The sequence below is a fragment of the Chelmon rostratus genome, chromosome 12 (assembly GCF_017976325.1).
Source record: "Chelmon rostratus isolate fCheRos1 chromosome 12, fCheRos1.pri, whole genome shotgun sequence".
NCBI classification, from domain to species: Eukaryota; Metazoa; Chordata; class Actinopteri; order Chaetodontiformes; family Chaetodontidae; genus Chelmon; species Chelmon rostratus.
In genome coordinates this window covers 773,103-845,191 of record NC_055669.1, presented here as the reverse complement: position 1 = coordinate 845,191, position 72,089 = coordinate 773,103, and the positions used below count along the sequence as shown (strand labels likewise).

The 72,089-nt window shown below is 41.8% G+C and overlaps 2 protein-coding genes across 2 annotated transcripts in view; both read right to left on the bottom strand.

Annotated features, from left to right (window-relative positions):
• LOC121614706 (choline transporter-like protein 5-A) overlaps positions 1-6,072 on the bottom strand; it is a 23,900-nt gene extending 17,828 nt beyond the window's left edge. The window contains exons 1-3 of the mRNA XM_041948717.1: positions 5,964-6,072; positions 1,887-1,935; positions 239-312 (exon numbers count right to left, since the gene is read on the bottom strand). Of these exons, the coding sequence (XP_041804651.1) occupies positions 239-312; positions 1,887-1,935; positions 5,964-6,051 (211 nt within the window). The 5' untranslated portion in view covers positions 6,052-6,072. The remainder of the gene's footprint in view (positions 1-238; positions 313-1,886; positions 1,936-5,963) is intronic.
• Positions 6,073-23,886: 17,814 nt separating this feature from the next.
• On the bottom strand, positions 23,887-64,305 carry LOC121615007 (epidermal retinol dehydrogenase 2-like). The gene is made up of 7 exons (XM_041949134.1): positions 63,991-64,305; positions 62,478-62,805; positions 60,025-60,156; positions 58,232-58,331; positions 51,315-51,459; positions 46,946-47,071; positions 23,887-25,571 (listed from the first exon to the last, which is right to left on the bottom strand). The coding sequence occupies exons 2-7, from the start codon at positions 62,796-62,798 to the stop codon at positions 25,475-25,477; spliced, it is 921 nt and encodes a 306-aa protein (XP_041805068.1). The 5' UTR covers positions 62,799-62,805; positions 63,991-64,305; the 3' UTR covers positions 23,887-25,474.
• Between the last annotated feature and the right edge of the window lie 7,784 nt (positions 64,306-72,089).

The following is a 72,089-nucleotide window of genomic DNA, read 5'->3' as shown; positions in this document are numbered from 1 at the left end:
AGAGCATTTGATTAATTGATTGCTGTTGGGATGCACAGAGACTTAAATAATAATGCTTCTAAAATACACGACCTACCCTGTCTTTGAGTGCATGCTAAGACATTTATACACATAGTATAATGGTGTTAAAGAGATCAAGAAGAAACAGCAAAGAATGTGCGTAGGGCCCGTTTATTTACTAGAGAATGCACTGCAAGAACAATCTGATCGAAGTGATCAAAGATGTGTCTAGACTTACCCACTATTCCCAGGGCCATATATGAGAGGATGACAATGATGAAGATCAAACAACATAAGACATCTGTGCAGCTTCTAAAGAGACAGAGAAGGAACACATTGTTATTCACACCAGCAAGAAAAAAACTTCATTCTTGTCTTGTATCTTTTGGATTCGTGACTACTATTCTGCCTTGTAGCTACTGTGTGTAGCAGATACAGATTTAGTATGTTTTGGTACAACTTTGACTGCAGTTGAAAATCATCATGAGAGAAACACTGCAGTGTTCAGAGAAGTGTGTCATGCCCTGCATCTCTGGCTCCACCTAGTGGAGCATTTGTTACCCTGTTTCTGCGTATTCTGACAAGCTGGAGACACACCTGTTCCTGAATCAACTGATTGCAGCTGCAGCGAGGAGTGGCCTTTCATCATTGCATTTAATCTCTTTTTTTATTTCCCTGATATGTGTTCTATTGTTGCTATCTTTTAATCTGTTTTTCATTTCTAATTTTAGTTTGCTTTTAACTGGAAAGCACTTTGGTCACCTTGAGTGTTGTAAAGTGCTGTATAAATAAATTTTGATTGATTGATTGATTGATTGATCATTCTCTCTTCAGTGTACTATCTAAGAAGCCAGCTGACCACTACTCTGGAGCCCCCTGCAGTACTGCCGGTGTGGGGCCGTACTAGATGCTATGTGGACGGGGTGGGCCTATGAAAGGGATCAGGCAAGGTGGTGGCGAGTCTGGACACACACTCCCATGCCTGTGTAGCCACATCTGACTCCACTACCATGATTGAATTTGCTGATGACACAGTTCTGGTGGGCCTGATCGCCCATAATGGAAATAAGGCATAACTGGAAAGCAAAATAACCTTCTGTGCATATCAGCAAGACTATGGAGCTGTTAGTGGACTTTGGGAAGAAACAGGAGAAGAAATAACACCCCATCATGATCAATGGGGTCCCGATGGTGGAGATGGTGGACAGCTTCAGTTACCTTGCTGTCTGCATCACAGAGGACTCATCATTGCGCTTAAGACTTTGTATACCTGCACAATAGACAGTGTACTGACAGGTACCATTACCGCATAATTTGGGAACAGCGCTAAGAGGGACTGCATGACTCAGCAGAGGGTGGTGCAGTCAGCAGAACACACCATTAGACAACTCTCAGCCCTACAAGACATTTACACCAGGAGTTGCAGAACATGGGCTGTGGGAATCATAAAATACCTTTATCACCCCAACAACATACTCTTCTCTCTGTTGAGGCAAAACCGCTACCTGATGGCCAAGACAGAGAGGGGGAGGGGGAGTTTCTTCCCCTATGCCAGTTGTATTGCTTATTTTTCTGAAATGCACACTCAACATTGAAAATCATTACTGATGATATTGGTCATTGTGCCACTATCAGTTTTTACTGTATTTTATATATTTCTGTTCTTATTTTGTTAGATTTGTTCTGGAGCACCTAAGAATTTCTCTTTGTGTACTCTATATGACTGTATATGTGACAGTAAAACTTGATTTGATTTGAAATATTATTGAAGACAGTGTTTTTTGCTCATTGTAGAGTGGACTGAACAAAATTTTGGACAGAATACTTTAGACCAAGACTAATGCATCTCTTCTGCTTTATATGTAAAGAAGGAAGTAGGGAGTTACCTTCGGTGGACTGGTCCTCTGAAGGAAGGATCAAACTTGTGTGGTTCTCCTGGAAGAATAAAAAAAAAAGGCTTTAATGGGTTTAAGCCAAACCAAATCAAATCAATGCCTGAGGAGAGAAAAATACTTACAGTGGCTTTAGTGTGTGTGGTTGGTTATGAGGTTGGTCATAGTCAAATGGTCCCAGTCAGGCAAGAGATCAATAGAGATAATCAAAAGTATTATCCGCTTGCTTATTTCACATTTAAAGCATGTGATATTCATGTGTTGTTTGTTTGGTAGAAGACTGCCTGAGTTCTAACCTGTTTCACCTGCTAGGTGTGAAGCTCGTAAGTGGACTTATTTATCCGTCCAAATTCAATCATGTGAAGATGATGGATCCAGAGGAACACAGTCACTGTACATGCTCAGACACAGGGGAAGCAAGAAGCAGGACGAGCAGTGGGTGTACAGGCACGAAGCACTATGATCCAGCGATCACCACATATACTTTACCACGCAGTCTGCCCATGGCTGTCTGATTATCGCAGTGGCCAACTTTGACTTATTCAGCATTAGGAGGAATAACAGCAGATTGTGCTGACAGCTGATAGAGCTAGCAAGATCTGGTCTCTGCACTCCAGTAAGCAGCAGCAGTTTGGAGGACCAGCCGCAAGACACTGTACAGAATACTGTAACAGTGTTGATAGCAACCAACATACCATGGTGATGTTGGCATGTGCCGATGAAGCAGCCAGCAGCTCCCTCAAACTCTGCCACATTTTTGTTTTCATTTGTTATTTTTTCACCTTTATTACCTATGACAGAAAAACACTTGAAGCGTAACAATTTCTATTAAGTGCAGCAGACTTTGAGATGATTACTGCCCACAACCTCTTTCGACCACCAAGACAGACCAGCTGGACAAAAGCAGTGCATGTGGCGATGCTTGTACCACAAACATTGTCAGTGGAAGGACAGATGGCACTTTTTTTTAGTTAAGATGTGAACCGTTGTATCTGCCAAGAGAATTCACCATTTTTTGTTCTTACTGTTTACATGCTTACAGATGCTAATTAAAACAAATATTAATTAAATATCAGCAGTCGCTTGATGGTGATTTTAATCAAACAAACCTGAGAACTGTTTTACCCAAATTCCACAACATGTCCACAACAAGGGGAGCAAGAGCCTGACCCATGTTTACTCTAACATTTCTGGGGGTGACAAAGCCCTCCCCATTTATGTCAATCAGATTATATTTCCCTGCCTCTGGCCAGATGAAGTTACAGCTCCACTGACTGGCACATGTTCAGATATACTGTCACCCAAGAGAACCACATTAGCCTTGAGGAATACACATCATCAGTGACATCACACATCAGCAATTGTGTTGATGACTCACAAGAACAATAAAATCATTCTCCAACCACAAGTCTGAATGAATGGAGATGTTAAGGCTCTGTCCAAAGCCCAAAAATCTGCCTCTCATTCAGGTGACAAGGAAGCATACAACACCACCAGAACAATACTGACTGTTAGTATGCACAGTCGATGTGAGAAGAATCCTGCAGAGAATATGCTGAATATGAATAAAGCTGCTGGGCCTGATAACATAACATGCTGTATACTAAGAATGTGCCAATATACTAGGTGTTGGCATTTCTCACATATCACAGTTACAGGAGAGTGTTCCCAGAGTGGGAGAGAGTGTTGCTCTTAAATACGTCTCTGACCAGTTAGAGACCAGAACTCTCAAATCATCTCACACTCTCCTAACTGTACCCATGATCTAAAGTTGGTCAATGTTCTGTTTTTTGTTTATGTCTTGCTTGTGAAACACACTGAGTTTAAATTGTATGAAATGTGCTGCACAAATACATTTGACTTGACTGAACCAATTAGCCCTAAGTCATTTGCTTTCACTTGTGCAAGAGTGTCTGATTAATTTATCAGAATGTGTAACTATTGCACTGCAACTCTGTACAACCCTGCTGATAAGCTATTTATATATTTGTACATAACATGTGACTTAAAATGTAAATCAGCAATTCTTAACAAATTTAGACCATGACAGCCATGAAATTCGAGCTAGGATCGAGGAGTGAGGACACGACAATTAAGAGAAATGAGATGCACCCACAGACTGTCCAGTACTGGCACCACTGGCAGTGCTACTGGCATTAAGTACAGAACTACAGTGATTCTAACTGCTTGAAGTTCAGAGTGTTACCTTTCAAAAGAGACCAACACCATGCATGTACTCCAACCGGTTCAAGAACAGCTTTCAATTTACATTGGGTATGTCTTAGATAGAGAGGAGTAAAGGGAAATCCATCTTGAATTCTCATGTGTTCATGTCTGCCATCTAGCCTTCTTCACTCTCTCCTCCTGCCCATCGCTCTCTCTCTCAGACACCACATGCTTACTTTCTGTCTTTAGGCTTGTTTGTAGTTGCTTGTGCTTACAGCTGCTTGCTGTGTAGTTACAGTTGGACAGTGCATATTTATTGGGTGAAGATTGCTGATCGGTGCAGCTCAAGTTAAATAAACTCTGTTGTCCTTTGAAGGAGCAGTTGTCTGTGATTATTTGTGCATATGCGTTGCGATAACAGCTGCTTGTGATGCTCAGTGCTCGGACTCAACCCTTCACTGTTCACCTTATAAATGTAAAATGGTCCTGAAATATTTACATTTAAAGTGAACACCCCAGTGTGAGACTGCATCCATGGTTCAGTTATGAGTCCCTGGTACCAGGATGGTGCCTATTAATCATTCATTCCCATTAATAATTTTTCTTCATATCAATAACTCTGATATTTGCTAATAACCACACCTCCAATATAAAAATTACTGGCCACAGCATTTGCACAGGCCATTGTCGCCAATGTAACAGTGAGGTTGCAGAGGTTTCTAAGGCTTTCCCTGATCTGAATTGAGCTTGTGACATTAGACATTAAATAAAATGCACTAAAAAATAAAAACTATTTGCAGGAGGAATGTCCTGCCTGTGTCTGTTTATCGGCATTTCTCCCTGTGTACACAGCCAGTTGATTGCACCTCTGTAACTTTAGTGTATACCTGATCCCAGTGCTCCTAACACATACCTGACTGTGTATGTGAAAATGTGTTGAGTTTAACCAGATCTTACAAGAAAGGACATCCACTTTTTTGTTCCATTTTGCCAAACTCTCCCACCAACACACACAAGTGCTTCATTGCCACTGTCTATGTTTTCAGTTCAGGTTTTGTTTTCAAGGACAAAATTTATTTTCAATCCCAGAATTTACAGTCACTGTCCTGCTTCCATACCCTCAGGCTCACATGCCAACTTCACAGAGAGGAGAGAAAGTAGGACATTATCACTAATAATGTAGAAATAAATGAAAATGAAAACAAAGCTTTGGTTGATAAGTCAAACTGATGGGAAGTAGGCAGTGTACAACAAGACAGGCTGAGTGAGATGCAGCCTTGCTGAAATAAACAGACCTGAAGTCAGCTGATGGTATTAGTAAACAGTAATACTCAGCTAATCTTTAGGATAAAGATAAAGGATAAAGATTAGCTGACCAAAATAGCCACAGACTGCTCAGTACAAAGCACCAACACCTTTGTTGGCATTGTAGTTATTGGTTATTTTTAAACTACCCATCCACAGTTTCCTACAGGTGCAGGTCAAAAACTGAAACCATGTCATCTGAAGACCACATCATGTCAGTCAAGACTAAATTAAACTTTACAGAAAGTGTCAATTAGTACAATACTAGTAGTAATAGTAAAGTAGTACATAGCACAACAAGTTTATTTATGTACTTATTTATTTTGATTTAAATACAGATTTCTTCTTTGTGGAAGACTTGCATTTTTATGTTCTTGATATTCTTGTAAAAGGTAAACTTGCTTTCTGCATCCATACATGGCCATTTCACTGAGGAGATAACATTTTTGAGGTTCAAATCAAGATTCAAGTTTTATAAATAAGCAAGGCGTGTCTCCAAAAACACCAAATTGGCACAAATCTGCTGCTAACATGTTTCGATTTTGCTCGCTCATTTGCAATGTGCTCCTGTGCAGCTGTCAGAAGTCCTCCTTCACTCACCGTAGAAGGGACCCCGCGGCGCCGCTCCAGCGGCTGTCTCGCTCTGAATCGCGGCTGAGCTGCTCGGGATGTACCGCTGGGGCGCCATGACGCGCGGTGCTGCTGGCGGACAAAGGGAAAGCTGAATGAAGAGGCAGCTGACAGTTTAAGTAGTTTGTAGTGCTCATCCTCAGGTAATATCCTTACCCCGTCCCACTCCTCTCCTCGAGGCTGCTCAAACGGGACTTACTTCCATCATCATCATGGCTTATTATGATTACACAGATACATTAGTGCTGGTAGCACCCAGCACCTGTGATTTTAATTAGTAGCCAGGAAATCACTTCAACATCAAGGTTTACCGTGTCTACTGTCTCTCCCAAATCAGCTCAGCCTTGACGTTTGATTAGCTCTGCACTACTGCCCCCTGCAGGTACAAGTGGAGTAATACACTCAGCGGTGTTCATCCACTACAGTCTTCATTTCTTGTTTTCCTAATCTAATATTGAGCCACGGTTAGAGGCAAGGCTGCATGCTGGCAATGTAGAAAGTACTGATCAGATTGTTCACTCATGGCTGAAGACTATTTTGATTATTACATGTTATACATAAAAATCTGAATGTTTATTAGAAACTCTGCTCTTACATACGTTTAGATAATCTGAATGTAGAGCACGTTTTAACTGATCTTTGGCACAAAGATTTTCAAAAGACTGTTGTCCATGTTTCATCGCAAAAATGCATGTATTTCTCTTTAGTGTAAGAGATTTCCAACATATGACACATGAACATTCATTTGTTCACGTAACACCTCTACAGTGCTGTGAAAAAAATTTGCCCCCTTCCTGATTTCTGTGTTTTTTGCATATTTATCACTCGCAAAGGTTTCAGTTCATCAAACCAATTTTAATATCACACAGAGACAACCCAAGGATATATAAAATGTAGTTTCTAAATGATGATTTTGTTTACCAAGGGGGGGGGGGGGGGGGGGGGGGGGGGGAAATACAAACCTATCTGACCCTATGTGAAAAAGTAATTGCCCCCCCTTGTTAAATCACAAAGTAACTGTGACTAACCACAGTTTTGGGAAAGCTGAGTTCAATTTCACAGGCCACACCCAAACCTGATTGCCACCACCTTTGTTGAATCAAGAAATCACTTAAATAGAATCTGTTAGACAAAGTGAAGTAGGCTACAAAATCTCAAGAACAAACGCATCATGCCACGATCCAAAGAAATTCAAGAAGAAATGAGAACAAAAGTGACTGAAATCTATCAGTCTGGAAAAGGTTACAAAGCCATTTCCAAGGCCCTGGGGCTCCAGTGAACCACTCTCAGAGCCATTATCCACAAATGGAGAAAACTGGGAACAGTGGCAAACCTTCCCAGGAGTGGTTGACCAACTAAGATTACTCCAAGAGTGCGACGACAACTCATCCAGGAGGTCACAAAAGAACCTAGAAAAACATCCACAGAACTGCAGGCCCTCTGGCCTCAGTTAAGGTCAGTGTTCACGACTCCACTATAAGAAAGACACTGGCCAAAAATGGCATCCATGGGAGAGTTCCCAGGCGAAAACCACTGCTGTCACAAAAGAACACAAAGGCTCGTCTCACATTTACCAAAAAGCATCTTGATGATCCTCAAGACTTTTGGAGAAACATTCTGTGGACTGATGAGTCAAAAATTGAACTTTTTGGAAGGTGTGCAGCCCGTTACATCTGGTGTAAAAATGGCACAGCAGTTGAAAAAAAGAACATGATGCCAACAGTAAAGTATGGTGGTGGCAGTGTGATGGTCTGGGTCTGCTTTGCTGCCTCGGGACCAGGACAACTTGCTGTGATTGACGGAAAAATGAATTCTGCTGTTTACCAGAAGATCCTGAAGGAGAACGTCCGGCCATCATTTTGTGCCCTCAAACTCAAGCGCTCTTGGATCATGTAGCAGGACAACGATCCTAAACACACCAGCAAGTCCACCTCTGAATGGCTCAAAACAAACAAAATTAAGGTTTTGGAGTGGCCAAGTCAAAGTCCGGATTTAAATCCAATTGAGATGCTGTGGTGTGACCTTAAACGGGCAGCCCTCCAATATGGCACAGTTGAAACAATTTTGCAAAGAAGAGTGGGCCAAAATTCCTCCACAGCGGTGTGAAAGACTCATCACCAATTATCGCAAGCGCTTGATTTCAGTTATTGCTGCCAAAGGTGGCACAACTCTCTATTAGGTTCAGGGGGCAATTACTTTTTCACATAGGGCCAGACAGGTTTGGATTTTTTTTGTGCCTTAATAAATTGAATCATCGTTTAGAAACTGCATTTTATATATCCTTGGGTTGTCTCTGTGTGATATTAAAATTGGTTTGATGATCTGAAACCTTTGTGTGTTATAAATATGCAAAAAACACAGAAATCGGGAAGGGGGCAAATACTTTTTCACGGCACTGTAGCTCTGTAATGAAAATGTTAAATACTGGTCCAGTTTTGCATTGGTTGCACAATTCATGAATATAGACATCAGAGAAGGACTAATGAAAGACGCTACCTAAGTATAACAGATGGTGTGGTCAAAAGGAGATGCAGTCGACTCATAGAGGTCACATCATGTGATAAAATAAATAAATAGGATTTTGGCAGTGGTTGAGTTTGAATGGGGAAACTATTGAAAAATTATTTAATCAGTAATTAGAACAAGGCACTCTTAAATACTCAATTCTGATTGGTCAATCGCCAAAATTCAGCTGTGTTTGTTTCTTGATAGACGACCCCCTGCTCAGGAATTCCAGTCATAGCCTAAATGTCTTCCTGTCTGGTTTTATTTCTCCACAAGAACCTGCTCACTATACATTATCCCTTACATAATTATTTGGGGACCATTGTAATTATCTACATCATTGCTATTTCTTGTTAGCTGTTAGCAACCTTAGCTCTTGCTGCTTGTCACAGATAGTAGTTTGACATGGCTCAGGAAGGCTACTGGCCCTGATGGCATAAGCTCCAGACTGCTCAGGGACTGTGCAGATCAGCTCTGTAGGATCGTTGTGCACATCTTCAACATGAGCCTCAGCCTGGAGAGAGTTCCTGCCCTGTGGAAAACTTCCTGTGTGGTTCCAGTGCCAAAGACTGTGCATCCAGGGAGCCCAACCACTTCAGACAAGTAGCCTTAACTTTCCACCTGATGAAGACCCTGGAGAGGAATATAATGAACCACCTCCATTACCTTGTGAGCAGCGTGCTGGACGCTTTTTTTTTTTTTTTTTTACTTCTCCAGTGCTTTCAACACAATCCAGCCATCACTGCTGAGGGGGAAGCTGGAAGGAGCTGGAGTAGACTGTCACCTGCTGCATGGACTATGGACTATCCTACCAACCGACCACAGCATGTGAGGCTTCGCGACTGTGTGTTTTGTGGTTTTGTGGTAGTTTGCAGCAACAGGACTCCGCAAGTTACAGTGCTCCCTCCTTTCCTCTTCACTCTCTATGCATTGGACTTCAGACACAACATGACAGCTGCCACCTCCAGAAGTTCTCAGATGAAACAGCCATCGTTGGATGGGTATCACTGGGGAACAAACTGGAATACAGCGAAGTCATGCCTACTAACTTTGTCGACTGGTTTGGACTGAACCACCTGCACATCAACGGCAGCAAGACCAAGGAGATGGTGATAGACTTCAACAGGAAGGTGTCATAGATCATTCTGGTGAGCATCCAGGGTTTGGACATTAAAGGCGTGGGGGAGTACAAATACCTGGGTGTCCACCTCAACAACAAACTGAACTGGACCACCAAAAGCCTAAAGTCGTCCTTTGGAGTATGTAGGACAGTGTTAAAAACATTTTATGCAATCTTCTGTGCAGTGGTCTGCTGGGGCTGTGAAAGCTCTGAGAGGGACAGAAAGAGACTTAATAAACTGGGCAGGAGAGCTGGTTCTGTCCTGGAGTGCCCTCTGGACACCATTGAGGACGAAGGCAAGAGGAGGATGTTAGCCAAGCTGACGTCTAACATTGACAACCCCTTCCGCCCCCTGCATGACACCGTGGTGGCCTCCTTCGGTAACAGACGGCTACATCGACCCTGTAAGAAGGAACGCTACCACAGGTCCTTCATTCCAGCAGCCGACAGATTATTCAACTCAGGCATTGTATAATGTAGCACTGTGTCCACACACATTCTGTTTATGGCTTTTTTTTAACATCCTTCCACCTCATACATGCCTTGTGCAATATAACATTCTTTTATTTTCCTTAAGTAAAATATACACAGCTGAATCCTTTGCAGGGTCACGGGGGGGTGGAGCCCATCCCAGCCGTCTCTCGGACGAAGGCAGGGGACACCCTGGGCAGGTCGCCAGCCTACCACAGGGCTAAACATATAGACAGACAACCATGCACACCACTCATTCACACCTATGGACAATTTAGAGTCATCAATTAACCTCAGCATGTTTTTGGATTGTGGGAGGATCGAACTGGGGATCTTCTAATTGTGAGGCGACGCTGCTAACCACCAAGCCACCATGCAGCCCATACCTTTGCATAAATATTTTTATTTTTACTGTGACACATATATATTTATCTCCTTGAGATAAATTTTGCTTGATTTATCTTGCTTGAGTCAAAGTATTAGACCAGGCTAGCTCTTCAGCTCTCTCTGACTGAAGAAGAATCATGATAATAAAAGATAAAATAAAATCATAGAAATCTATACGCTTAAAATGCAAGAATATGTATAAAACCCATCTAAACATCAAAATATAAATACCAAAATGTGAGAATGCTGGTATATGGGGAATTTTCCTGTACAATAGCAAGCTAAATGCGAATGTGATGTTGAATGTGAATTGAGTTTATATATGGAGGATTTAAGGTCCTCAGGGTTGGAGGTGGTTGGTGAAAAGGAGAAATAAAGTCAGGTGTGCCAGTGAGAACATCTGCAGTGAAAACTAGCAGATACTGAGGTGCTGCAGATGTGGTAATAGCTCTTTCAGTGAGTCTTCTGACACAAGGAATAATACAACAACCAAGAGCTGCAAATGTAATAAGACAAATATGCTAAGGTCGGTTTTGCAGGAGTCATGAAGATTGGTGGTTGCATGCACTTTGATTTACCAGAGCAACTTGTTGTCCATTTGTAACCTTTGAGGTAGCGGTCCGCCTACACCTACAGTGTCTTAATTGAAAATATCTGAAGAGATGAGATGGTGATAGACCATATGTGGATGACAAATACGAAAAAAGTACAGAACACCCCTTCCATATATAAATATTGGAAATTCTTAATAGCTTTTCTGTGCCACTGAGAAAATGTTGCATCTAAGGATGAAGGGGGAACCAAATGTTTATTACAAATTGGAGCCAGGGATGATGCAGATGAGAACTTAAAATGGTGTCTGAATTGCTGCCATATTTTAAAGTGGTGAGAACTGTCTGTGTAATATTTGATTTTTGTAGGTAAGAAGGAGTACAACAGGGCAGAGAGAGGAGAGGTACAAGAGAGCACTTCCAGCCTAAACCACGGAGTGTTAGGAGATTCAAGCCAGTAAATAATCTTGTGTATATGTGCAGCCCAATAGTAGAAACAAAACAGTTAAACATTTGCATTTAACATTTCAAAAAAGTTTTGAGATAAAAATAAAGGGATATCCTGAAATAAATTCAAAAACTTTCCAACAAACACCTTTTTACAAGGGAGAGGTCCATAACGAGATAGAAAATGGTTCAATCGCCAAGGCGAACAACGCTGGGGGAAGAGGGCAGCCTTGGCACGTCACACCTGCAAGAGAGAAGTAATCAGAGCAATTGTCATTAGTGTGTACGCTAGCTTGTGGAGAGCTTTACAGAAGATAAATCCATTACACAAATTTGTCACCAAACGCAAATGTTTTCAACACAGCAAAAAGATACTCCCATTCCACCCGATTGAATGCTTTTTCCGTGTTGAGAGAAATTACAATTTCGGGAAGTTCAGCATGGCCTTTAGAATATATGAAGTCAAAAGAGTCAGAGTATTAAAAAATACGTGCCTCCCCTTAATAAGACTATTCTGTTTCTCTGAAATGACCTTCTCCAAAACGACAGGCCAGAGGTCAAAAGGAATTACAGGAAGTTGGACCCTTATCATTTTTTGGAAGCAGCGTTATTGATACCTGTGTTAAAGAATGAGGCAAAGTACCACTCTCAAGACACTCATTATACACAGATAAAATGACTGGAGCGAACTTATGAAAAAGTTTTCTGTAAAACTCAACAGAAAAGCCTTCTGGACTGGGAGCTTTGTTAGTTTGCATCGCTCTAATCGAACGGCAAATTTCATCAATACTGAGAGGGGCCAAACATTAGAGTCTCAAGCTCATCCATAAACTTCACCATATTAGAGGTATCAAATGGAAGTTCAGATTGACAAAGAGATGAATAGAATGTTTTGAAAATGTATTAATTTGTATTAGGTCAGAGATGTGGGTGTCAGAGGAAACTTTAATTAGAGGAATCAGATGAGATACAGCACTGCGTTATAATTGGTGTCACACCGCGGTGAGGTTTGTCTCGTCTTGGGTTTTTGTCTTGTTATTTCCTGTTTTATTTTGTGAACCTAACTCTCCTCTCGTTTCAGATCACTTGCCCTTCCTCATGTGTCACCGGTGCATCAGCCTGATTACCTATTGTCTCCACCTGTTACCTATTATCCTCCATGTGTTTAAATTGTCTGCGTCTTCCTTGTCTCGTGCCTGTGTGTTTTTTGTCCTAAGGTCGTTTCACCCGTGCCAACTATTGATCCACAGCCACAGCTCAAGTCGCCTTGTAAGCCATTGTTCCTCCTCGTGAGCGTTTTATGTTTGATAAAGTTTCATAGTCTAGTTCTGAGTTTTTGTGTTCCTTTGTTTATTCCTCGTTGTTCCAAAGTCCTCCTTAAGAGTGTTTTTTGTAGTTCACGTTTCATAGTCCTTTTGTTTGCTTTCTTGATATTTCCTTATCCTCCGTGTGAGCGTTTTTTGTTTCTTAAGTTTTACAGCCTCTATTCCTGTTCTCCGAGTGCTTTGTGTTATTCAAGTTATTGTTTTGTTTCTCTTGACCACAGTCAGGACCAAATAGTAATTACTAAGAGTAATTTCATAGCTGTTGATTTCATGCTTGTCGAGGAGTTCTTTGGTGAGTTTGTGAATAAATAAAGCCTGTTGCTGTGTAACTCTGCGCCTGAGTCCTCTTTCCAGTATCGGCCTGACAGTACACACTGGCCAGTATGGACTGCCGCCGTGCACGCCCAGGAAGCCTGCATCTCCCGTCAGGAGGAGTTCCAGGCGGCCATGGCCTCCCAACTCGGTCAACTCTCGTCCCAAGTGAGGGACCTGGTCGATCTCCTGTGGCAAACCACCATGCCTCTCACAGAGCCACAGCCTCCGCCCCCCGCCACGGCTCCGGTTCAGAATGCTCCAGTCAGTGGAACGGGTACCAAGCTGGCCCCACCGGAGCGATACGCCGGGGAACCGGGGCAGTGTAAGTCATTCCTCATAGACTGCTCAATACATTTTGAACATTCTCCCCATGCTTTTCCCACAGAGCGATCCAAGATCGCCTTCATGGTTTCGCACCTGACCAGGCAGGCAAGGACCTGGGCGATGGCGGAGTGGGATCGTGACTCACCCCTATGTAACACTCTCAAAGACTTTAAAGAGGCATTGGTGAGGACATTTGATCCGGTGACATCTAGCAGGGAGAAGGCTCGTGAACTGAGTGGGCTTAAGCAGGGCAATAATTCAGTCTGCGACTACGCCATTCATTTCCGCACGCTGGGGGCGGAGAGTGGGTGGAATTCGACGGCATTGTACGACGTGTTTTTGAAGGGGCTTTCGAAATCCATTCAGGAGATGCTGGTCCCACTGGATTTGCCCGCTGACCTAGATTAGCTCATCGCTCTGGCCATCCACACCGACAACCGGATTCACGAGCTCAAACTTCGCCGAGGAAATCGGCTCACCGAGGAAAGGCTCGCACATGCCCCGGCACCCACATGGCTGGAACCCCGATCCTCGCACCCTGACCCACACCTCCCGGCGTCCTCGAGCGCAGGTCCCGAACCCATGCATCTCGGCCGGGCACGGTTGAACCCAGAGGAGCGCCGACATCGGCTGTTGGAAGGCAGGTGCTTTTATTGCGGGGAGACCGGTCACCTCATAGTCTCATGCCCCTCCAAGAAACTCGCGCGGTCACGACGCCGGACCGTTCTCCACGAGCCCTCACACCTGTTAAGGTAATGCACCACGACACCACCACGAGCCTCAAGGCGCTTATTGACTCAGCGGCAGATGAGAGCCTTATGTCCTGGGAATTGGCCACCCAGCTGGGGCTTAAATCAAGGCCGTTGCCCAACCCTGTTCGGGCCAGGGCTCTTGACGGCAAGGAACTGTTTTCTGTCACGCACACCACTGAACCATTAGAAGTGCTCATAAGCGGACACAAGGAACGTACAAGTTTCCTCCTGTTCAGATCGCCATCACAGACTCTGGGTCCTTGGGTACCCATGGCCGACACAACCCACATGTAGACTGGAAAACTGGGGCTATAAGGGGGTGGGGTTATGACTGTAATAATCACTGCGGGGTCTTCTCTGTTCAAGAAAACTACATACCTGCCATTAACCATGTCTCCTTTCATGTCACCACAGACGCAGAAACCAACCTGACCTCCGTGCCCGCCTGCTACCACCTCCGTGAGGTCTTCAGCAAAACCAAAGCCACGTCACTCCCCCCTCATAGACCATACGACAGCGCCATAAATCTGGTCCCCGGCTCCACCATACCTAAAGGCCGATTGTATTCGGTCTCCGGCCCTGAGAGAGAGGCCATGAATGAGTACATTCAAACCTCTCTCAGGGCGGGTCTGATCTGTCCGTCATCCTCTCCGGCCGGAGCAGGGTTTTTCTTTGTGGCCAAAAAAGACGGATCCCTTAGGCCCTGTATTGACTATAGCCCGTTAAATGACATAACCATTAAGAATCGATATCCACTTCCCCTCATGTCCACCGTGTTTGATCAGCTCCAGCAGGCCAAAATCTTCACAAAATTAGATTTGAGAAACGCTTATCACTTAGTACGAATCAGAGAGGGTGACGAGTGGAAGACAGGGTTCAACACTCCCAGTGGCCACTATGAATATTTAGTCATGCCATTCGGTCTAACCAATGCCCCCGCAGTATTTCAAGCCATGATAAACGATGTATAAAGAGATTTCATAGATCATTTCGTGTATGTTTATCTAGACATCCTTATTTACTCACCCAACATCGAAACTCACAAGAAGCACGTCTCAGCTGTTTTACAGCGTTTGTTAGATCACAAACTCTATGTCAAAGCTGAAAAGAGTGAGTTTCATGCTGAAACCATCTCCTTCCTGGGCTTCATCGTAGCCCCTGGGAAAATGCAGATGGACCCGCCTAAAGTAAGTGCGGTGACTGAATGGCCCACACCCGATAGCCGCAAGAAGGTTCAGCAATTCCTCGGATTTGCGAACTTCTATAGGCGGTTTATCAGGGGCTTCAGCGCTATAGCGGCTCCCCTACATGCTCTCACCTCCCCCAAGGTGCGCTTCACCTGGTCACCCGAAGCCGAGAACGCTTTCAGGGGGCTCAAGATGTGCTTCACCACAGCGCCAGTCCTCATCCTGCCTGATCCCCAGCGGCAATTTACGGTGGAGGTGGACGCCTCCAACGAGGGCATCGGGGCAGTGCTGTCCCAGCGGTCGGAGCAGGATGGTAAGACACATCCTTGTGCGTTCCTGTCGCGGCGTCTATCCAAGGCAGAAAGGAACTATGACGTGGGCAACCGGGAGCTGCTGGCATTGAAGGTGGCGCTGGAAGAATGGTGACACTGGCTGGAGGGGGCTGAGCACCCGTTCATAGTCTGGACAGATCATAAGAATCTGGAGTATATTCGCAAAGCCAAGAGGTTAAACTCTCGCCAGGCCAGGTGGGTGCTGTTTTTTAACTGCTTTTCTTTCTCTCTCTCTTACAGGCCGGGGTCTCAGAATGTCAAACCTGATGCTCTATCACGTCTCTATGACCCTGAGCCTGTTGCCAAGGAACCCAGATAGAAAAGGAGGTTAAGCAGGCAAATGGGAAGACCCCGCCACCTAGTGGGTGCCCAGATAATCGGTTGTTTGTTCCTCTCAGTCTGCGCCCACAGGTGATCCACTGGGCTCACTCCTCGCTGCTTTCCTGCCATCCGGGAGTTCGGCGGACGATGTTCGCCATCTCTCGGAGGTTCTGGTGGCCATCCATGGAGCCGGAGGTCCGGGAGTACGTAGAGGCGTGTCCGGTCTGTGCTAGAAATAAGATGTCCTCCGGGTCACGTACAGGTCTGTTGCAACCCCTGCCTATTTCCTCCAGACCGTGGTCCGACATATCCATGGACTTTGTCACGGGACTCCCAGTCTCACAAGGTAATACCACAGTCCTTGTCGATAGATTTTCTAAAATGACCCGGTTTATTGCATTACCCAAGCTGCCATCAGCCAAAGACACGGCCGAGATCATGATTAACAATGTGTTCAAAATTCATGGATTTCCAAAAGACATTGTTTCAGACTGGGGTCCCCAGTTTGTGTCACGGTTCTGGAGGGAATTCTGCCGGCTCATCAGGGCCAGAGCCAGTCTGACCTCAGGTTACCACCTGGAGGCCAACGGCCAGACTGAGCATCTTAATCAACAACTGGAAACCGGTCTCCGGTGCCTGGTGTCCCAGAACCCCTCCACATGGAGCAAACACCTGGTCTGGGTTGAGTATGCCCACAACTCATTACCCACGTCAGCTACAGGCTTTTCCCCGTTCAAATGTGTATATGGTTACGACCCCCCACTATTCACAGATCAAGAACTCAAGGTCTCAGTCCCCTCCGCCCATGCCATGGTCCGCCGATACCGCCGCATTTGGGCTGCGGCTCGCCAAGTACTCATACACCAGGGGGACAGAGTCAAAAAAGCGGCGAATCGCAAGACACGTCCGGCACCTGACTACCAACCCGGACAGAAGGTATGGCTCTCGGCAAAAGACCTGCACCTTCGGGTCCCCTCTAAGAAACTGGCACCAAGTTTTGTCGGACCATTCCCGGTTACCAAAGTCATCGGCCCAGCCGCTGTCCGCCTCCGCCTGCCACGTTCCCTCTGGGTTCACCCCACCTTCCATGTCAGCCAGGTTAAGCCTGCCAAGGAGAGCCCCATGGTCCCATCCCTCCCGCCCCCCCCTCCTCCGGAGATGTTAGATGGGGGGCTCGTGTGCAAGGTGAATCGCCTGTTGGTGGTGCGCAACAGGGGCCGGGGTAAACAGTACCTCGTGGACTGGGAGGGTTACGGCCCGGAGGAAAGACAGTGGGTCCCCTCCCGTTTCATAGAGGACAAGACTCTCTTCGCAGATTTTAATAGACAGCATCGTGACCAGCCTGGACCATCTGGTAGCCGGTCCTAGGGGGGGGGGTTCTGTCACACCGCGGTGAGGTTTGTCCCGTCTTGGGTTTTTGTCTTGTTATTTCCTGTTTTATTTTGTGAACCTAACTCTCCTCTCGTTTCAGATCACTTGCCCTTCCTCATGTGTCACCGGTGCGTCAACCTGATTACCTATTGTCTCCACCTGTTACCTATTATCCTCCATGTGTTTAAATTGTCTGCGTCTCCCTTGTCTCGTGCCTGTGTGTTTTTTGTCCTAAGGTCGTTTCACCCGTGCCAACTATTGATCCACAGCCACAGCTCAAGTCGCCTTTTAAGCCATTGTTCCTCCTTGTGAGCGTTTTATGTTTGATAAAGTTTCGTAGTCTAGTTCTGAGTTTTTGTGTTCCTTTGTTTATTCCTCGTTGTTCCAAAGTCCTCCTTAAGAGTGTTTGTTGTAGTTCACGTTTCATAGTCCTTTTGTTTGCTTTCTTGATATTTCCTTATCCTCCGTGTGAGCGTTTTTTGTTTCTTAAGTTTTACAGCCTCTATTCCTGTTCTCCGAGTGCTTTGTGTTATTCAAGTTATTGTTTTGTTTCTCTTGACCACAGTCAGGACCAAATAGTAATTACTAAGAGTAATTTCATAGCTGTTGATTTCACGCTTGTCGAGGAATTTGGTGAGTTTGTGAATAAATAAAGCCTGTTGCTGTGTAACTCTGCGCCTGAGTCCTCTTTCCAGTATTGGCCTGACAATTGGTGAGCAAGCAAATGTCCTGGTTCATCACCATGTTCATAGTAGGAGCAGCGTGATTTGAGTAGCATTCTCTCCGCATCTTTGGTAGAGATCAGGTCAAATTCACCTGCAAGTTGAGTCATTGTTTGAATAATTCAGGGGAGGGGTCTGAAGAATAGTAATGGTCAAGCTGAAGCATTTTAGGCTTGAAGCCCACTTTTGTATACTTTGTTTGAATGGGCTGAAAAGGAGATTATTTGCCCCCTGAGATGCGCTTTCAGTGACTGCCACGGCAAAGAATCATAGGTAAAATTGTTTTGATTCAATGAGAGAGAATCATCAATTCAATCATCAAATTAAATATCTTGAAAGAGGAGGGTTTTAATATGAGATGAGAATTCACTTACTAAGGACAGAGGTGCATGATCTGAGTTTACACCTGAATTTAGTGAACCGATTCTGGAACATAAGTGGTGTATTTTAGAGAAAAGGAGAACTCTTTAGCAGTGGGATCACAAAGTCTCAAAGGAAAAACCATTCTGATTCACTAAATCAGAAAAAGCTTTAGACATACTGGATTGAGAGAAGTTATGGTCCAGAGCAGGATCAATGACACAATTTAAGTCTCCTCTCAAAATAAGCAGATGGGTTAAGAACAGGAAGATTACTGAGTAATGTGTGAGCAAAGTTTGAAAAAGAACACCAACTACAATAACATAACAACCATTTTCAGTTATAATTTTAGTGGAAGAGAACTGTACTTTCTTTCCAATTAAAAACTCTAACACCTCTGGAGTTAGAATTCAAATCAGAGTGGAACACCTGATTAATCCATGGATTTATGTAGTCTATGGTGTCTTTAATTTTTAAGTATGCGTCCTGTAAGATGACAATATCGGCATTCAGCCGTTTAAATGTGTGAAGACTTTAGCTCTTTTGATTGGATTACCCATCCCTTTAATGTTCAATGTTATATACCTGACAGATGTGCCATGGTAGTAGTGCACAAGACTGACATCCACACTCAGGATGAAGGTTCACAGACCTATCCCCAACCGAATACAGATACACACATTCCACTCCAGTCCGGTAATCTCAGCCATAAGGTTGTTGATCGTTTTGGATCGTGACACTATAATCAGTGCAGGTTGAGAGGGTCTATTACTGGCGAGCTGAGTCTTCACTGCTTGTAGTTCAAGTTTGATTGTGGATAAACCTTCACCCAGAGCTGCACTTAATTGAGTCTTAAAGATATTTGCAATATCTTTACGCAGATCAGAGAGGAGCTCAACTTGCAGGGACGAGGAATCAATGGGAGTTTGAATCGGGGCGGCGGGGCTCTAAGAGCGTGGAGGAGAATCTCCCTGGCCCTGGGGGTGCAGTCAAAAGGCAAGGCCACGGGGTAACATGCCATCCTTTGGTTGTTTTGTATGCCATTCCATTCAAGTTCTCTCCGAGATAGAGAAAAAAACAAAGACGGGCAAACTCGCATGAAGTGAAAGCAATATAATGCGGGATGGGTGCAGATAAAATACCATTTACAGCAAAGTCTGCAGGAGCTCCCACACCAACATCTTACTGCTCAACCAGAAGTCTGCCAGACAGTATTTTTTTGCCTTCACTTGGTGTGAGTTCAAAAAAATCAATTTGAAAGTATTCAAAGGGTCTTCCTGGTGGTGGGTGCACTGCTTGAGGTAAATCACATGCCTCTGCATGCAGCATTTTTTTAGCCTGTTGTGAACCGACGTTGACACCCTAGTTTGACACTCAACTATGTATCTATTTTGCATAGTAATTAAAAAGATAATGGGGAAGGCATGGCAAAGTAGACCTTACCAGACTCCATCAATAACATTAAAACCACGTTTCTTCAAAAGCTGTTTCTCATTTGGGGTGGCTCACTGCTGAAGGTCCTGTAAATCACAGTTATGGAAAACAAGTGCAGCATTAAGTTGTACCTGCTGTTTAGCCACAGCATTTGCAGCTGCATTCACCTTGGTGTTTTGCTGTAAAACTGGATTACAGTTGTTAGTGTGAACAGCACAATGGCACACTGTGACCTGCTTGGGTCACGCACAAATCCAGGCATATCTGCTGTCTGTATAAATGTTACCAGCCTTGCCTTTTGCCAATTTACATACATGAATTAGTGCAGTTAATCCAGCTTCCTGGGCTGAGAGACGTGAAGGCAAAAACTTTCTTTTCTTAGTTTCTTCTTTTCTCTGTTTTAGTTGATCTATTAAAGTGTTTAATTGTTTTAGATTCATGATTGTTTACCCAGCAATCAAGTTGCTTTAAACTTGTACATGTATAGTACTAACCACAGATCTGAATTGAAAAATAGAGTTTGTGTAAATACATACTGTGTATTGCAAATATTACTTTAATACTCGCAGAATGAAAGTTATTCTGTGAACTCTTTTTTCCTCGCCACAGTCGGTAAGTGCTTGCTCATGAGGGAATTGTTGGGTCTCTGTAGGTAAAGAGTTTGGTCTGTACCTGCTCTATATGTAAAGTGTCCCGAGACAACTTCCATCGAGATTTGGCACCATATGAATAAAATTCAACTGGAACTAGTCTGAACTGGATGAGGTGAGAGTGATAATGGGAAGCAGTGGTTAACAAGACCATGTAACGCAGGGGTGTCCAAACTTTTTTCACTGAGGGCCACATACAGAAAAATATAGGAGGGGCTGGGCCACTTTCTAGAGGTGAGGAATATAGCCTCACCTTTAGTCTAGTAAAGTTAGAAAAATCCATTCAAAGTTGGTCAAATATGATATATTGTTGAATATGATTACAGAAAAAACTGCAAAATACTGAACTTCATCACAGCTTTTCATAGATGGATTTTTATTGATTCATTCAGAAAAAGGGTCAGCAGCTCATTCTCAGAACAGCAGCCTCAGATTTTTTCTGAATGGTGATCCCCCCACAGTACAGAGAAAGAACAATAAAGGTGGAAAATGGGATGGGTACATTTCAAGCTTGTTGTTTAAATTATTAGGCCTATTAACACACCTATTATGTTCGTTAGAAACGGTTATCAAAATTAACAGACTGAATTGGACTTAATAGCAGGAGAGCATATAATTTTAGTCAGTTATTTTGGTGAGTATCAGCTGCGCTGGGTGTTTAAATGGGTCGAGGCGCTGACCATCCAGCTACGGTGCTGATCCGATGCCACTCGGGCCAAAAATCCAAGTGGCATCAGTGGCAAAAAAGTCGATGTGTACTCTGCGTGTTAACAAAAAACACACATAAAAGAAAGTGGTGTGCAAAAGCAGGGTAGTGACAGAACTGATGCAGCATTATTGATATTTGTCACACGTGTACCTGCACACTAGTTACGTGCATGCATGCCTATTAACACACAGATACTGTGGAATATATTTTTAACTCAGCTAAAGTAGGGACGGCATTGCCCTCAGTGGGAGCAGTGATGCTGCTTTGAGCCTTCTACCTTGCGTTTCTTTGGTTCTCCCATGTTTGGTAACCTGGGGTAAATTTGTTCTGTGATTGTCCTTTTTTAGTGGGGCAGCTGCCTTGTTCAACAGTAGCTCCCCCTGGTGTTAAAACTAAGAAGTTCAATACACTCGGGCAAAAGTTTCAAGAGCAGGCCATGTTCTATATTTATATTTATAAAATTTCTTGCGGGCCAATTAAAAATGGACTGCGGGCTGCAGTTGGCCTGCGGGCCGTAGTTTGGACACCCCTGATGTAACGGGTAAAGGAATACAAAACAGAATTTGAATAGCCTTCCATGTGGGGTTAGCCAGTGATCTGACATTTAAAGAAGCTCATTTCTAATGTAGGGATTATGTGACATGAGAGGGGACTGGCTGTGGCTGAACATTGACAAACTGAAGAATGCTGAGACCGGTACCAGATGGTCTGTGATTGCTAAAATGTGTCTGTGCATGCCACTGGCTGTTTAAGATCACTGGAATGTTTAAGGAAGTGGCAAGTGATCTGGCTTACAACTGATAGATACCTACATTAGGATACTAGTGTATTGTTACATATTCCTTGAGCATTTTCAATAGTCTTCAAGTGTACTGTAAGACTAAGGATGAACAAGATGTATTATGTAGAGGTTATTTAGTAAATATGTACTTTTGAATACGTCCTGACAGCATAAAATAAATATACTTTTGATCTGTATACGTTCGTTTTGAGTGCACTATTATGTAAATAGTGTTTTAACACACTTAATGAAAATATACTGGAAAAGTATTTGACAGCAGTTATCTTAAAAGAGCAGTTTAAATATTGACCTTAAATCGTACTAAAAATATATTTCGCAGTAGTGTATTCATCAAAAGTATGCTTTCAATCGATTTAAAGTACACACCTATATGTGCTGGAAGCATACTTTGAAATTGTCAGGGCTCACCCTGTGTCTGCTTAGGCCCTCTCTGATCCTGTGTCATTCCTTCCACATTCTCTCACTCACCTGTCTCAGCTCCTGTCATTGCAGCTCTCAAGCAGCGGTTCCCATCTGCAATCAGCGCCATAGGGTTCCCGACGGCTGCGTGTCATCTCACTGATTATCACCACCTCCATATAACCGGGCTCAACACTCCACTCCCTGCGAGATCGTAAACTCAGTTTCCGACTTCCTTTGACCGTTCCGTCGAGATCCTGCATTCACCTGCATGAGTATTCCACTGCCTCTGTGCTCGGCAGCCCTCGACTCCGCCGCCTTCCCTCTGCTCGGCCACTTGCCGATACCTTCCCCGTCTGTCTGTGTGCTCCGGCGCATCCAGCCTTGGACCTTGGACAGCTCCGTCACTCCGCTGCTCCACAAGCAGCCGCTGTGGACTTACAGCTGCCCGGCGGACTCCTCAGTGAGTCGCTCATTCCTCTCCAGCATTCCACCTGGCACATGGAGAGTTAAGTTTTTTTCAATAAACTCACGTAAACCCTGATCTGCCTGTGCCTGTTCTGTGCGTTCTCCTGTGGGTTCACTACCGGCAACACCTGACAGAAATATACAAAGTCATGTGTTCATGTGTTTTTTTTTCACTTGGGAATAGACCTAAAAAAATGCAGACTTCTCTTTTCAGAAAGACAATCATTTTGTTCATGGGTCAGCATTGTTTTTGGCATGTTAGTGTCAGAATAATAATGTAAAACATTGTCATCATAGGACCTTTGACATTTCCAGTGAAAGGATAGGTGGATCCTTATCACAATTGTAATATCCTGAGTTTAGAGACACTAGTAGAAGAACGTTGATGATTGTAGACATCAGATAGATGCAGCAATCACACACATTTTCTTCAGGAAATGTAAATATTGTAGTTTATCTTTAGACTAATTTTAATTAGTCTAAATGTGAAATTAACACTCCCAGAATCACTCACAAAGCATAATATAGGCCCTGTGCCTATTGGTTAAGAATCTGGTTTTAACTGAAATTAAGTGCTTAATGCCAAATGTATGCATACTTCAGTACTTACTTACACTTTGGTGTTCGGTGACTGGCAGAGGTTCATGGGCCGTATCAGGGGCGCAGCTATAGACAGTGCAGCTAGTGCAGCTGGGGCCCGTATCATGAGTGGGCCCCACCTGATAGCAAGTGGGCCCCTGTCAAAGCTGTGGTGGAAATGTTGCAAATGTCATCAGTACACTATCTGCAATGTGCAATGTACTGTAACTGCTCTTTATCTATGCAAACTGTACATGTGTACTCAGAAAAGGATAAAGCTGACTTGTGGGAAATATTAGGTAACTCACTTCAGACATAATGCTGAATAAAAGTCTCAAAATACAGAAGCAAAACATTTGAAATCAGAAAATGTATTGATCTGAACTTTTAAAATTAGTTTCAGGTTTACATTCAAACACTGTGAGATAGTTCTGATACATGTGCTAAAATTAACTTTTAGATACAGACTTAAAACAATCTCACATTCTTTTTGCCCATTTCCGCATCTTCCTGTACGAGCCATATTTGCACGATTAAGGTAACATGCATTTACGCTTAAACTTCAATCCATTCAATATAGCCGTAGAAGTATATCAGTAATTAAGCTGTCTACATAACTTGTGTAAAAGACAACAATGTCAAATTTTACAAATTACATACACTCATATGATGGCAATCAGTTAAAAATTACATTAGCAATGATAAATTACAACAAAACAATATCTGTGATATTAATACTACTACTACAACTTACTTAATTGGGAACAAAACATGCTTCTTTCTTAAATCTAGCCACAAAATGAAATGTTTTTCTAACATATGCCACATTGTTGTTGGTGCCTCAAAATGCACTGCAAGTATATAGTCTATGGATGACAAAAGCATTTTTAATAAACAGTGATTAATTTCTCAGTGCCAGGTGTGTTCAGACTGGACACAAGGCGAAATCTGGAAACATCATCATTCATTTACAATAAATGCAAAGCCTGCAGTAAGTGTATACAGGTGTATGGCTGTCTGGAGCAAACTGTGCTGACCTTGAGGCTTTCTTACTCCAATTCATGAATAAGAAGTAGAAAAGTAGAGGGGTCTCCACTCACACACTATTTACTGTCGTGCTAGCTAATTACAACTAACCTCTAACTGTCAAATGCACTGCATTAACGGACAATTCACTTTACAGCCTCGCCTCTCATTCACACACACTCACACCATTGGAGGCGGAGCATGCAAGGCGATAGCCTGCCCATCCTGCTCAAGGACACAAGTGGGAGTAACGGGGGATCTAACTGTCAACCCTGGGATTAATGGACGACCAGATCTACCTCCTGAGCCACACCCACCAGATTTGCTGTTTGTGAATATAGACTTTAAAAAAAATCAAGCTTTCAAACTTGTGCTAATAACAGAACGTTATAAATCACTTCTTCTTCAGTCTGAACACAAAAGAGCTTTGAGCTGTCTGGACCACTGGCTCCCAAACATTACAAGGTAAGGTATCGGATATCTAGGAAACACTTTTAGTAGGGTTCACTATTCCTGAGTATGAGAATGTGTTCTGAATGGTGTGGCTTTCTTTGGTCTGTTGACGGTTTGGCATTTGCTGTCGAAAGACACACCACACACAGATGCATTTTTAGAAAGTATAGAGAGGACATTGATATTTCATAATTGCTATTGTTATTCTGTGGCAACATATACTATATTTTTCTATTCAATTTCAAATTGTTTTCATTACACTAATGATAATGTAATTTAAGGCCATTCAATATTTGTATTCAATTAAGAACCACTGAAATGAGGGAGGAACTTGTGTCTCAAATTCAAATCCAATCACAACTACCTTAATCAGTAATATTGCACTAATACACTAGGACAATTACATATAAAATAGGTAGTGGTGTGGATGGCTTCAGTCCATGTCTCTTTCCATTTCAGTCATCCTTCACTTCATTCCAGTTTTTTGGAGCGTCCCTTGAATTTGTCCATGAGGTTGAAGGCTCCCAGATAGTGGCCCAGCAGAATGCCCTGCTTCATTGGAAGGATGCTGTGGAGATAAATACAACAAACAAATAAATAAATAAATAAGCGAGCCATTAAGACCTTTTCTGCTCCTCATGTTTTCAAAACCAGATAACAGTTTCTAATGAACGTTAATAGGTCTGTTAATAGGCCTTATAACCTAAATAACGAGCTTGAAATGTACTCATCCCATTTTCCCCTTTATTGTTCCTTCTCTGTACTGTGGGGGGATCACCATCCTGACTAAGGAGAAATCTGAGGCTGCTGACCCTTTTTCTGAATGAATCAATAAAAATCCATTTATGAGAAGCTGTGATGAAGTTCAGTTTTTTTGCAGTTTTTTCTGTAATCATATTCAACAATATATCATATTTGACCAACTTTGAATGGATTTTTCTAACTTTACTAGACTAAAGGTGAGGCTATATTCCTCACCTCTAGAAAGTGGCCCAGCCCCTCCTATATTTTTCTGTATGTGGCCCTGCCACTAGGTGTCACATGAGTAGACCATCATCTCATACCAAAACAAATGGCCACGTTGGGCCACACCTTCCCCAACCAGAAACAGCCATTAGACCACTATCCTCAAAGCCAACAGATTCTACTGACAGAAAAAGTAAGATCAGTTTAAAACACACTTAATTTAAACTTGAGACAAACAAAATCTTTCCACTTTTCCAATAATTACCACCTTTGGTTTGGTCCTTCACAGAGTCAGATGTGAAAATATTCTGGCTCTGCACAGTTTCCTCCACGGTACATTACTAGCATATTTAGCTTCATTAGGAGCTATTTGTGTGACAAATGATGTAAATGTGATGTAAATCAATGTAACATAAGTGAATTAATTTCAATTAAATTCATTATTCAATTTGTGCTGCACCAAGCATAAAACAGACGTTTTTACAACAATATAACACTGAAACATGTGGCAGCTGACATACATAAATGCTATAAGTGATATAAGTCATAAGATAAAAACTATAAGTCACCCTACAGGGCCCATAAATAAGACAAAGAACACTGAATACCGTCACCTTCAGCTAGCAACATAACCATAACCAATGACAGAACATGACTCATGTCTATAGTTGTGGACATCTGCATCGCCAGGCAAGATCAGTACTACAAATACTATACACTGCACCTCAACATTAAAGAATCCATTTTAGTTTATCTCCAGTACCAAGCTCATCATACCAGCAGATAAGAGAAAATGAGATGACAGACTCTATAGAACATTGCCATAGATCAATGTGGAATTCAGCAAGTTTCCTTCAGCAAAAAGATATTGCTAGCCTTTCTTACACAACATTTCGGTATTTAAAAAAAAAAAAAAAAAAAAAAAAGGCGGTTTTATACTATGTCCACTGCCTGCCCCTTGACAACACTGCTCTGGGGAGCTGGGGGAAGTTGTCAGAAATGTATACACATATATTTTGTTTTAGTTCTGGAGTATTTTCACACCAAGAAACAAAATCATCAACAACTGGGCGATGACCAAAGTCATGATCACAAGAAGAGCAAATTTAACAATGTGTCGGTTGTCAAGTGCCATAACATCATTGTGTATAATAGTGTGGTTGAAGAGTTAAATAAATGATTGGTCTGCTACCTATCATGCTACTATTAGCTACCTAAAACATCAAGCACCATATGCTTTAGGGAGCTAAAGTTTGATGGTTTCAATTGATTGTGAATGCTTTCAGTGTACTGCTTCGGGCTGCACTCTGCCATGTGGCAATGCTGTGTGGGAGACCTGGGTGAACCGGCGCGGACAGAAGCAATACTCGTAAACAACTACCAGGAGCCGAGGGCAGAGCGGGGGCCTCTGGCAGGATAAACACTCGGAGTTACACCAGATTCTGCTTTCAGCCAGTGCTGGGAGGAGAGTATTTCATGAACCTTTGGAATTAAAAGTGGATTTATCTTCACTCTTCCTTCTCAACTCATCTGCAGCAGCTAGCCACAGGGGTGCAGTTGATGTTGACAGCTGACTTAAGGGATAATGTACTTGACTTCAACGTACAGAGAAGAGAGAGGACAACGAAGAGAGAGTAGATGGGGAAAAGAAAAATCCAGAGTCTCTGGTGAGTGCTAAGTTCAGTAAGAGGCTGAACTGAACACAAACACAAACACAGCAAGACTTCCACAGCATGCTAGTTTATGGTTGATATACAGGTATTCTTGTTTGGTTCAAATAAGCACAAATGATCCCCTGGTCAGTTAATTTAAACACAAGATACTTGTGCTCAAAAAGAGGATTCATTCTCAGTGAAGAACCTTGGAGCTCTAATCTGCCTCTATACATGCCAAAGAGCAGTGATTCCTAACACGTCTTTGGGGGTCATCAGGTGGAAACCTCCCTTCAACAGTGTTTCGCCTACTTAGTCCCACTACACCTCCAGGACGTTAGGCAGTGAACTCCGGCGTCCCAGAGTCACCCCCCCTAGTGCCAGTTCACACTGCTCCTACACAATCCAAACAGCACCACCACGTTCAACTGACCCAGAGATGCTCCAGGTAGTGGCCAGTACCGATGCTACTATTTAACTATTGCTAATGCTAATGCTAACCGCTAAGAAGAACAGAAGAAGACAATACAGTTAGGATGCTACCATTTAGCTAATGTTACATGCTAACCGCTACCTGCTAAGAGGAACAGAAGAAGACAATAAAGCTAGATTCACCTATACTGTTAATGTTAATTGCTAGCTACCAATACCAACTGCTAAGATACTATCATACTCTCACCGCTTTAGCTATTGTTAGCTGCTACAATTCTACCACAGGCCTAGATGCCACATGTAACTGCCGATTGCCACACTACCATCATCTACACCTGCCTCTCACCAACTGCACCAAAAAAAAAAAAAAAAGCGGGGTGGGAATACAAACCCTGGTTCGGGTAGGAGGTAGAAAATAAAGAGGTAGAGTCAAAAGATGAAAGAAGGGATTGGATACAGACCCGTGCTCGGGTAGGGGGTGGAAAATTTAGAGGGTGCTGAAGGTGGAGGCCTAAACCACAGACTAGATTTAACAGCCTCTTCTAACATTTCCTTCAAGAAGCAACAAACCCTACCATTTCCTTTAAAAAGCAAACAAAGCAGGAAAACAAACCATAACATTTCCTTCAAGAAGCAAACAAAACAGGAAAACAACCAAAAAGATCAAAAAACAAGCCAACTCTGTATCTTACAACCCAAACTTACCTGAACAGGCCGCATGGTCCCAAAGTGGAGGCCTAAACCACAGACTAGATTTAACAGCCTCTTCTAACATTTCCTTCAAGAAGCAACAAACCCTACCATTTCCTTCAAAAAGCAAACAAAGCAGGAAAACAAACCATAACATTTCCTTCAAGAAGCAAACAAAACAGGAAAACAACCAAAAAGATCAAAAAACAAGCCAACTCTGCATCTTACAACCCAAACTCACCTGAACAGGCCGCATGGTCCCAAAAAGAGACTCTAGCTGGCCACACCCCCACCTTATCTAAACTTCCTCTTCCTGGTTCTCTTCCTATTGGCAGAGCGAGAAGATGGGGTGGGGAAAGCAGAGCAGAGGAGAGGTGTCTTGTTCAGACTTTAACCTCTTCTCCCGCCGGGTTAGGCATGCATGTCCTCTGCCCCCCCCCCACTGTCCCTATTTCACCCCCCAACTACTATTATTTCTCCTGATCCATATCCACTGACTAGACCTAGCAGCCTCATCTGACATCTCCCTCACTGTCTTCCTTAAATTTTGCCCATGCACTCCCAGCTCCCTCAACAGTGAAACAGCTGACCCTGCAACAAAACCTCTACACCCCACTTCAACCGGACAGACCCTGGTCTTCCATCCCCTCTGCTCAGATTCTGTCTTTAAATCTGCATACTTAGTCTTCTTCCTTTCATAAGCTGCCTCCACTGAATTTTCCCAAGGGACTGTTAACTCAATAAAAAACACAATCTTTTTACTCATGGACCATAAGACAATGTCCGGCCTCAGATTACTATAAACTATTTCCTGGGGCACAACTAGCTTTCCTCCCAAGTCGACCTGCATTTGCCAATCATCAGCCCCTACCAGGCAGCCACCTACCTGCCTTCTCCCTGACTTAGCAGCTCTATTTTTCTCCCCCTCTCGAACAAACTGCACATCTAACCTCTCCTTTGTGGAACTTCCAGAATTCACCTGCTTCCTTCTCTCTTCAATGCCTGCGGCTAAGCTTCTCAGCACCTGATTATGCCGCCATGTATACCGGCCTTGTGATAAGCTAATTCTACAACCTGACAAAATGTGCTTTAAACTTGCTGTACCTGAGCAGAGTGGGCACGATTGATCGCCCTGTACCCAGAGGTTCTGCGGGGTTGGCAACACATCGTATGTCGCCCCTATCAGAAATTTAATACGGCCTTCCTCCATATTCCACAGGTCCCTCCAACTAAGTTTTCTCTTCTCAACACCTTCCCAATTCAACCATTGTCCCTGTTTGGCTTGACCAACTGCTTTTGCCCCCCTTAACAACTCCTCCTGCCTACACACCTGTTCCACTACAAGCTTTCTTTTCTCCTTTAGACCTGCTTTATTCCACACTGGTTTGCCTGGGCCAAGCCCCAAGCCTCCCCGGCCAAATTGAACATTTCCTACTATTTCTGCATGCCTAAGAGCTGCCTCTGCCTCCTGCACTGCTGCCCTTGGGTTCCATTTCCTCCCCCCAGAAGGATTCGGAACCACATTGCTAACTAACATGTCCTTACTCCCAGATAATAAAAGTTCTGTCCTAACCTTAGTGCATTTAAACTCCTCTGTTAGACTGGATACTGGCAGCTGAAGCATTCCTTTCCCATACAAAGCTACATTGCTTAAGCACCTGGGAGCACCCAACCATTTTCTAATATAAGAGCTAACTAGCCTTTCCATTCTCTCTGCTACAGATAATGGGACTTCATATACTGACATTGGCCACATTAACCTAGGATACAAGCCAAACTGCAAGCACCACAACCTCAGTTTTCCTGGGAGCCCTGATTTATCTATTCTCTCCAGCCCTTCTGCAACATCCTTTCTAAATTGCACAACCTGTTCAACATCATTCAGGTCCACATTGTACCACCGTCCTAGACTCTTAACTGATTTCTCCCTAATTGTTGGGATTTCCTCACCATCTATAGCAAACTTCCTATCACTTACTTTCCCTCTGTATATTGAAATACTCCTTGACTTACTAGGCTTAATCTTCATACTAGCCCACTTGAGATTCTGATTGACTTTATCTAACAACCTCCTTGTACATGGCACTGTTGAAGTTAGCAGTGTCATATCATCCATATAAGCCCTAATTGGTGGAAGACGCATTCCATTCTGCCGTCTCTCCCCACCTACGACCCACTTGGAAGCCCTAATAATTACCTCCATAGCCATTGTGAAAGCTAGCGGGGAAACTTCCTGCCATAATACCAACCTCCAATCTCTGCCAGCCTGTTGTGAGCTCTGCGATACTTGCACACAGTCTGATGTCTTGGAAATATGCTTTCACCAAGTTAACAACTATCTCCGGCACTTTAAAGTAGTCAAAGGAACTCCAAATAAGGTTATGTGGCACTGACCCAAACGCATTAGCCAGATCTAAAAATACAACATTCAAGTCTCTTTTCTCCCTCTTAGCTGTCTGAATCTGATGCCAAATCATGCTAGTATGCTCTAAGCATCCCGCAAATCCTGGTATCCCTGCTTTTTGCACTGTCGTATCTATCATACCATTCCTTTCTCAGTAATTAGCCAGCCTCTGTGCTACGATACTAAAGAAAATCTTTCCCTCAACATTTAGGAGAGAAATCATCCGAAACTGGCTAAAGTCCAATGACTCCTTCTCCTTAGGGATGAAGACACCTCCTGCCCTGCGCCATGCTCTTGGAATACTTTGTTTCTCCCAAACTATTCTCAGGTATCTCCATAGTGTCCTTAAGATGCCAGGTGCACTCTTATAGACACGGTAGGGGACTCCATTAGGCCCTGGGGCCGAAGAAGCCTTTGCACGCCTAACCACCTCCACAACTTCTCTCCACCTAGGTGGGCTCACATCCATCTCCTGCTCCACTTCCCCTAATGGTGGCATGTCAGGTGGAAGACCTATGTTCCTATTCTCCTTTGAATCTGAATACGTCGACTTCAAATACTGTTCAATCTCTGATTTCGTTGCCTTAAGTTGCCCTCCTTTTTCTTGATTAAACAAGCCTTTCACTAAATTAAAGGGGTTCCTAAAAAATGCTGACCTTGCACGTTCCTTCTTCTTTCTCTTCTCCCTAAGGTGTTCTGCCCTTCTGAGTACTGCTAACCTGCTTCTCAGTTCCTCCTGCAACACCTTAATTCCCTCCCTTTCTTCTTCTGTCGCCTTCTTCCACTGCTTTCTTAACTGCCTCCTTTCCTTTACTAACTTCGCTATTTCTCTTTGCCGCCTAGACTTGCCGACCTGCACCCTCTCGCCTTTCCTTTTGACAAGCACCCCAAATCTCTCTCGACCATAGGAGTAGATCACATCTCCAATTTTATCCAATTTCTCCACTACATCTCCTCTAAGCCTGCTTAATATGACTGATAAATCTCTATCAACTGCCTCTCACTCTTTGCTATCATTAGCCCTTGGCCACCTAACTCTAGCTTTCTGCTCCATGCCTCTCTCCTTGGCTGGCCTGTTGACCTCAACACCAACTGCATCCCCTCTCCGTACCTCCTCCTCTCCAGGGATAGTGTTACTGATATCCTGCGAACTGTGGTTTTCTACCTGTCGCTGGACTTCATCCGACTGATTCGACTGACTTCTCAAGAAATACTGGTCGATGCGGCCACTCTGCCCTTCCACCGCTAAACACTTCCTCCTTCCCTGATGAGTTCTAAGGCCTCGGATTGATGTTATTTTCTGCCAGCCACATGGGCAAACTTGAAGCTTCTTATCCTCTGCTGCACAACTTTTGCTCTCCTTAGTTGCCTTCCCTGTCACCTGAGTACTGCTACCTCTGGCCCTAAGAGATGGGTCCGTGCCCCCCATCCCTCAAATTTGCATGAGCAACATGAGGCCAAAATTGACTTTGTGTTTTGTCTGAATAACCCACTACTCTCCAATATAGTCTCACTGATAAAATATGCAGCCAGACTGACTACCAAAAGAAAGAACAGCGAAGCTTGGATTAAAAATAGTAATATTAACACAACACAGAGAGAGAGTGACTTATTCTCTGCTCAGGACGCCATCACTACAATATATCTTAACATAGCGAATAGTTGTTTTCTGCTATATAAATGTTTATAATCTCATATATAGAACCTTTAATAGAGTTGCAAAGTGGGGCCTGGTTAAAGCAGTTCAAAAGAAAAACAAATGCATTAAAAAATATCTACTTACTACAACTCCCAGGGTGCATTTCAGTAAGAAACATCTATCTATCACTGATCCTAAATTTCTCTTACATCTGCTGAAGAAGGTAATGATGTCACTTTGTAGAAACCTGATAAAACATTAATAATAATAACAATAATTAATAAGAGAAAAGACAAAGTATTTTGTGTTTGCTACTGCTGTTGTTTGTGCCTCTGACTGGCTTCTACTCCATAGCAAAGCAGTCTGGCTACCAGACTCACAGAAAAAAACACAATGTCTTGGAAACTACACTGAAAGAATTCAAACTGACAAAATAAACCTAAACCCTTGTTACATTATCAAGACTCCCATATGTCTATGTTGAGGGACATTGATGATATCATTAACAAAATAATTAAAATAGGAATTTAGAGTGGGGTGACTCATACTTCACAAGCCACACACATACACTATTTTATGAGAAATATGTATTGAAGGGTTTTCTGTAGCTTGGCTAAGCCACTAAAATTCAGGATATTGTAATTAATAAATAAATAAACTGTGAGTCTGGCAAGTCCTCTAACTTAATGGAGGTGCAATGTTGAGTTGCTGGAGGACCCATTTAAAACTAGACAAACATTCCAGGGGCCAATGCCTTTGTTTGTGGCAGCCAAAGGACTTCATTGCACAAATAGCTCCTAATGGAGCAATATATTTGTACAAATGTAAATAGGCTTTGCTAAATAATTTGACGTCCTAGCATCTCTGCCTAAATAGGCCTGTGTTAGCAGCTTTTGGATGACTAACACATGAATGTCTTCAAAGGGGGAGCAGAGACAAAGCTGGAAAATACAACAACACATCATTAAAAACTGGAATACAATGGCTTTTATGTAAAATTAACAGAGGTGACAGGCGAGGCACGCATCTCCATTTATGTGAGCTGTGTTCCAAAGATGAAAAGCTTTCTAATACAGAATAATGACTCTTTTTCAGAGAAATGGACCAGAGAAAGTAAAGAGAACAATGAGAGAAGACATCTCCAGAATAATGACTTATCAAATGTAATCAAGGGCAAAACAACTTAGCTAAAGCATTGAGGGTCTTTTTCATTTCCATTACCAATCTTACTGCAAAGATAATACACATTTTTATTCACTTAGGTCAAGTGCTGGGGGCTGCCATCAGTCATTCCCACTGTCCTCTTTCTACTGTTGTCAAAGCCAAAAAGGCGAAAACATTTGAACAACAGCAATCACAAAAGTAATGTCTCTTTCCAGAAATCGTGACCTGGTTACTGAAGGAAGTCCACAAACCTTGTTGTGGAGAATTTCATGCTGGAATTACTGTCCTTCTACCGATTTACCCCTGCCAGTAGTTTGGTAGAAAGAAAACAGTTCCCACGTGAAAGGGCTCACAGCAAGGTCTGTTGATTATCTTGAGTAAACAGGTCATGATTTCTGGAAAGAGACATTACTGTTGATAGCAACTCAACTTTGGTGTCTCACCTTTAAGGCTGAACACAAAGAATAAAATGCAACCAAGAGCACAATCAGCTCTCTCTCTCTGAGCTCTCTGTCTGCCTAGCAACACACAAACCCCAGACAATAACCCCCTTTATCGCTCCCTCTCACCCTGGTGAGAACAGATAAGGATCTTAATGTTTACCATACATGTAACAAGCATTATTGAGTTTAAGAGACTCTTAAGTGACTCTTCAGTCACCCAAGTCTGAATTCATAGAAATTAGTTGTTTTATCAGTTGGGAAAACAGCTAACATGATTCAGTGAATTAACTAAACCTCTTTCTACCATGTACAACATTGCCCAGTGACAACAGTACTCACTATGTTTATGACTGTGTGTAAGATAGTATATTGAGTAATAAACCTGAATGTGTTGAACCTGCTACATTCTGTTTATTAGTATTTGGTTTATGTTTCTGTGAGTAAAGCAGTAAAAATACTATGACTGAGGGATGCTTTAATTAAGATGTTACAATGTCTTTCATGATTCATGTTATTACATACAATTTTTTTAAATCTTTCTTGATTGATCATAGTGATGAGTGTATGTCTAATATAGATAATGCATCAAACTATACAGAATACATCAAACTGTAGCCAACAGCACCCACCACCAGCACGTTCACAAACTCTGGCACATTACAATTTGGCTCTTCTGCTCAGTTCTGTTATGGCAGAGGGGACAAAACTCCTGCTGAACTTCACTTACTAGATGACTGACAAATAACAAACACCAACAGTTACACGAGGCAGACAGATGTACGGGTAGTGTCGTCGCAGCAAAGCATGCTTGAATGCCCAGACCTTTACCTTGAATGCTGATCTGGTCTCAATTATTTCCAATTCTTTTGAAGACCCTTCCAAGAAGGTCATAGTTGCGCTGGACAGCGCACCAACTCGAAAGAGTCTGCTAAACAGCAAACCTGCAAAAGTTTTCTTGTTCTTCCAGATCTCAACTTCAACTCCAATGTTCCTGTTAACTGCTGTTTCTTAATTACTTTATGAACTGAGGAAACAGCTACCTGAAAAAGCTTTGCTATCTTCCTACTGCCTTCTCATACTTTGTGGGCGTCAAATATTCAATTGTCAGAGTGCTAGACAGCTACTGAGAGCGGCCCATGGCTGCTTATTTTTTGCTTTTTCAAAAAGACCATCAAAAATGATACCGAATCAGCTATATATATGAAAGATAAGATTGTCATAATCTGGTTGATTTAGTTTTGTCACTTCTTGTTTTATGTTGCAGCTTCACCTTATGTGTCATCTTTTGCTTTACTTCCTGTGTTCCTACCCTAGTAATCGTAGTATTTGGATTTGTTTCACCTGTGTCTCATTGTTGTCCTCCCCGGTGTATTCAAGTCTGCATTTTCCCCTCAGTCTTTGTGCGTTCGTCTTTGTACGTTTTGTGTACCAACCCTTTCGAGTGTGTCCCAGTGTGTTTTTGGACTTCTGTTTTGTTTTTCACCTGGACCTTGCCTGTTGTTCTCTGATTTTTGGATTTCTGCTCCCTTTCTTGGATGTGTTTTCCTGTTTGGACTTATTGCATTAGATTTGCCCTTTACTTCACCATTCCCATAAGCCTTTGCTATTTGCTTTTTCTGTCAATAAATCTGTTGAACTGTACCAGCCCTGCGGTGTGTCTGCATTTGGGTTCTGTCCCTGTCTGTCGGTGACATCAACCGGGATGGTACGAGCCCGCTCCTCTACAATGATGTTTCGTGGGTGACACCATCTGTTGTTCACAAACACAGCTCTCAGTAGTTGAAGTAGTTGAAAACTGTCGAAAGTAACACGAGTGTCCGGAGTTGTTCCGTTGGTTGTTGGTGTTGATGGGGACATTTGGCTGCTTTCAAGATGGCGTGGCCAATATACAAAATAAAGCCTCCTGTTATCCCTCATGCCCAGAGCTATACACCTCTTGTTGTAACCCATCGGGTCAGTATGATGGCACCACTGCCTGCAAGGAGTTTCTGGACTGGTTTCAGAGCTGTGCTAAAGCTAACTACTGGTTAGAAAAGACGATGGCTGCCCAGGTAAGGTTCAGCCGAGTGGGCACAGCAACAAATTCATGATGATAAAATTGAGATTGGACAGATGTCTGTCAGCAGAACAAAAAGCTTTGCTTTGACACATAAACAGCCTTCTGTTTTTAGATTTAACTGGTTTCTGTGGACATACAGGCAGTATTACCAGCTCATTAAACTGTAAGAACATATCCCATTGTTTTACTAATGGCCCATCAGTGTAATCCATGCAGGTAGCAGGGTCGCCAAGCCCCCACAAAGCACTTAAAATCCTTAACTGTGGAGTGATGCTGTAAATTTCAATTTAATTGGAGAAATTAACTCCATTTTGTGTAAAACATTTCAACTCACTGCAATACATAGCCAACATTATAAAGTTAGCAAAGCAAAAGTGCTGCAAATTATTATTTTACCATTGCAATGCCTTCTGACAAAATCCACATAAATAGAGGCTAATGAAAACAGCTGCATGATCTGCTTTATCAAAATTCCAAATGAGTGATCATGCATAAAGCTGCAGATAGCAGTAGGCCATTCTCTTAGCTCCAGGCACAAGCACTAAATGTTTTTAATGGATTATGTTGAACTGTGAACATGGTCACAAACCCCATGCTGTATTTATTTAATGATAGAAAGACTGTTGAAGGACTTACTGATAATTTGCATATGGACTTGTTTCACTTCTTGGACTTTTTAAACTAAGAGTGTCCAGATGACTCATGAACTGAAGATTGCATGGTGCATATTAAAGTCACCCACAGTTACCACATTTAACTTAAATTCACATATTGCTAGAAAAACCTGGCAACGTGTGATGGTAAAACTGAATTTCATTGCAGGTGAACTTTATATGACACTTCACATTTTACTGTACTTCTGCTTTCTGGGAAGAAAGAATAAAATGAGAGTGGGAGTTGCTGTAGGTGAGTGAAAAATGATGTTCTCTGTAGAGAGATGCATACACTTCAACCATCAGCCTGTAAAAATTCTGTTCTGTTCCTCCTGTTGTCTGATCACAAACACTGACCTTTGTGTGTGTTTTAATTCCACTGAATCCGTCACATAGCCTCATACATATTTTTTCTGATTGCTTGGTCACAACTGAACACGGAGAAAATAGCCCAGTGATTTAATCCCCAAGTTTCTGCACTGCAGTGGAAATTAAATCGTGCATGACATTGTCTAACAAAACCAACATGCTAATGAAAACAGCTGTATGATTGGCTGTATTAACATTTAAAGTGAGTAGGCACAGTGAAATTTAGAGACCACAGTAGTTTTTTTTTTTTTTTTTTCACTGCCCCATCGCCATGACAGTGCAGGCAGACACAGCCTGTTACTCAGCCCATTAAACCTTCATTAAGTCTCCTCCTGTACCCTGTTATCAGCTATACTGTGTTTTAATAAAGTAGAAGTCACGTTACAGGTTAACTCACTTACAGGTTTTTCAACAGAGCATGTAATAAATAGAAATAGATTGGTTTACAGCCCATGAATACAAGCTGTTAACTGGAAACCACTGTGAGCGGTTGGCCACTGATCAAATCTAGATTTTATGACCATGGCATTGTCTGAGTCAGCATAAATACAGGTTAATGACAGGAGCTGTGTGATATATGAGAGTTCTCTGAGAAATTGTTTTCTGAGCTGTAGCCCACATGTTTAATGTTTCCATGACTTTGCACTGTTAGCCATGATCTAATTGATATTTGACTGCATATGTCAAACATGTAACAGACTTTATTTATCCAAAGCAAAGCCTGTATGATATGAAATACAGTAAGACAATTCAGAAGCTGCTTTGGGATTCCTCACTGAATCCAAATAGATTTGGGATGAGGGAGGGCCGTTGTGAGTCTGTGGCAGACAAAAAGAACAGCGTGTTGGATTTTATGAAGTTGAGGCTGGGTTGCTTACAGTGGGGGAGCTGCACCAAAACCACGGTGAAAAAGAAGACACTTTAAAGTGCTAGCACTATACTAATAAACTGATCTTGATGTGTAAAACCAGGAGAATGACCTGAAGCTGTTCTACCGACAATACATGTCCAGAAGTTTTGACTACCAATGGGTTGATTTTCCAGTCATGAGTTGGCATTTCTGGATCAGAATTAGCAGTAACAGCTCCAGTGAGAGCAAAAACATATATGAGTCCACACACACTCATTTCAGAATTGATTGTAATGCTATTTGCATCATGTGTATGTTACACATACCTCTGTCCATAAAACAGGAGTTGAATCAGACCATTGTGGATGGTGCGTACATGTAACTGACTGTTCAACAGCAGCTAAAATACAGCTCCTGACAGCAACATTATCACGCTTCATAAGATGTATTTAGCCAAATACTTGTACCCACTGCCATATACACCAAGTGTCTCCATAAAAATGATGGTCTTTGATGGCTCCAACTGCCGTAGGTGTACAAGAGGCAGCTTGAGGCCAGAAGGTCCCAAACACTCAGTAGATTCAGAGCAGCTAGCTGATTTACTTCTTATATTATGTCTCAGTTTGTTTCCGCTGGGTGTTTGTCCAGTTTGCACTCAAGCTCTGCATTTAGACACGTTCAAATTTATCACTTTAGATGTGCTCTGGGTATGCAGCACTTTTGTTCTCCCATCTATCATGAATCCATCTAAGTACTTTTTATCCGTCCCTTGTTTTATTGATCCATTCATCAACCCTTCCGTCAGTGTGGGAGGTGCAAGGTAGAGGGGCATCTAGCTTGATACTTGCACAGGTTCAAGGTTCAAGGTTGGGTGATGGTGTGATGAGTCATGTCAAGCTAGTTGTTTCCCCAAGACATCATACAATCTAATCTGTATTCCTTAACCTTCCTTTGGCAACAACCCAGTTATATTAACTCTGATGTACTGTATGCTCAGTCAACCACAGGGATCTCACTTTGACTTGAACCATCCGAGCTTCTGAAAGCCTGTTTTTAAAGCTTCTCCTTTATAACAGACTGGACAGGAATGGGTTTTTGGTTTCTGTAAATTTTCAGTATGTTGACAGAAGTGATATGGGGAGTGTGTTCACAATGGTCAACCTTTTATTTTTGACAAATTACTTCACATTATGGCTGTGAAATTACAACTACAGTCCAATTCAAAAGAATCACTGCTCATCAAGTAAAGACTGGTTGGAGGTGCTGGAGGGAAGACACAGTAAAGAATATTAGGGAAATCATCCATACGCACCGATCTGTACAATATTCATTTACTGAGGCAAGATCTTGGTCAAGGCCGCACATGTGAGTGATGGCTTTACTGTAAACAAACATAATTCAGTTTCATGACAAAATTAACAGTCTTTATTAAATACTTTTCAATAACTTTGTAGAGACAATTGACCAACTAGGCACAAACATTAGACATATTTTAGTGCTTAAAAATGTACTTACTTGAAGTTACTCAAGTGATACTGAATAAGCACCATGAAAAATACCAGACTTTTATTCAATTGACACTCAAAATCAATCAAAACCTACACAAGCTTTAGCCAAACCACAGAACTTTTCTGCAGAGTCGTGATGACATATGAGCAGCTGGCAACTGACTCAGCAGATACTTAGAATATGTGAGTTTTAATGCCCACAGGAACACCATCATTCCATTGCACAGGGACCTGCCAAACAAAAAAAAAAAAACAAAAACAAAAACCATGCCGTTTGCAGTCACAAGTACACAAAAGTTAGTGTCTCTGCAATGTTTGTCGCTAGATGACATTACAAACAGGTTCAGTTTTGTCTCTGGGTAACTGTGAGAGAGACAATAAACTGTCTGTAAGCTCTGTTCTACAGTGCTGTACATCAATAGAGAACAACAATTCTGGTGATAACATCCCTTTGAAAAGCTGTGCTGAGGCTGTGAGAGTGCTTTAAACAAAAACCACAACCACCGTAATAACAATGCTCTCCACAAAATTGATACAAAGCACATCACTGCTGGAGAACAGGTCCTTAACAGACTTCTGGTTTCTTACAACATCCTTGTCTTTATTCTTTCTATATGTTTCCTCATTTATATCAATGATAACATCAGACTTACCAATGTTAACTGCTGAGAGCTGAGAAAAAGCAACCTCACTAAACAGAATTCCCAGAAACTCACTATTCTAAGGAAGGCAATGGAAGATGTAACATATGGTATGCATTTTTCTGTCTCATTCGCTATCACTAAATACACAAAAAAAACATGACAACGTAATGTTCTTGATTGCACTGACAATGCAGTTTTTGCTTATTTTTCATGTGTGCGTCAAACACACACACACACACACACACACACACACACACACACACACACACACACACACACACACACACAAATTGGAAATTGTTCAAAATGTCTGCAGAAGAGCATGGTAATACTGTTGGATGTCGCTAGTGCAATTTGTAGTGCAGACTGAGGTTTGTGTGGCAGTCTACTTCGACTGACAATCCCAGGTAAGAGCCAAGAAGGCAGGTCAGCTTCCACTGCAGAACACTGAAGAGGATGATGGAGGGACAGGATGAGGGCAAGGAAGAAATATATAAAATATTCAACTCTGACTTTCAAAGCTACAGGCAGTGCATTCAGCGTTTTAATCAACATACACTGTCTCTGTCAAATGAACAGATGGCAGGGGAGATACCTGGTGCCTTCTATATTCTACCACTGAGAAGACTCTCAACATTAAAATCATATATTTCATGCATTCTGTAGAGGATGTTCCTTCTGCCTTGCCTCTCTGATGTCTTTTCATTTCATGATTAATGATAAACATTTTAATAGTGATTTTTCCTTCTATTGTTGGGAATTCTAAAAACTTTCTTCAGAATACAGAGCTCGCAAAATGTAACATTGGTGGCACACAAGGTCAAATGCAATATACAGTTTTTTAAATAATGTAACTATGACAAATTGATAATACATTTTTAATCATTATTTTTTTAGTACCTTTAAAATGGGATAAATCATGGATGAATGGTAAAATGGTAAATGGACTGTATTTATTTAGCGCTTTTCTGCTCTTCCGACCACTTGAAGTGCTTTACAACACGAGCCTGCATTCACCCATCCACACATGGTAGCTAGGCCACCTGCTCATTACATTAACACATTCACACACTGATGCACAACACCAGGAGCAACTTGGGGCTCAGTATCTTGCTCAAGGATACTTCGACACGACATGTGTGATGTTTTTTAGTTGCCTTAATCCCCTAACCTTCCATCTAACAGTGATACTGTTAGATGGAAGGTTAGTGGCTTATCCTATTAAATCAAGTAAACTGAATTTAACTGGATGAGAAATTGAAACTGAATATTTTTAAAAAACATGTTGAAAATCTGTAATGGAGAGATTACTGCACATTTGCCATGTAGGCCATAAAGTAGTTGGTGAGTTGAAATTGGTATGTGGTCAGTCTATCAATCCATGAAAGAAGTTTGACTTTAAAGTAACCAAACCCCAATTGGAAATTCAACTACAAAAGTTGTAATACAAGGACTGTTACCAGTAAGGTAAAAGAGCAAAGGGTTTCATAAAAACATCAAAGACCTGACGAGCCAAGTATAAAACTGTCTAAATTGCACAAGCAAACACAAAGACAATTCTGTAATTTTTCAAGGGAACCGATGTCAAACATTATGTCAGGATGCACCAAATATGAACTGCACTATTTAAAAGAACTCTGATAACAAACAGAAGCTCACCGACAAAGATGGGCACACAGGTTGGTGTTGTAGATGACTAATGCCACAGAAGTATGGGCTAAAATTACCACAGCACTGGACCAGCTCACCTGTGAGCCTTCTCAGTAAAAACTGTACATCATGAACAGCAAAATGGAATTCATGGGCAGGGCTTCCATTACAAGACCAATTGTAACTAAAGCTTTTGCACAAAACACATTATCTGGTGCTTTAGACACAAAACATCAAGACCAGGTCAATGGAAAATGTTTTGATGAGTCATCCTCTGCCCTTTTTGCTACATCCACATCGTCTTTCATATGGAGAGAGCCAAAGGATGCCTTGAACCCACCATGTTTAACAGGGTTTGCTGCCTAAACATGGTATGGGTTTAATCATACGTAGTTCTGCATTGGTAAAATCACCCAGGAATTATACAGTTATGATGTTAACTCATGATGCACTGTTATTCCAGGATGATAATAACCCCATAGCATAAGAAATTTTCTCCTTACAGAATATATGTAGTAGGGGTCGACCAATTTCCAGCTCCAATATTCAGCATTTTTCTGATCATCGGACTATTTTTTATATATATCCGACTGCAAATAAAACTGTATTAATTCAAAAACAGTACCACTTTAGTTCTGTTCCAGCCGCCTCTCTCTGTCTATAGTCACCACTCAGCAATTCGCTTAATGTCTGTAATTGCGCTGATTAGTTTAGGGCTGCAACCGATTATTTTCACTGTTGATTATCTGCTGATTATTTTCTCGATTTCTCGATTAATCAGACTTGTTTGGTCTATAAAATGTAAGAAAATGGTGAAAAATGTTGATCAGTGTAGTGAATTTAAGAGGATGAAACCGGTTTTAAAAGTTGAATTTGAACTTTTCTTCAAAAAAACCAAACAAACTCAAACCGTTTAATATATTAGCAAAATAACTGCAGATTAACTTAACAGATGACAACTAAACAATTAATCAATCATAAGCAGCTCTAGATAGGTTACATGTCAGGCCTACCAACACTGAAGACTACTGTGCAAGACAGACAAAGAGGAACACATTTGCAGACTGGAGCTGGTAGGTTGAGAGAGCAGAGCCATGTTTTGAAGGTAAGGCAGCTGGTGTTCATGGCTGAAGTTGCAATAAACACCACGACCTTATTGTCTATTTCTACTTTATGATGGCTGGCATGCCCAGTTTCCCAGTGCCACCACTGAAAATACCTTGAGTCACGGCCCACAGGATTTCATTCAGTGGAGTTTAAAAGTGATGCTGTTTAGGCCACTCTTCACTCATTAGCCACAGTCTCCAAGTAATAAAAATGATTTCTTTGCTTACCACCCTTGTCTGTACAGAGTGAGTGCATTTTCAGTGAATCGTCAGCAATTATGAGAGGAACAGAATCTGTCTCACTGGAGCAGCTGAGCAGCTGTTCTTTCTGGTTTAAGGTTTATTAAAAACACAGGCAACCTGTACATTTTTTAATGTTACAAAGGTAATGAAGTTCTCTTTCGCAACATTTATTAAACATATAGATGAAGGCATTTAAACAAAGTTTTAAGCTGTTGTTTGTGTGTTCTAAATTTTGACACAAATATTTTCATTCTTATTCAAAATGCCTAATTAATTCATTAATTCCACTCATCCAAATGTTAGTTTTCTTGATTACTAATACCTGGTATCAGTATGAACCCTGAAAAAACAAAAAAACAAAACCCATTGCTCAACCAGTACTCTTTCGGTCTCCTCCTGCATTTTAGTAGCTGCTATATTCAGCAACTGACACAGCACAGTCAACTCTATTAAAACTCTTGCTAAAACTACTTTGAATTTATCTTTGCTCAAGTTCTGTGAAAATAGTAGCTGGCAATATTAGTTGGGAAATGAACAGCATAGGCATGCTTGTTACTAGTAATGTAATTAGCAATGCTTTCCTTTAGATGCTATATGGAAAAGTGTGACTAAATGAGACCTTGGCAAAAAAAAAAAAAAAGGCAATTGAGTACTAACAAACAAGCCATAAAGCAATCCAGAGGAGTCAAAGTTCAACAAGACCCACCTACCTGATTGTGACTTGTCACAACACATTATTGAGAGTGAACCCTCAGATTTTAGCTCAGATTTTAGTTTGGTAGCATCACTTGCCAAGCATTTCTTACATTAGTAATCTAAAGCGTACTTAGAGTTTTTTTCCATTACATTTCCAGGCTATAAATATCAAAGATATGAAGATGACTTCATCGCTGAGGGCTAAATAGAATCACCTCTGGATACTTTTAGACCACTCTCCTGGTCAGGTTGACCTCTGGCTTTCATTTGACACAATCTTTATGGCCATGTCGGGATCCAGGGGGCAGGGATGAGTGTCTCACAGCTAAGCAAGGGTATGAAAAAATTCATATCATCAGTCAAATTCATTACTCAGGACTCCATGCACTATACTGTCTCAATGGAAAACCCATCAGTAATATGAATGAAGTACTTAGTGTTGTTTACTACATATCACTAGTTTTCAACAACAGCAACAAACTAGCTAATGAGCTAAAACCCACTGGGAGCATAAAAGTCAAGTCAAGTTAAAGTGGACAGACAACTTTTTCCCAGCAGTAATACCACATTTCCACGTGGCATTACTGCTGGTGTTGCTGTTGCAAATACAAGAGAATCCCTTTCCGTTTTCCTCAGAGCACAGCAACTACCAAAAATGCAATTGTTTACCACCACACTTGTTTCCAAGTTTCCATGAAGAAACAGTCAATGCCACTATTTTTTAAATAAGAGAAAAAAGAATCATGTTCACTGTCGAGGTAAAGTGAAATTGTAATAATTTCATATGCATGAAGTAGAAACGGTACCTGCCTGACTGGATTGCAAGTCAGGCTCCATCTTCCTGGGAGATCATACCCTAAACCACCTATAGCCATTACGTTCTGCCATCAACATTTATTTCAGAATGATAGGCAACACAAAAACTTGTCTACTGCGCCATTATCTTCTTTGCCGTTGTATGTTGGGGCAGCAGCATCAGAGCCAGCGACACCAACAGACTTCATAAGATCATCAAGAAGGCTGGCTCTGTACTTGGACTCAGACTTGAGTCTTTTGAGACTGTGGTGGAGAGGAGGACGCTGAATAAACTGTTATCCATCATGGACAATGATCAGCACCCTCTCCATCACACAGTGGACAGACAGCGGAGCACCTTCTCCTACAGGCTGCTACAGCTCCACTATCGAAGGGACAGATACAGGAAATCTTTCCTGCCACATGCCATTACACTGTACAATAACAGCTGAATAATAATAATACAATACTTCTTACCACTACTGTTTGCTTTTGATTATTATTATGTATATAATTTTTTTTACTGCTTGCTATTTCAATATTTTATTATATACAGTTTGTTCTTACAGTCACGGTACACTTTATTTTCACTGCCATTTGCTTTTGATATTCTTATTTTGATATTCATTTGCATTTGATATTCCTTTTGTGCAATACTTTTACTACTGTTTACTATTTGGCTATTTTATTATTATTGTTATGTATATAATCTTTTTACTGCTTGCTATTTTTATATTTTTATTATGTATAGTTTGCTCTTTATAGTCTTATTTTCACTTATTTCACTGTTTAATGCTGCTGCTGCACTGCAATTTCCCAGCTTGGGATAAATAAAGTATATCTATCTCTCTATCTCTCTATCTACACTGTGTGGTCAGATATACAACACTTGGTTCAAAGTAGGGCTGTCAGCATTGGATTGTGAAAACTAATATTCAAATGTGAGGGAGTAAATAAAGCAACGCAGCGGTGGTTGCACTAAGAGTACAGCATGAGGGACAGGAGTAATGAAATCAGTTTCTATTGTCCAGTAATTCCTTTTTTTTTTAACCAGGACAATCTGTTGAAGTCTAACTTATAGAAATCTCTCCTGTTCTGATGTCCACCTTCTCGCTCCTCTCCTGAATTAGTGAATTTAAAGTTTATTTCAGAGTTAGTGATTATTGTGTTTTCCGATAAAATCACTGTGAATCGAGTCTGGTGACTTGGGCCAGATGTTTCTTGTTAAAGAAAAATGATCTTACTCTTTAGCAAGAAGGTATCTTTGTAGGGATTTTATCAATAATGTCGTCAGACGTGTATTATAACAATCTGAGCCCGTCTGTGGCAAATTCTGTCACAGTGCACAAACACCCAGAATTCCTTCCGTTAGTCTGAGATATTGAAATTTTCCAGGACAGTTGGACCTGTGCAACTGCACATAGGTCACTTTCATTGATTGAAAATGGAAATGTTGGTCAAGCTGAAATGAGCACATTATCAATAACACAGTTGAGGACATTACTTTGTCTGTTTATTTTGTAATGTGTATGTATGTAGATGTTTTAAAATAAGTTTATGTTGTTGTACAACTACTATGTCTCTTGTTGTATTGGTTATGGATGTAATACACAAAAATAGATTTTCGAATGGTTCAAACCTTTGTGTGTTTTTGGTTTAGAGGGAATAATTGAACAGCATTTTTGGCCAATTTTGACAGCCCGAGTTCAAAGTGGCACTGAAAACTAACTCCTTTTGGTGTCGATGCATGAAGCTAAATGTTGGCTACATGCACTGACACCTAAACACCCACTGTTGTTTAGATGTTTGATTTTGTTGTTTGCCAGTAGAAACCGAAGGGAAAAAAAGGATTGAACCATTTTTCTTGTTGAGGTTGTCAGACTTTTCTAACCTGACAACAGTAGTGTGGCGTAACCACATTTGTAGAGAGATGTGTGTGACTTCAGTGTTGTTACGAGGAAAAGAAAAGGTAGACTAACTTCTTGAGAGCTGCGATGAGGTACATGCTCTTGGGCAGTAGCAAGTAGACCTGGTCTGTGAGCACAGCTTCGATGATCTTCTTGGCTACATAGTCTGGATTCAGGATTGGGAGGAGTCTTGGCCACCTGACGAAGACAAGAAAACTAATTAAGTAAAAATACAACTTCTAACAACACTGAGCCACTTACCAGCAATTGTTACATTCTGTGTTTGCCCTGCAAGAGATGACATATGGTTTGGTAGAAATAAGTTCTACCATAAAAGGCATTTCTGAACAATATGTCGTAAGTCAACTGGTGATTTTATATTCAGTTAAATGCCATGTGAAGTAAAACTGAAAATATTCAAATTACTTTTGTACTTACATCAAAGCACATGCAGGCTCACCCATTTAATGTACATGTAAATGTACAAAATTTGATTGCTTTTTTCCGTGTAGTGTCACAGTGGACAAAAACAGACGATGCAGCTGGGACACCTCACAGTGCCCTGACAGACAGACCAGCATGTCCAAATTTTGCTTTCCTTGACAAATTCCCTGAGGCTGACCAATAAAAGCACAGAGTGCTCTTCACACACAACTGTAAATATGGCAAAACGAAAGAGGAATGATGTTGTTGGTGCTGGCAGGTAGAATTGTGAAACACAGAAAAGGTCACAGTCATTTTTCCCTTCTTTTTAGGCTTTTCTGAACATACACGTCGCTTTGGGCACCACTATGTGTTTACATTTTAACTAACAGAAGTCGGTTCCAAGTACATCCTCCCCTATGACATCTTGCAGGGCATGAAAGACAGCAAGCTATGACTGGTCAGGGACCGATATGTAGTCTGTCATGTCTCTCACCCAAGTCATGGCAATTATCAGCCAATCTGACACAGTGACTATTTTATCAAACACAAATCCTGTGTACTACAGCATAAGACAAAGAAAGCTTGATGCACTATTAGTTTAGAACAGGTAGTTGGTGGTAGCAATGACGCAATATCACATTAATTCAAATCGTCACCCCACCTTTAACCTCATCAGAGATTTTATCAACGAGAATACCTGGAAACATCTATGGATGTGCTTGGCCAAAATGATAACTTAAGGACCTTTAGACCTAGAGACCACTGCAGGTTGACACCCGAAAACTGACTCTTGGGTCCAGCGGTTTTTGGTTAGAATGGACATATAACCACCTATCCAAATACGGACACCTCTCAATTTAATCAATTTTATGCAGGTCAAAGTTTAGGATGCTTTGTGACGATTTTAATGACTTCAAGGTACTGATTTATGAATTGACAGGCCAGGTGTTTGGCCCTGGCATAAAGTATGTGTCCTGGTGGCTTCAGGGGGCTGTTTGATGGAAGAAGGCAGAGAGACGGAAATAAAGATCGACACAAGTCTCCTAACACCTTCAAAAGCTGACCCCAGGACATCCAGGAGAGTACCACAGTAGCTGTGCAATGGTGCGATGTGTTTGCATGTGTATCGGAAGACAGAAAGCAACAAAGATGCTGTCAATTTCACATTTATCATAATGTCACCATAGAAACCTCATTACTTTGTGTTTTTGTTGAATAGTTACAGGAATCTTTCTCGTCTATTAATCCATATACACATGCATCCACATCCATTTACACATATACATACACACACCCACATATGTTAGCATGTGCTTATGTGTGGGTGTGTGTGTATAACAATTACAGAAACAAAATGTGATGATTTGCAAAATATTGAAACCCCATATTTAATTTAAGACAAAATGCCAAAGGAAAGCTGGTGGAACACCTCACAATTAATTAGGTTAACTGACAACAGGTTAGTAGCATGTTGGGTCCACAAAGACCCATCCCAGAGAGGCTGAGTCTAAAGAAGAGAGGGACCATCCGGCTTGCTGTCAACGCACAGTTCAAATGCCAGCATCCGTGAGGGATGCATTAGTGCATATGGCATGGGTAACCAACACATTGGTGAAGACACCATTAATGCTGAGTGACATATACAGGCTTTGGAGCATCACATGCTGCCAAGTACACAACGCCATTTTTAAGGAAGGCCTTGCTTATTTCAGCAAGACAACGGCAAACTACATTCTACATGCATTACAACAGCATAGCTGCTTCGTAAAAGAGTCCAGGTGCTGAACTGGCCTGCCTACAGTCCAGACTTGTCATTCATTGAAAATGTTTGCCGCATTATGAAACATAAAATAGGAAGAAGGCGAAGAAGACCGCGAACTGTTGAGCAGCCAAAATTGCACGCCAAGTAAGAATGGGAAAACATTTCACTTTCAAAATTTCGGCATTGGTCTCCTCAGTTCACAAATGCTTAGTATTGTTAAAAGAAGAGGTCATGCAACAGAATGGTAAATATGACCCCATCCCAACATTTTTGAAAGGTGTTGCTCGCATCAAATTCTAAATGACAAAGTTGCCTGGTGCTGAGGAAGGACAACACAGAAACAGTGACAACAGGTGTTTTACATGCCACAGACCCTAGTTAATACTGAAGGCTTCATATTTTATGTATTATTATCATAAAGATGGCGCTGCAAGTGTGGCAACTAGTTACAGCAGCTCCAGCCTCGTACTTCTATGGATGTACAACTGGTAAGAGAACAGCTCCATTGTTTACACAAGGGAACAGCTGTTAGCACTGTGCAACAGGAAGGTATTCCCAGTGGAATGATCAGAGATCCCTGCAGAAAAAAGGAGAAGGAAGATGGGATTTGGGGCTGGAGTGAAGTGCTGTGAGAAGAAAAGACTGTATAAACAATCCATATTGCCTGTTACAGTGGGGACCGTGCGATCTCTCCCTAATAACAATGGAAGAGCTTAACAGTGCTAACCAGGCTACAGAAGGAATACCAGGTGTGAAGTATTATGTGCTTCACAGAAATAGCTGAGTGAACTCACTTTGGACTCCTCATTTTGGACTGTTTTCAACTTGAAAAGGGGGACAAAAGAGCAAATGAGACTGGTAAGAGGAGGGGTGGGGGCATAGCAATGTTTGTGACAAACAGATGGTGTAAACTGGGACACATCAGTGTAAAGGAGCAACTCTGCACTAGAAACACAGAGCTGCTAGCTGTTAGCATTTGGCCAAATAGAAAGGCAAGGATGGCTACAGGAGAAAGGAGGAGGAGGAGCGCCTATAGGGGAACAGTGCAAGAGAGGTCTGGAGAGGCCTGAAAACAATCTCTGGCCACAGTAAAGGCAGTGGGAGGGGCCCATAATTTGGAGACCTGGGATGGGCAAACTAACTGACTCTGTTCTCTGACAGATCTGATACTACTGCCACTCCCTCCCCCATCCACCAGAGCCCAGACCTGATAGCGTTACTTCTCCACACACCTTGCTCCCCCTCCGGAGTATCCTTGACACCGACAGCACCCTCCCACACCACTTAACTCTCTGTAAGTCCATATCAGAGCAAACTACAGCCCCCTCCCCCCACCTCACTCAACAGGAGTCACCACTGACTCCTGCCCCAAGCTGCTCCATAACAACAGATCAGGTGAGAAGAAGCTAAGGAAGATGAAGACAAGGAAGGCCACAGGCCCTAACCTGAATTTCCCCAGCGTAGCGTCAATACAGTCTTATTTTATCTTAAATATTCAGCCTGTACCATGAAGCAAGACTCGTGGATTCATCTTTTCTAGTCTGACAACCACTCTTTTACAACACAGGGGGTAGCACCAGCCATGGCGCTCTTGTACTGCTGTGAAATAGAAAAAAGCAGCAACTTGAGAAAACAGAGTGCCTGTAAATTGCAAAACATTATGTCTTTTCCTTTCGCCTGAGATTGGTTGACACAGCTGAGAAATTGTGAAATAAGAGGAGTTTGTCGAATCAGAGTGCTTGTAAATCAAGGTCTCTAGAGAGCACTGCCCAAGAAAAGCTTAAAGCTGATCTGATGAATCCTGCAGGAGGAGCTAGTTATAATATGAGCCCTGCAAATGGGTAAAATATGTCATTCATTTCAAAATGGCTGACTTCCTGTTGGGTTTAAGGCATGACCCAGATGGAATACATTTTTCTAGTCTGGACATGGTTAATCAGCCGACCAAGTTTCATACATGTAGGTAAAATTTACCACAGGGGCTGAATTTAATTTTTTTTTTACTTGAAAAATGTGGATATTACTTCTATTTCTATTCTTTCTTATTATATTCAAGTGTAATTATTTTCTACAATTTTGATTAAATATTGCTCTTTGCCATGGAAAAAACCTAAGCTCCCAAGATGAACTTTGATATCAGTTCCTGGATATAACATTTACATGTACGAATTACTTAGAATCACCAGTTTCGTATCAGCCAGCTACCTAAATTATACACAACCATCAAAGGGGAAAATCATAAAAGATACCTACTTAGTATGACATCCATCGAACATTCCAGTGTTGATGAAGTATGGGCACACAACAGTGGTCTTAACGCCATCCTTCCCAGTTGCCAACAGCTCCAGACCCACTGACTCTGCAAAACCTACTGCTGCAAACTTACTTGCACAGTAGTCTGCAGGAAGAGGGGTAAAAAAAAATAAAATAAAAACATGTGAAAAGAATCAGTTATAAGGCGTCACAGAGGTCAGTTTGTGCTCTTATTTGTTGTTCACTTCAAGTCTTATTTGTTCAGGATGTATGAAATGGTAATTACTTTGGATATTTGTTATTTTTCATCTCATCCAGATGGACCATGGCAGTGATTTTATCTCACAAATCCACAACTTACGTTAACGTAGGGGATTCAATAATTTTACCCCATCAGGACTTACCCCCCTGTGACAGAAACACCTAAACCACATGCTCCCTTGAAAACCAGTTAGCAAAAGACCACAGTTAGCTATACCAGTATTTTCCTGTCATTTTCACAAAGCTCTCTGTACACACTGGCTCCAAAAATTGAGGGCAATTTTAATTACCCACTCTGAGGGGTTATTTGTTCTGTGTCCGCATTAAGAGTCCACATAAAATAAATTTCATCATCTGTCCATGTCCACGACTTTCTGATTATTCATTTGCAGCTCAAAAGTGCTGTACGCACCAGTCTAGCATGCCAACGGAACAGGTGAGCAAGTGTGTTTATGCAGACACACAATGTGCTATAAACAGAACCAGTCGGACACCTGCTGTCTGACCTGCTTTCCACGTGTGTCAGTTTTGTACTATATCAGGGCCTCACGTGTGGACAGAAGGTCAAAACAGAAATGTTTTTTTTTTTTTTTTCAGATTTAGCTAGGTCAGTGTGGATGCGATCAAGGGCAAATATATTTCCACCAGAAGCTGCCTCAATCAGTCACAGGGAAGGAATTTGGAAGGTCGTTTGAAACAACAACTTTTATTGTGTGCAGATGAACTGTGACTTTGAACTGATTTGACATATATCTTTACAAGTTTTTTTTTCCAGGAATGGGATCATAACAGCTCACAGAATCAGTTGCATAAACTTAGTTTGAGAATAATCTTGGCCTTAGACTGGTCTTCGACTGTCAGGTTAGACTAGTCTAGGTAAGTCTGTCTGATGCATAAATTTTAAGAGTGACTTAATCTAAAGTAGGGAGGTGAGCCACCTCTCCCACTAGCAAAGCCTTAGTTAAGAGGTTTGTTGCTGGGGTAACAATCTATTAGAATGTCAGAAGACAGTTATAGTGATCATTTTGCAACAAAAGGGAGAGAAGCAAATATTATTAACGTAGATCAATTTCATTTCAGCTCAGTGTGAACTGCATTTTGCTGTCATTTACATGCTCCCTCTCTGTTTCAATGAGCAGCCCCTCCCCTCTAAAAACAATCAAACTGTTTATGACTGGATGTGCACTTTGCCCTGGCTACCAGCGACCTTCACACTGTGCTTGAGCTGGGTGTAAACATATACCTCAGGCTGTATGTTTCACTCACAGGCTGCATGTCATTATAAACATGTTAAAAACAATCACGACACAAGTATAAGCTCAACAACATGAGTGTTTGGATGATTTCTTGACATTCACAGGATTTTGAACAGGCATCAACCTACACTGTCACTCTTCAGTCTCAAGTTCTCAATTCTGAGAAAATTATGCAGAAACTAGATTCAAAATAATGTACATAAATAAATATTTCAGTAACTGCTACAGATGTTTTTGAGAGGACTTTTCAACTTCAAACAAGACAAGTCCCTAGATTGCATCACAATCACAGCCTCACACAGGGAATATCACCATTATCACCATCATCAGTTAATTTAAACTCCAGTAAATCCGTCCACGTTATTTTACACCAGGGCTGGCATGCTGCTTATGTTCAGGACTTGACTTGGGTCTCAGGATGCAAGGTGGCAAATGCAGCCAGTATTTGACCAATGTAAAGTTTCATATTATTCGGCTATAATATACCACAATTCACACTTATATAGGTTTGACAATTGTGAAGAGTTTACCAATGTGACTCCTCTCTTTCATGTCTCTGTGGCAGACAGTATCAGCAAAGACCATACAGTCAGCGTGTGCAATTTTGGCCACTAGTTCTACCAGCACAAAATTGGGAGGTATTTACGTGTGGGTAGTAAAAATAATTGTGGTTTATACTTTTTGTGTTTGTTTATTTTTGATCTGTTTCCATGCGTGGGTACTTTCACTGGAGTACACTGGGTCTTCTCAGTTCATGTTGTTTAAGTAGAGATGACACACTCCAGTGAAAGTGCATTAAATATACACCCGGCTTTAACATTTATGGCTGTCATGTAACATGGTGTTTGCTTTTTACAACAGAACTATGATTATACACTAATGGTTTTGTGCCACAGCTTCACCTATTACATAATCCAACCCAGGCAGGGTTATGGCTGACAAGGCACTAAAATATCTCAAGAATATAGGTGAGAGGGCAACTCAGTCTTGGAGAGGAATAATACAAATATTCACTGGTACAGATCATCAATTAAGCCAGCTAATGGGTCAGGATTGCCTTTTTTTCAGGAGAGTTTGATTAAATATCAATGTCACAAACATTAGGAAAGAGACTGAACTGTAGTGAAAGTCCATTCAATGTCTCCACTTGGAAATGCACTAAAAGGGTAACACTGAAGAAAAATGGTGAGGATAAGTTGTACAATCAACTTTTAGGCAAAAACTGTGCCAATTTAGCTTTGGTAGGAAAATTACTGTATAAAAGATTTAAGGTCTATTTCAAATACAGCAAAGGACATAGGGCTTTAATGAACTTTATAACAATCAAAATTGCTTTCAAATGTTCTACTTGCTGCCTTTTCTTAAAACTGCTGTTTCTAAACAGAAACAGTTCTTTATTAGTTAGGTGCAAGGATATTCTATATCTAAATTTATAAATTCTATAAATTTGGTTGTGGCACCTGAATACAACTCAAAAATGTTTGCTGAGTGGGAGAAGATTTAGGGGTTTTGAGCTGTAGTAGCTGAGCTGATTTTGTTGAGGTCATAAAAAAAAGAAAAACAACTGATGCTGGCAACTTCACATAGCTATGCTGACTCTCTTTTTCAAAGTGAACTGACCTTACCTTACTATGACCTGACTGAGTAACCTGAGTCATACTTCTTCTTCATTATTTTGTTGTCTCTACATTAATAATGTGGAAACTACTTTCCAGCAAGTGTATTACCCTTTGTCCATCCATCAAAACTGACTTCTTAACACAGCCCTGGAATTGGGAAATTTATTTCAAGCAAAGTAAAATTAGGAAAGAGTGCAAAAGAACACTCGTGGATTGTGGAGTACTGGCTGGTATATTTGTGACGATCACACTTGAACCAAGATACAGTGATATTGAAGATAAGACTGATAATGAACATTGTGAGTCCGAAGGTGACTTCCTGGCCTTGGCTTAACAATGAAGTTAACTCTAGTTAAAGTAATGTTTTCACAACCACTGCCCACTCTTTCTCTGAATACTTGTAATTCGTGATTCAGTGGTGAAACATTAAAACAAATACATATACCAGTAGGCATACATGTTTTAATTGGTGAAAAAGGAGGGGAGAAGGGAAACGAAGGAGAGGAAATGGAAATTCTTTTAAATTTTCATCTCTCCTTAAATTCTCTTTCTTTCTGAATGTAATGATGCACTTCACTTTGATAGTAATAATATATTCAATGTGCTCGTCTTTAACCTTGCATTCCTTTCAAAAGTATGAGAGAGAGTTGTGTCTCAGCAACATTTGGTTCAGGTATCTTACAGCACAGATTTTAAAACAGCTGCTGTAAAACTATTACTAAAGAAATCCAACCTAGAGTAGTAATGCACTCACTAACTATAGGCCGATATCCAACCTTCCATTCTAAGATAAGATACTGGAAAAGATGGTTTCAGTCCAAATTAAATCCTTTCTTAATGAAAATAACAGTCTTTAACAGTCTAATGCCTTCAGTCAGGCATTAGAACATACCACAGCAATGAAACTGCTCTTACTAAAATAATTAGCGACCTCAGACTAGAGTCTGATGAAAAAAACTCTCAGTTCTTGTCCTCCTTCTAAGTGCAGCATTTGACATGATCGGCCGTGATATCTCCATCAACCATTTGAAACAGTTGGCTGGTCTTTCTGTGTGTTCAACTAGGTTAAAGCGTACATCAAAAGCAGAAAGATTCATGTCATTCTTGGAGATCATTTGTCTGAGATTAATGCCTTTATTTGAAGAAAAAAAGAAAAAAAACAAGAAAAGAAAAAAAAAAACACTGAGAGAGTTCACCTCATTCAAAACTCTGCAGCTCTGCTATTAACAGAGCCAAGAGGAGAGAGCACATTATTTCAGTTTTAGCTGCACTGCACTGGCTTCATGTAACATTCAGAACTGATTTTGAGGTTGTCCTCCTAGTATACAAAGCCCTTAATGGACAAGGACCATGCTACATTTCTAACTCCCTTGTGTATTATTTGCCTTTAAGAACACTGCGATCATCAGCTGCTTGTCTACTAGAGGTTCCAGCGACAGTTGAAAGAAAATTGGGGATTGAGCCTTTGTACATTACTCCCCAAAGCTTTGGAACACACGACCTATAGATATCAGGGAAGCAGCTCACTGAGTATTTTCAAAAGAAAGCTAAAAATGTATCTCTTCACGTTAGCATTTAATTAACTAGCTATTGGTTCCTCGTGCAGGTCTGAAGCTTTTGTGCTTTGCCTCACCCTTATGCACTGCTGCACTTCTTTTCAAATGTTATATTTTACTTGATTTTATACATTCTATGCATATCTATTTTTTACCTGTATTTTATTATTTATGCTGTGATTTGATGTTTTATCCTTATTTTTATTTTCATCCTTATCATTATCTAGTGAGGTTTATTCGACATCTTATTTTACATTCATTTTTCATCTGTATTACAACCATTTTGTCTTTTCTATGTACAGTTCTCATTTGGTGCATGTGATCTTTCATGTGATCACTTTGAGCTGCAATTCCTGTATGTTATGTGCTTAACAAATAGTTTATTCTTATTATTATTATTAGTTGCTTAGAGCTGGAACTGGTCCCTCTGCCCTGCACAGTGGCTGCCCACAGCTCCTGCGTGATGGGATAAATGCAGAGAACAAATTTCACCACATTGTCCTGAGTATAATTTTAAGTGACAATAAAAAAATCTTATTCCAGGCAGTTTTTGTCATGAGGCCATTTTAAAAGTTCTCTCTCTAGATCTGTTTTCATTCTTTATACAAATATTTCTGCCACTTTCCATGTGTACAGCCAAGTTCAATTAAGCAAGGACCCAAAATCGCTCCTATATAGTCCAGTGCTTTGGACAGAGCATTTGGAAATACAACTTCATGTTTGCTCTATGTGGCTGTGTGTGTGGTCCAAACTTTGAATAAAACACAAAATATTTATTGAAAATGGCTATGATTCACATAATGTGTTCAGATGCTATAGACTGACTAATTAATGAAGCCTTGAAGTAAGTAACAGAGTTAGTAATAAGATGGAAAAACAAAAGAAAATAAAAAATAAAAATAAAACTTTTTTTGACAAGGGAAAATTGTTCCCCATATTTTTGATGGTATCCTACAGTATTTTCTGTAACGTCTGTGGAGAAGAGTGTGGCAGTAAGGGTTTAAGTTTAAGTTTATTTACTTTATTAATCCCAAACTGGGAAATCACTTCTCTGCATTTAACCCATCACTGATGGGAACACACACACGAGACATGCACTGAAACACACAGGAGCAGTGGGCTGCATTCAAGCGCCCGGGGGTTAAGTGCCTTGCTCAAGGGCACATCAGCAGCAGCTAATAGAGGGGGAGGGGATACTCCACCACACCCAAATATTTCTGCCAACTGAAACCGGCAACCTTCCGATCACGAGCCGCTTCTCCAACCTCTAGGCCACGGCTGGGCTTCTCTTCAAACTTAAAAAGTTCACATGCAGTTTTGAACAATAACAGCAGGACTTTAGAGATGTTAATGTCACTAACATGTAGAGACAAAACAGCTTTTTTTCTTTTGCTTTGTTTTAACCCAAATCAGCTCTGCTTGAATCTCTTTCTGACACACTCGTCAGTGTGAGTACTTCAGGCTGCTGCCTGCTGTTTGTTCCAGAGGTTGAGTCACTCACAATTCTGAGTCATAAAACACTTCTGATTTAAAAGATCACAATGAAGTGGTTTTTTACAGCTTATGTACCCTGAGTACAATGGGTTAGAATAAATATTGGATTGGAAGTAGATTCGCTTTATCCAGCCTTTTACCAATCTTTTGAAAGATTTTGTGATCAACCCTGACAGAAATCATGCAGGACAGACAAGGACATCCCTAACTCTGTGTGTTCATCAACGCCCCTGACAGTTCAGTTATGCCTAAGTGACATTATTTACAAGCAGAGCTGCGCATCATTTCCAGTTCCAGAGCTGATGTATTCAGAAAGTCTAACACAATGGTAAAAGGAATAAATGAGCTGAAATCAGCACAGACTGAATCAGTAGGTTCCAGACATCTGAATAACGGCCCACATCATTGATTTCTTCAAAAATCAAATAGGTCTGGTGTTGTACCCCTTGATGCTTCTCCCAGCTGAAGAAACAACCAGCCTATCAGAGTCTTGTAGGCCAGACAAAGAATTGGGACATAGCTAGGTAAATCCAAAAAAAGAACTGCAACAGGGAAATGGTGCACATATAACATATTTCTTTGAATGGCATGGAAAATGTTAGCTGCTCCTACAGCTTGTGTGTCAACTGAAACTGACGTTGGTGTTACAAATACACAACTTGCTTCTGATGGGTTAGGACAAAACAAACAAAAATGCATGCATGCTATGGTTAGGAGGAGAAAACACACACCTGCCAATCCATTGACTCCTATAAGTCCAGCAGAACTTGCAATGCTGACAAGATGGCCATGATTGTTGGCAATCATGGCAGGAAGGAAGGCCTTATAGGTCTGAGTGGAGAGAGACAGAAAGCAGAAAGAAGGCTAAACATGCAGGGATTTGATTGGACTGTTCAGAGGATGAATGACAACACTTTCTAAGTACGATATAAACTTTAAGTTGTTTGCATAAATTACCTTGATTAGTTTGACCAAAAAAAGGGGTGAAAAAAAATAAAGGTCATATGAAAATCCAAAGCCCACTTAGTCATTTTTTTCTGGAGCTTTCAACTGCATCTCACAGCCTTTATGCTAAGTTGCCATGCAGGCTGCTCAGCTGCTGTAAACTTCTGTCACATGATGTAAGACTGCGAAATGAAGTTGAAAGTTTTTCTTTCCTGTCAATTTTCCAAGCTCAAAAATAAACTTTCAAGTTCATCTTAATTTGATATTTTCTAAATGTATTGATTGATCAATATCAGTCAATCAGAAAATAAAATAATTATCCCAGCGAAGCACTCTGGCCTCCATACATGAAGCTTTCCACAGGGCTGGAACTCTCTTCATACTGAGGTTCCTTTGAGTGAGGTGGGGGGAGGGGTATGTGGTCTGTGATGTGGAGTGGACGGGGGTGAACTGGTGTGAGGAGGGTGCTGCTGGTGTCAGGGTCACTCCAGGGAAGAAGGAGGGGGTATAGGGAAGTGACGCCATCTGGTCTGGGCTCTGGTGGGTGGGGGAGGGAACAGGGGTAGAATAAAATCTGTTGAAACAGATTCAGCTGTTGCCACAACACTGAAAGCTGCCACCTCCAGAAGCTCTCCGGTGATACAGCCATCGTTGGATGTGTATCACTTTGTAAACTGGTGTGGACTGAACCACTTGCATATAAACATCAGCAAGACAAAGGAGATGGTGATAGACTCCCGCAGGAAGGTGCCACAGACTACAACACTGAACATCCAAGATTTGGACATTCAGATTGTGGACAAGTACAAATACATGGGGGTCCACCTCAACCACAAACTGGACAGGACAAACAACACGGATGTCCTGTACAAGAAGGGCCAAAGTCAAATCCATCTGCTGAGAAGACTGAGGTCCTTTGGAGTGTGTAGGATACTGTTAAAAACTTTTTATGACTGTGGTGTTGTAATCTGTCATTGCTGGAGTTGTGGAACCTCTGAGAGGGACAGAAAAAGAATGAACCAACTGGTGAGGAGAGCTGGCTCTGTCCTGGACTGCCCTCTGGACACCATTAAGGAGATGGGTGACAGAAGGATGTTAGCTAAGCTGACATTGATTATGGACAACCAATCTCACCACCTGCATGGGACAGTGGGGGCCTTAAGCAGCTCCCTCGGTAGCAGACTGCTGCATCCAGTGTGTAAGAAGGAACACTGCCAAAGGTCCTTCATTCCAACAGCTGTCAGAGTGTTAAACCCCAGCATCACCTAACATAAGGCTGCATTGATGTTGTTTCCCATTTCAACATCACAAACCTACTGTTTTGCACTACAGTTACTTATGACAACATACACTCAAATCCTTAACTTAGTGTGCAATATTACATATTCTTTACTGTTTTTGTATTTTTTTTCCTTCTACTGTACAATACTATAAACACTGTATTTATTATTCATTACATTTGAAGGCAACATATATTTTTATAGTCTTGTGGCAGCAGTATCCTCATAATCCTGTATATAACATACATATACATGGCTGTTTTTCTATTTTTTATTCCGTATGCCTTTTTATGACTGACCCAGAAGTGAGCCATAGTGTTGACTTCCACTGTCTTTTCAATCAGGGAATCCGGAGCATCCATGAACTTCTTTCCCGTCACAATCCCAGCATTGTTCACCAGAATGCTGACGTCACCCACCTCTCGCTTAACCTGCAAGGGGCAAAGGAAATGTTTGTCATGCATGATGTAATCCAATTTTGTGACAGATATTTGAGGGCAGACAGAGCTCCCAGACATGCAGATTTAAAATGTTACTGTTACTGCAGCTGAAGAGTACTTAAAATGTTTAGCATGTTTACAGGAGCTGTAGCCAACCCGAATAAAGTTTTAAAATTTTTTTATTTTTTCTAACATTCCAGGAATGTTAAAAAAATGTCTTAAGGCTATTATAATGTGAATTCCTGGATATCAAATCTGCATCTTCAATTTTCTGTAGTGGTCCCAGTAATATCTGCTTTTAGGGTGTACTGAAGTACCATATTGCATGATATGGTTAGGCTACATTTGAGTCAAAATCTGTTATAGATGCAGCTTTAACAACAATACTTTTCACGTAAGATGTTTGACTTGAAAGAGAACTTATTCTAAATTCTTTTTTTTTTTTTTCATTTTTTAAATCTATCTGCGGGACGTCTCCCATTTTTCTGTGACTCACTCTGTATTGAGTGTTTTCCCAGAGTGATTGTTATTTTGGGGGCTTTCAAATGTGCAGTCTACCTAATGCCTCTTGGTGCATAGAGAGCTGCTTTCTCTCCTTTTCTGGACTGTTACAGTGCAAAACTATTTATCCACTTCTCACAACAGTAGGTTTTAGGTTGTTTTCCAGTTTCATTTCAGCACATGGTCTTTGGCAGATAGAACTGCAGACATGTGGTGACACACTGCTATTGTGGTTTAGAGCCTGATCTTTATATTGACCTGGGTTCTGTCGTTACAGTTCTGGCATTTAGTGTATAAAGCAAATTAACTGTCTGTTTACACAGCAATCATCTCTGCCTTTAAGGCACGCGTGCGCACACACAGAGTATTATATCAAGGTATTACAAAGATAAAAGGGATACTGCACCCAAAACATAATTCTTTTCACTCTGTTAGCAATGCATGACAACATATCTTAAGAAAGAAAGAAAAAAAGACTAAAAAAAACCTAATGTGGCCCCAAACAGGAATGGAAATGAGGTATAGGCCACGTGTGTTTCAAGAGGAGTAACCTACCTCAAATTGTAGGCTAATAAATATTTTTTTGTGATTCATTCTCAGAGTTGGACAAGGAGTAGGATTAAGCATCTCAACAGCATTTTTTTTAGCATGTACCACAGTCAGTGTACCACAGAGCATGTCTATCAAGTACATTTACACAAGGCAGCAACAGAGACCAACCAAGACTTTTGTGTTGGTTCTTGCAGCCAACGAAAAAGAAATTGGTGTGCGTTGCTCATAACACTACCTTTCACAGCTTTGTGTTAACACAGTAAGATAGCAAGGAAAATAGTAGTTACTGGAAGTAACTCCAGTTCTATGAGTATGTGTGTAGCCCATTGTAAAGCACATTCTAACATGCTTAAACATTTGTTATGGTAATGACAGTATTGCAAAATCCATGTCATGGCAACTGGTGACAAAATGTGACATCGGTGGGGAAACTGGTGTACTACCCATCCCCCACACATACAGACTGCTAGATTCAAATGCAGATATGAATTTTCTTGTGCTGATTTTCCAAGCATACAGCATAAAGTAATATTATTTGTAGGATTTAGCCTTAACTGTAATAGGATACACAATCTCAATGACGGTACCACGACACATCTAATGATCATATATACACTTAGCTGCCGCCTGGTTGTAAAGTTTTTTGGTTTTTTTGGAGGGATGGGTACGTGTTCCTAATTTCTACATGCATTGATATAAATGGTATGAAAAGTGTATTAAACATGCATCACATATATCATCTATTCAATTAAAACAATTGCCCAAACAAAAGTGAAATAACCTAGCTATATGTTCTCATTCGCTGGTCAAACCATGATGAGTAATTATGGCACTCCCAGTGTTGGCAAGTAAGGATCACTGACTCCCACTGGAAAGGGATTTTATTGCGTGAATGTGCAGCTCATTCATCTCTGATATCAAGGCATCATTTGCAATATAATTAGTTGGAAGCTGCACTTGTACTTAACCAAGTTACAGAAGGACTGAAATATTAGCATGACCAATATCACAGACTTGAGTATCAGCACTTATGTCAGCCATGAAGTCACAGTAAATATCAGTAGAGAAATATGTTTCAAGTGATTTACAAACAATGACCCCATTACATACTTTGTCCGACAGTGAGCACTGACAAGCTCATTTTTTCACTATAATAAATCCTGCTAACTATAGCAGGCCAAGTGTGGTATTTGGTCAAAAACTATAGTATTAAATCGTAAAGTGGGCACACTGTTTTTCTGGTTTTCAAAGAACCTTACCTGGTCAGCCACTCCGTAAACCTCATTCTTGTTGCTGCAGTCACACAGATAATAGTGGACTCTACTTGCTCCACTCTGTTTAGCCAGCCTGGCTGTTTCCTTCACACCCTCCTGGTTAATATCCCACAACACGAGCACAGTTCCAAGAGCTGCAAACTCCTGAGCCATGAGGCGACCGATGCCGCTACCTGCCCCAGTTATCAGCACTACCTCACCAGCAATGTTCTTCTTCTTCATGGGTACAAAGAGGTGGATGAAAGATTCCACATTATACCAGATGGACAGCAGGAGGACTTGGATTGTTTCCAGGAAGAAATTCATAATGGAACTAGGAGTGAAGGGAGAGAGTGGATACATTAGAGGGATAATAGGACAGCAGGATGACTCAACAAATTGAAATATTTGCATAATGTTAATGTACGTTGGCCCTGAGGGTCATGCTAACACATGCCTTCCTATTCAGCATGCCACCATCATCTCATGTCACTGTACTTTGTGAAATGTCATGTTCTGTGAAATCTTGTTTTCTGAAATGCTGCTCTGTTTCCACCTTCAGGGCCACCATATTCTTTACTTTATCTACTCTTAATCAGTCATTTCAAGCTATTTTTGAATTTTTCACATGGCTTTCATGCCAACAGGGTTTTACAGTAGAACCTTCTCTGAAATAAAGACATCATAACCAATAAAAAGCATGGGAAAAAATAATGATAAATATTTACTGGTATAAAAATACTCAATTTTTTTTATATATATTTTATTTGTACGTTTTCAGTTTCATTACACACAAGAACGCAACCCAACAACAAAGGAACCTTTCCGCCCTCCCAAAAATACTCAAAATTTGACATAAACATTGATAAAATAAAACACTGCCTTTCAGGGACATAATGAGTGGGGATATTTAGTCGAGGTTGCCATCTACTAATCACAAGATGCATGTTTTGTTGGATAAGCGATTAATCATCAAAATTGCTAGCAACTTCTTTTCTATTGATTGACTAATCTATGATTTGGGGAATCATTGAACTATATTTAACTATTTGTGTCACTTTCTACAATTGACTTGCATGCAAATTAAGACTTCTTGACATACCTTTAAAAGCACCCATTACACATTTCTTTAAAGGATTACAAACTCAAGTTTTATCCCATAGTTTCATATGGGCCTGTGGATATAGTTTCATACTTCAGTTACCATGTAGGATATATATTAAACCAATATTGGTTTTACAGTTACGTAACTGTTTGGAAAGTGGGAAAACCACAATTCTATCCACTACAAAATGCTCTGAAAAAATGCATGCAAGTGATGTACAGTTTATACGAATAGAAGTAATAGGCTAAAACATGTGAAAAAAACAAGGTCATTTAGAACAAAGTACAAAACATGAACTTTTGCTTGTTTATTAGTTCTGAAGTTCGGCTTTCATTTAAAAACCAACTCATGTCTCCAATACAAAATCTAAGTTGCTGACCACTAAGCGACAAACAAAAGGAAAGCGAGTCTTACCGATTCAACGTTGCCTGCTACAGTGAAGCTCGTCTCTTCCTGCCGGTACTCCTCACAGCCCAACAGCTCCGGCTCAAACTTGTGCTCACCACACAGACAACGGTTACGACACACTGGACTCTGCTCAACCACGTTGTCACATTGAAGTTGATAGAATCAATTTAAGAGCGTGGTTTGCTGCTCCCGAAGCCGGTGAACGTACCGTGGTATTTGTTTGGAGGAATAACAGCAAGTATATGACAGGTTGTCCTCGGTCTGCTATACCGGCAGAGGACCAGGCGTTTCTTTAGCCCCAGGAGAGGAAAACAAAGCTACATCACATGAAACAAAAGCAAAACGCTGTTGAACTGGGAGGACCCGGATGTGTCACATGACAGCCAACCACCAATGCCCAGACCACGCGATGCATTGTGGGGCATGGAGTGTGTGCTTTTCACTCTTTTTATTACATCTAAATTGCATGTACGACAAACACTGCAAATTAAATAAATAAATGAAACACGCAAAGTGCATGACAGTTCATCATTCACGATACTGGAAGAGGAGTTCAAGAGTTAGTAGAAGAATAAACTAAACAATAAAATAATTACAACATTGAATAATAAGTGACACAAACTAATATTTTATTTATTTTTTTCCAGCACGACATACCTGCCTCCAATCTATCAAAATGGTGAAATCAGAGTATGGTATCTTCTTACAGAGACAAATAATAAGCTGTTGAAGAATAAATCTGGACACATCCTCAGTTGTGAGAGATGCCAAAAAATAAAGGACTAAATGTGTCACTGTTTTAATTTACATTGATGCAAAGTGTTTGCTGCTGATGATTTTAACTTCTTATACTCTATTCTTTTAATCTATTGCATGAGAAATTCAGACAACAAAAACAGAAGAACTCCAACATAGGGATGATTGGGAAATAGAAAAAGGACATATTGCGACATATTATGGTAATTTTCCTGTTCTGTTCCTGTTGGCCCTCATCATTAATGCAGGTGAAGGATTAATCCAAAGCAGATCTTGCATCCTCCAGTGGAAAGCCAAAGTCCACTGGGTCCATCTTAGGAGTCTGGTTGTACTGTTATGTTTGGCAGTTCAAGATCTAAAAGCACGACACTTAGGCAGGCCGGCTGAAGAACAAAAAGCAAGCTTTAAAAACCAAATCTGAACCCATGTAACATACAAGAGAAAAGAGGGTTGGTGATATTAATTCTTTTTTTCTTTTTCTTTTTTTTTTTTGATTAATTTCACCAAAATCCCTCACATTGTGTTTTGGAATATTTTCATTATTATTATTTTATCCTCAACCTGACACATTTATTTATTTTGGCTTTATATTTTATATTTCCTTTATTTGCAAAGTCAGCACTTTTATTTCGAAGGCCAGTGGAAGTGATTGTAACTTCAGGTCCGTCTCTAGTCAGTCTGCTTTGATCCTGACTGCAAGAGGTGGCCTTTCGGATGGCATAAAAACTCACACTCCGTTTTGATATCATTTCATATGATGCAGGAATAAACCTCCAGTCAGACAGCACCCTCTGTGTCCAGCATCCCTCTGTGTTCCGTCTCCTTCTATGCACCAGAACACAGCGCAGTGTAGTCAGGGTGTGCAGACTGTTCCAGCCACATTGGTGCCGTGACCCGGATTTCTTCTCTAGAGATCATCGCCAGAGTGATCACCAGTGGTTGTTGGGACAAGTAGGGACTTTCCAGAGGTTTTGGAAAAAAAGGGGGTATATACACATCACAATTTGATTGCATTGACTACAATTGATACTGTTTGTTGTTATTTTTTTATTATAACTTGAATTTTTTGTCAACTTACCTGGTTAAAATGGCTGATGATGAGGATGTCAAGAGGCCACTTAACAATGACTTTTGGGCGAGGCAAGTTTTTGTGTGTTTCAACTCCACTCCAAGCTTGTAATGCAGGCAGATGTCAAAGAGCCACCACACTTCAGGGGTGATGGGACAGACAAACACACAGTACATGAATGGGAGGAAGTTATAGATGTTTATCTGAAGAGGGGTATTCCACCCCATGAACACTCCCAAGAGATAATGTCAAAACTAGTGGGATGGAGATGTTGTAAGAGATGTGTGTGTTTTTGTGTGTGTCGACGCGTTCCCCGGCGAAACAAACGGAGCATGACAGTCAGAGATTAAACAAAGTGCTGATGTCTGTGTGGGCTTTGTCTGGGAGATCATGCTAACAAGGAGGCACTTCAGTCTGATTCAGATTTTTTTTTCTTTTCATATCAAGTACGCAGAGAAAAGAAAAAAAAAAAACAGGCCTGTGTGAGATTTGTAAGGACGATTAAAATGACTGCGTGGACCAGCTTTCACCGCCTCAAACAGGGCAAATACCACATTCTTCAAAGCCAGCGGAAGAGATCGAGCACTTCCTCCATTTCAATTGGCTGTGCTGCTGCGAGAAGGCCACTTCTTTGTGTGGTGTTTGCGTCTTCCTCTCCTCCTCTGCTCTGACATGAATGAACTGGACCAATGAAATGAAATTCAGATAACAGCTGTTGATACCCTGTGTCTTTGATTATGGCTGGACACAAAACAAGAGGAAGACCCTTTAGATTAGTGAGGCGTTCGTAAAGGGGCAAAATGTAAAAACCTGTACATGTGACAACAATGGCTATGCACCTTAAAGCCTGCTGAAGACCCCAAGCCTGTCTTTGACATTCTCAAACAGCACTTCAGTGAAGTAACATATTCCTCCATGCCCCAAGCAGACTTCTACCTTACCTCTGACTGGAGAAAATCCAATGGACTACTGGATCCGCTTGACCAAACAAGTGGATGTAGCTGATGAGTGTCTGAGGACACAGGGAAGGAATATTGAGAATCCTGCTCATGAAGTCACTATGATGTTTGTAAAGCATTGCCCTGACCCTGTACTCACCAGTGTCCTGAAATGTGAAACAGCGGAGAAGTGGACATCACATGAGATACATCTCATTGAACAACAGAGAGAGGCCAAGACAAAAAAATCAAGGTAAAACATGCCGCCCACCACATCACAGGCAGGTTGGTGCCCATGCTCAGGTTTCAACACTGAAAGATGTAACTACTGATGATGTGAGGGAGCACACTAGTGAACAAAACATGATGGGGCCGTTATTCACTTCTCCTGTTGAGAGCACTTACATTCAGTCACTCATTGGTCTGTTAGATCGTGTATTGGAGCAGAAAGCTCAGTCAGCAATGAACACAGGACCAAGCAGAGAGCAAGCAAATCCTTTCCAAAGGAGATGTAAAGTCTGTCAGGCAATTGATCCCTCTACCACAATGCACTGCAGACAGGAAACCTTATGTATGAGCCGTTTCAGAACCGGTCACTGGAGGAGAGAGTGCAGACAATGCAAGTCAAGTCACAATGCCCTGCCCCACTCCAACCAGTCTCAACCCAGAGAAGGACAAGATACAGCACCTTTAAACTAAAGGGCTCACATCTGGAGAGGGGATTGGGCATTAAAGATACAACCCTCAAATGTGGTGAAGATTTATAGGAGGCGTATTCAAATGTGTGCAAAGCAATGCCTGATGACTGTACAGTTAAGTCCAAAAAAATCACAGAGTCGAAGCCTTTGGTGAATTATTCCACGCTCCAGTGACTGTAAATGGTTCTGTTTAGCTGCAAGGACTACATGACTCTGGATCAATGGCATGCACAATAAGTGAGTTGGCAGAACAGAGACTCTTATCCGAAAATATCCTGACACAACAGCAAGAAATGGCACAGTGCATTGTCCTTGTCGGCTGTGGAGGAGTACAGGTGAGCGCCAAGTGCATGTATGATATGGAGTTGGGACCCCATGGGATTGTATGGGATCAAGTGTATAGTGCCAGTCCTAGTGGTTGCTGGTCAGAGAGACGAACTCATTGTAGGCACCAACCTGTTGAAGTATGTGGTCCGTCAGATGAAAAATGATGACACTTATTGGAAACTTATCAAATGCAATGGACAGGAGTCTGCAGAGTGTGAGCAGTTCTTGGAGATGATGGCTGGCCTTACAAGGTGGAGAGGGGAGGACATTCCAGACAAAGTGAGCACAGTCAAGCTAACTCAGGTAGTCACATTACAACCCCAAAAGGAGTATGTGTTGTGGGGCAGGCTACTGAGTAATGTCCCTATATCACCTGGCAGCACAGTGATGGTGGAGCCCACTTCGTCAAAGTGTGCCCCCTGGGGAATTATGGTAGGCAGAGTGATCACACATTTATGGGGGGATGGTTGGACTCCTATGAGAGTGACAAATATCACAGAAAAGCCTCTCACCCTAAAAAGAAACTGCAAGCTAGCAGATGTCTCCCCTTGCATGGCAGCTGAAGACTTCCGTCCATCCATCCATTGTCTTTCGCTTATCCAGGGCCGGGTTGCAGGGGCAGCAGTCTAAGTAGGGATGCCCAGACTTCCCTCTCCCCAGACACTTCCTCCAGCTCTTCCAGGAGGACCCCAAGGCGTTCCCAGGCCAGCCGAGTGACATAGTCCCTCCAGCGTGTCCTGGGTCTTCCCCGGGGCCTCTTCCCGGTGGGGCATGCCCGAAACACCCCCCAGGAAGGCGCCCAAGAGTCATCCGATAAAGATGCCCGAGCCACCTCAGCTGGCTCCTCTCGACATGGAGGAGCAGCAGCTCTACTCTGAGCTCCTCCCGAGTGACAGCTCCTCACCCTATCTCTAAGGGAGCGCCCCGCCGCCCTGCAAACTCATTTCAGCTGCTTGTATCCGAGATCTCGTTCTTTCGGTCATGACCCAAAGTTCATGACCATAGATGAGGGTAGGAACGTAGATTGACTGGTAAATTGAGAGCTTTGCCTTTCGGCTCTGCTCCTTCTTCACCTCAACGGACTGGTACAACAACCGCTTACTCCTGCCACTGCACCAAATGTGCGTTTTAAGATGACATTTAAAAGCATTTAAAAGACAGTCTGCAACTGTGGTGGAAGAGAGTTCTAGAGCTTAGGGCCGTGAACAGCAAAAGGGCGGTCTCCATACCTCTTATATCTCGCCCTGGGGACAACCAAGGAGATGTGGTTAGATGAGCGGAGAGTCCTGGCAGCAGCTCTTTGATGTAGGCAGGGGGCCTGTCCATTTATGGCCTTGAAGACCAACAGCGGGACCTTGTACTGGACTCTGAAATGCACTGGGAGCCAGCGGAGTGCTTGGAGGACCGAGGTGTGTGCATGCTTTGAGGAGTTGGCGATGAGATGTGCTGCTGCGTTCTGAACCAGTTGCAATTTATGGAGGAGTGAGTGATTAAGTCCAGCGTAGAGGGCATTGCAGTAATCAATCCTCGAGCTGATGAAAGCGTGGACCGCCTTTTCCAAATCTGCCTGGGACAGGAATGGTTTCACCCTACTCAGGAGCCTTAATTGGAAGAAGCTCACCCTCACAACTGAGCTGATCTGCTTCTCGAAGGTTAGTCCCTCGTCAAAAATGACACCTAGCTTCCTCACAGCAGGAGCAAATTGAGGTGTAGACAAACCAAAATCAGGAGAAATGCGGGCTGGGTCGGGGCTGAACAGAATGTACTCAGTCTTCCCCTCATTCAAATGGAGGAAGTTCTGGGACAACCACTTTTTGACAGAGTAGAGACAGTTATTGAGAGGGTCTAGCGCAGAGTGATCATTGAGGATGACTGGAAGATAGATTTGGAGATCATCAGCGTAGAAATGATATTGGATGTTGTGACTGGAGATGAGTGGCAGCATGTACAGTGAAAACAGAATGGGATCAAGAAAGGAGCCTTGAGACACTCCAGACGAGAGCTGGGCAGCAGAAGAAGCAAAATCATTTATATGTACTGCAAAAGACCTGTTTGAGAGACATGAGAAAAACCATCTGAGAACTGAAATCTGCAGGCCGAAAGTGTGTTGAAGTCGGGAAATGAGGATGGAATGATCCACGGTGTCAAAGGTGGCGGAAAGATCTAGAAGCACCAAGACGACAGAACTTTTGTTGTCCAGAGCTGCCAGGATGTCATTGTGGACCCTCAGCAATGCAGACTCTGTGCTATATCTCGACCTGAGACCTGACTGAAACTTGTCCGCAAAATCATTAACACAGAGGTGAGCCTGAAGCTGTGAAAGAACAAGCTTCTCCATCAGTTTGGATAAAAAAGGCAGTTGAGAGGTAGGACGGAAGTTAGAGAAAAGGGAGGGATCTAGGCTGGGTTTTTTTAACAGTGGTTTAACAATTGCGTGTTTGAGAGCAGTGCCCAAACTAAGACAGCTGTGTATGAAGGAAACAAGGCATGGGCCTAGGATGTCAATGGTCCACAAGAGTGACAGGTTCAAAATTCTCAAACACACATTGTGTAACAGGAGCGGATGAAATATCTGTAGCATGAGTGATAGCTTGCTTAATAGACAAAACTTTGTCCAAAAACTATTGCTTGAAAGCATTGCAGGTTTGCACAGAAGCATCATTCAAAACAACAGACACAGGATTAATCACAGAGTTAATGGTTTTGAACAGCACTCCAGGGCGGTGTCTATTGTTGCTGATGAGATTGGAAAGATATTGCCCTTTAGCATCCCTCACTGCTCTCTGAAAAGTGACAAGACTGTCTTTAAAAATGTCCAGTGACACCTGTAACCTGTCCTTCTTCCATTTTCGCTCCGCTTGTCTACACTGACGCTTGAGGGCTCAAGTTGTATCATTAAGCCAGGGGACAGAAGCAGTTTTAGTAGACACAGTTTTAAAAGGTGCTACAGAGTCCAGGATCTGGGAGCAGGTGGAGTGGAAGGCAGAGAGGAAACGGTCTGGGTATAAGGGAGATGTCAGTTCAGGAGCAGAGCAAAGATCAGATGCCGAAAAGCCCTCCTCTCCGACCACGTCTCCTGCGGCGCTTACTGCCTGGAAGCGGACAGACAGGGTGTCTAAGGAAGGCAGGAACTGATGACAGCAGTGGTGGCAGAAGTTTGCAGGATTTTCCATTAGAGAGATGATAAGATGCAAAACACAGTTCCAGAAGCGTTGCTCTGTCATACACAGAAACGACTGCAAAACCATAAGACGGCAGGGCACAGAGGAGCAAGTGGCAGGCCAAGCACAGCAGCGCCATCTTGGTCTCCTTAACAACAGCAGGCACCAGAGACCTTACGGCCACAGCTCCAAACAGCTGTGTCAACAATTGAGGTGGAGAACATGGTCCATTCGGACCAATGTCTCCAACCTCCCTCGGGATCTGGTCAAAGCTCTCCCGGAGGTGGGAATTGAAAAATCCCTCTGACAGAGGGTTCCGCCAGACGTTCCCAACAGACCCTCACTCCCCATTTGGGCCTGCCAAGTCTGTCCAGCTTTCTCTTCCACCAGTGGATCCAACTCACCACCAGGTGGTCATCAGTTGACAGCTCAGACCCTCTTTTCACCCAAGTGTCCAAGACATACGGCTGAAGGTCAGATGACACGACCATAAAGTCGATCATTGACCTCCAGTCTAGGGTGTCCTGGTGCCACGTGCACTGATGGACACCCTTATGCTTGAACATGGTGTTCGTTATGGACAAACTGTGACTAGCTCAGAAGTCCGATGACAGAACACGCCCCTCCAGGTAACACTGTCACCGCCCAAGTGAGCGTTGAAGTCCCCCAGTAGAACGACAGAGTCCCCAGTTGGAGCACTTTCCAGTGCCCCTCCCACGGACTCCAAGATCGGCGGGTACTCTACACTGTTGTTTGGGGCTGTGGAACCGCTCTTAGTCTGACCCATCACCTAGGACCTATTTGCCTTGGGAGACCCTACCAGGGGCAGTAAGCCCCGGACAACATAGCTCCTAGGATCATTTGAGTACTCAAACCCCTCCATACAATAAGGTGGCGGTTCAAGAGGGGTTTTTGAGAAGTGCCTTGATATAATCGGAAACACATTTGGAAAATGAAGAACTATTGATGATTGAAAGGAGACAAGGGGCAGCACTATCTAAAACCTCTTATGCAAATTTGGTATTATGTCCAGTGGACTTAATGATGATGCAATGTGTGAGATGACCAGTGGGGAAAGTTTAATTTGGCTGGCTGGGTCACTACACTCCTCCCCCTGTCTCTGAAGCTGACCAAAGGTAAGGCTGGAGTTGGACTC

Coding starts and splice junctions, on each gene's coding strand:
- LOC121615007 (XM_041949134.1), bottom strand. CDS start 62,798: ATGAATTTCTTCCTGGAAACAATCCAAGTCCTCCTGCTGTCCATCTGG. Junction 60,157..62,477: donor TTTACGGAGTGGCTGACCAG/GTAAGGTTCTTT, acceptor TGCCCCTTGCAG/GTTAAGCGAGAGGTGGGTGA. Junction 51,460..58,231: donor AGGAGTCAATGGATTGGCAG/GTGTGTGTTTTC, acceptor CTCTTCCTGCAG/ACTACTGTGCAAGTAAGTTT.